The sequence below is a fragment of the Amblyomma americanum genome, chromosome 3 (assembly GCF_052857255.1).
Source record: "Amblyomma americanum isolate KBUSLIRL-KWMA chromosome 3, ASM5285725v1, whole genome shotgun sequence".
Lineage (NCBI taxonomy): Eukaryota > Metazoa > Arthropoda > Arachnida > Ixodida > Ixodidae > Amblyomma > Amblyomma americanum.
This window is the reverse complement of record NC_135499.1, coordinates 170878126-170939073: the sequence shown is the minus strand read 5'-3', so window position 1 is coordinate 170939073 and position 60948 is coordinate 170878126. Positions and strand designations below refer to the sequence as shown.

The 60948-nt window shown below is 46.5% G+C and overlaps 3 protein-coding genes across 3 annotated transcripts; 2 read left to right on the top strand and 1 right to left on the bottom strand.

Moving 5' to 3' along the window:
• Window positions 1-2965: 2965 nt before the first annotated feature.
• LOC144124256 (uncharacterized) lies at window positions 2966-5184 on the top strand. Its single transcript, XM_077656897.1, has 2 exons — window positions 2966-3284; window positions 4322-5184. The coding sequence occupies exons 1-2, from the start codon at window positions 2966-2968 to the stop codon at window positions 4900-4902; spliced, it is 900 nt and encodes a 299-aa protein (XP_077513023.1). The 3' UTR covers window positions 4903-5184.
• A 26300-nt stretch (window positions 5185-31484) lies between these two features.
• Window positions 31485-34594, bottom strand: LOC144124255 (solute carrier family 22 member 7-like). Its single transcript, XM_077656896.1, has 2 exons — window positions 33962-34594; window positions 31485-31607 (listed from the first exon to the last, which is right to left on the bottom strand). Exons 1-2 carry the CDS (start codon window positions 34592-34594, stop codon window positions 31485-31487), a joined length of 756 nt encoding a protein of 251 aa, XP_077513022.1.
• A 20851-nt stretch (window positions 34595-55445) lies between these two features.
• On the top strand, window positions 55446-57664 carry LOC144123466 (uncharacterized). The gene is made up of 2 exons (XM_077656288.1): window positions 55446-55513; window positions 56900-57664. The coding sequence occupies exons 1-2, from the start codon at window positions 55471-55473 to the stop codon at window positions 57484-57486; spliced, it is 630 nt and encodes a 209-aa protein (XP_077512414.1). The 5' UTR covers window positions 55446-55470; the 3' UTR covers window positions 57487-57664.
• Window positions 57665-60948: the final 3284 nt, after the last annotated feature.

Here is a 60948-nt window from a genome sequence, read left to right as displayed (position 1 = left end):
GTCAAACCTCGGCTGCACCGCGTTGCTCACCGCGTTAAGCGAGCGTACGGTGTGCAGCTCAGCATTCGAGCCCTCATTCGCTAAATTCATCTTCGGGAAGCTGTCCGTGGCGTCAGCAGTGTCGATTGTCTCGGGCAGAACGACAGTGGGCATAGCGAGGATCTCAGTTTTTGCCGCAGTTACGATACTGCTTTTCATGGGATATTCGTTGATCGTGTTGAAAATCGCCAGACACAAGAATACTACAACCAGCAGAGCGAACATGGCGCAGGCGGACTCGGTCGCATTCATGCACGCGATCATCGAGGTGTGCAGCGAACTAGGGTACGAACTGCGCTGCTTTCCCAGGAAGTGGTCGATCGACATTCGCGGCGGAGAGTCCGAAAGTCGTCGAGCAACGTCAGCGTCCACCGAATCAAGAGGTATATGGTCGGTGTCTGCCCACGCTTCCATCGGTCCCGCCATGGGACGATGATGCTGGAAGTCCTGCTGATATTCTTCCCCAGGCATAGTCATGGCTCCCGGTGGCGAAAAGGGATGCGGGTGGTAGGAACTGTCCGCGAAGACCTGATGACGCCCTGAAGGCCCCCTTGGATCGAACGGCGGTGGTGAGCCAGCGTGAGCGGCTTGATTTGCCACCCATTCGGAACCGTGCGCACTGCTTTCCAGAGCCAGGCGTCCACGATAGAGGCCTTGCTGGCGCAAAGCATTTGGCTCTTCCCGAAGTGTTTGCCCTAGTGTTTCGAGGCCATGACCGTGGCCTATATGCCGTCCTTCCAGGGTATCATTGTATTTTACCAGGTGGTGGGACTTTGTTGCTGCCAACTGCTGCCACTGGGCCTCTGGGATCCCTTTTGTTGATGCTGCTCCTGGCGGGATGATTGGGGGTGATCTTGCTTTTGCCGGGGGTCTGGTTTCTGGAAGCGCTGTGACGGCTGCTGGCGGCAACCGAATACTTCGAGGAAATATGTTTTTTGGATGCCACCAAGCCGATGTTCCCTTGGCTCCTCCCTGCCTTCCGCCGTGCACGGCAGGTAACAACTCGTTCTGGCCACGCAACGGCTGCACGGTTGGTGGCTGCCAGCGTCCCGGATTGAGAGTGCCGAGTCGTTTCTGAACTGGGGACATTGGTTGCTGTTGTCCCTGCGCTCCTGGTTGGGGAGGCTCATACCTGGTTGGCGCTTGTTTGACAATGCCTTGCTGCGCATGGGGGAACACCTGGGATCCTCTGCGGCTCTTGCTAAGCGCTGGCTTGGGTTCTTTCGTCGTCTCAGTTGCGGTTGGGGATGAAAAAATTCCTAGCGGCTCAGTCGACTTCCGCTCATCGTCCATAACGTCTTCCTCTTCTCATCTTGCGCATGCTTGTCCAGGCATGCATGCGTGCTGGGTGTACGGAAATTATTGCTCAAAGGGGCCTTTCGACCTTTAGTATTTGTATGCAAAGTATGGGTGATTATGATCCCTGAATGCCCCAAGAGATCGTTGACATCGTAATATTTAATACTTTATTCCTCTCAGAAATCCTCGTTTTGAGTCGATGGTGTCGCAATATTTAACAGTTTATTCCTCTCAGGAATCCTCGTTTTAAGTCGATGGTGTCGCAACGCAGCGGCCACTTTTGGCTGTGGAAATGAGGTGGCATCCAGATTGGGCGCTGCCTTTACAATTGGCCGGGCGACGAATTTGGTCTTAATATCTTTGTACTCTGAAAATAAAAAGAAAGAATTCTTTGAATTTAAAAATGTATACAAACTCTGAAGTCTCTGAGTGCTGTAAGCTTTTCACATGCGGCAAAAACTGAAATGAAGCAGTGAAAACGAACAAAACCTAATAAGAACAACGCTAGAGGCGACACATACCATTTCGCTACCAAGTTTTATGCAGGCGACCTGTTGAAACCGCACGGAGAAGGTAACGTAAAAAAAAAAAAACTTGATGAACATCCCTTGCCCCAAAACGTGAAGAGGAAAGCCGGGCAGAAGGTGGGTTCGGAAAGAGAAAGGGGGGACCGATGTTAGTCCTCCAATCCTACCAACACAGAAACAATCGGGGAGCTTCCTTTGTGGAGCTGGTCGTCCCTGCCTTGTCTACAGCGCATACGCGAAGGGGCGACGCCGTCAAAATGCGCAGCTGTGGGTTGCCCTGGCAAGACACAATATACCTCTCCCTGGTGTGAGAGAAATATGTGCGGGGAGACATAGAAGTCAACTTAAGCTGTAGCGTATGGTGATGCCATTAAATGTAACCATACGAAATCCAGCCGCCCACAGGACAGGCGACACCACATCCCGGTTGACGAAGTCTCGGGCATGATTGTGGGCCGCCCTGTTCCAAACCCCAAGAGGTTGCGTGGAGGCAACTCCTAACGAACACGTTCCCCAACCCCGCGATATATGCACGCATATACCCTGGGGTCTGCTCCTCTTCCTGTAAACTACGTGGCCAACATGCTGCGCTATCCCACATACTCTGGACTTGCCCTCGGGACTCCCCTCCGCGAGGTTTGCAGCTCTCCAATCCAGACCAGCGGGAGGCGGCATTGTTCAGTTCCGACTCGGACAGACAGATCCGGGTTGTGGCAACTTCACAGACTTCGAGATATCCTGTTAGACAAAATTTCCGGCTCCATGAACTGTCTGAGCTTTGGATAATCTACAGGAGACGTTAAAAAAACCCGTTCGCCCCGTCTACTAACATACGCACCCGAAACCTAGCTTCTGTGATATTCGCTGTAGCCGGCACAATACGTAACACAGGGCTGCTGAGAGATGCCTTTGCAGCAGGAGCCCCGAACAAAGGGCATAAAAGTTCCTTACTGAATGAAATGTCAATCGCCACCACCACTACAAGGTTATTAGCCACTTGGCTCATGAGTTAATTTTCTTTTTTCTCATGGTTCCCCGCGCGATACGCGCGAGGCGGGAAGCAACATCCTTCATATATAGAAGAAGAAATCAGTTGCAACATGGCTGGTGCTAAGGATGCGGTCGCGAAAGAGGCACACAGTGTAGTTCATCAGGGCCTCACCACCACCGCGTTTCACACAGCTCCGGCACAGCATGAGCTCGCCACCAGAAGGGGACCGCCCGCTGCTGTCGCTCCTGGGCGAGCGGTGGCGACCGCCACCACCACGCACGCCGCAAACCGGAACCGAGCACCCGACAACCTACAAAGTCCGGTCGTGCTGTCACCTGTGGTCATCGAGGGCCAGCAGCCACCGGCGCAATCCGCTAGAGCTACTGGAGCGCAGGTCAACCCACTTTCTCCTACTCTTCAGCAAATAGGTGTGCATTGTGTCCATTCATTTGTAGATCACCTCTGCGGGCCCGTTGTAGGCCACCTCCATCGTATTACGAGGACACAGCGGAGCTGATCTTAACAACGGGACCTAATGCTTGACGCCGTATGCAGAAGCAAGCCGCCCTTTGATTCCTAGCGAAAGTAACAGCGCTCCATTGAGGCCACACTGATTTTGTTCTAAAAACCAAAGCTTCTCACCTTTCTTATGTCCTTCAAATAATGAAAAATGGAGTCCATGTATTGGCTACAATGATGCGAAAACACGACATGTGTTGAAGTCCAGCGATCCTTCTTGGCAGGTGAAAGCAGTTAGAATTTCAGGTGTTGAAGGATTGCAAATAACCTTTTGCGCGACGCGAGATGAAGCATGTCAATAACTAAATTCTAGAAATGAGTTAAATTAGACTAGGGAGAGGGAATTGTCAGCAAGAGCGCTTTCGGAAGGCAATAACATGTTAAAAACGCTTTATCGACATCCCTCAAGAGGAAATAGACGGTTGTAGTCAGTTGTATCTTGGGCTGAAATTCAACAGTTAACTGAAGGCCAAGGTATTATATAAACGCAAGGTGCAGTGATCGGCAACAATTTCGAAAGGAAATAAATTAACAGAAAGAGTGGCACGGAGGCATTTTTCCATTTTGCTTCCAAAGTAGGGATACAAAAAGTAAAAGGCAGCATAAGTCTTCGCTGCACCTTCGGCGGTTTGCCAGGGTTCAAAGCACACTGCATGCAAGCAGAGTGCATTCTCAACCAAAACCTATCTTTCCCTATAAGCACACTCTTAAGATAAGAGAAAAGCAAAGCAGCTTAATTAACGTAAAATCCCGTAAAACTGCTCTGCTGCATTGAACGATGCGAAAGTAAGACTGACTGAGAATGAAACTAGGGGTTTGAGAACACTTTTTTTTCTTAATTCTTCAAATGATGATTCGTTTTCTTGAGTGTATTTCAGGCTTTGCTACTTCGTCTTCTCGCTGTACGTGGAAATTTTAACCTGTTTATGTCTGCGTGTTTTCCAAGCTCTGAACACCATCGGGCCACACCACCAACAACCGCTGCAGCAGCCAGCGGGACAGGCCTTGGCTGCTGGTGGGGGCCCGTTCTCGCCATCGCTTCAGATCGTCGCCGGTGGCATCCGTGCCCTTGGCGGCCAACCGGATGACTCCGACAGCACCGCCGTGACATGCGTGCTCACCTACATGTGCATCGTGGTCGTCGCCATCGCCGCTCTACTCATCTACATCCTCCGCAGCCTGATGTCCCAGCCGCCGGAGGTGACGTCATCCTTCCCGGGGCTGGAGGAAGAGGAGACGACAACACATCTGCTGTACCCCGTGAGCACGACGAAAGAGGGAGACGATTTCGCGCTCGTCGAAGCCATGCCGCTGCCCCGAAGGAAAACGAGCAAGAGCGGAGTGCCGCGTTCTGAAGATGGTGGCGAGGAGAATACGGGCGACGCTTTTAAGGCGACCGCGGAAGAAGGCCGCGAGAGGGCTGACCCCACAACAGCAGCTGCGTCCACGGCCGCTTCCACGCCTGACGAAGAGCAACGCGTTGTCGAGTTCGTCGTGTTTGGACCAACGCTCGAAGAGAGAGTTTAGAATTCGAAAGGTCATGATACTGACTTAGGCGAAAAATATCGTATGGAGCGCCGTCGATTGCACGCCTTAGAAAGAAAACCTTGGACTTGTGATAGGGTGTACGTATAAATCCGAAGTTTTATTTTCTTTTGTATAACGCTGTGTAAGTGCACGGAGCCGAGCGTTTTTGTTCCCAGATAAATATTGTCCTTGCTCTCCGCTTATGTAATGCTTTTATGCATTTAAAACAACAATAGATGAAACGAAAGAATTGAATGACTGGCTTGCGCTGAACGTTATAAATGCAGGACGTCAGTTATTAGTGACGACTTGTGACATCTGAGTGGCGACCTTGTAAAAACGACCAATAACGCGAACGGTACTTTTTGCGTGGCTGATCCGAAGGCGTGAAATGTGATCAAGAATGTGGACAAAAGACCAAGAATGCAGCTATCGTCGTATGGTGTTGTGTTTACATGTCCTCACCCAGAGAATCGATGAGCATTTGACCCCCTTCCAATGACTGGGCAACGTGACCGCATGGGCGCAGTAAGAGTACTGTACTTGGAAGGGAGGGGAGGTTTGGGGGTTGATTGCTGCACAAGCACCACAATCATCAGCCCCTTGCACGTTTTCACTTTCAAACCTTTCACGCTCGAAGACCTCCGTTATACAATACCGAAATGCCGACTATTTACCACCCACTGAGAGCCAGGCATTTTAGATAGGTAACGATGGTAAAACTGCAACGTGCAAAAAGATGATAAAAGTGAGGAGTAATAACTGTTCACCTAATACAACTGGAGTCAAATTTTTCTACTTTACGATAATGGACGGTAAATTCAGCCAAAGTACCCAACTGGTCGCGTGGTATTGGATAAAACCAACAAAGTGTTCTTCCTTAAGATGGAAAACAATGACTGAAGGCACGGACTTTAAACGATCAGAATGACCAGCCTTTCAACAGTATATTAAAGCACTCTTCACTCATTTCCCTGACGGGAGTGCTCGCAAATTGTTATATGTAGCTTCTAGTGTATTGAAGTGACAGGTACGCTGCGGTCACGCCCACTTTTGTGGAGCAAGCGTTTGGTGTCCGCGACCCAAACCTTAGCAGTTCTAATAGGGTTAGCGTTTCCTGGTGCGTCGAGCCTAAAATCGAAGTGGGAAACCCCGAACCTGCGCACCCCAGCACTCAGCAGGGATGATTCGACAACACAAAGCCGTGCGAGCAATTGAACATTTATTTGATCAGTGGTGGCTGGAATGGAACGAGCTAGTGAGCCTGTAACATCGTTTACTGAAAATATAATTTCATTTAAGTTAGTGTGTCGGGGAGCAATGTTTGTGCGACAGGCTGTTCGATTTTTTCTGCGACGATTTGTAATCCAGTGAACCAATAGCGTAGGATCCCATGGTGTTCTGTCGTGATATTAAAGCAAAAATTGGCTGACTCTATAGCTTAACTTCTTATTTTTATGAAAGATGTGATCAACTGTAAATGCTGACGTAGAATTGCGTTGCATTATTCACTGGCGCTGGATCTGCGGTTCAATATAGCGGATAGATCCTCTCTTAAGCCAGGCAATGCGGTAACACTGGTAAAGGTCCTGCGCATGACCTCGTAGCGGTAGCTTGTGACTCTTGCAGGATTTATCGGAGCTTTGACTGAAGAAAGGTTTCTCACCAACCCGCCCACAAAAGCATTTTTAGTGTCGCCATACTTAAAAGTCGCGTGTAATAGCTCTTGTCGCTTGAGGCCAACGGATGCAACGTGCAACTCCTTTGTTGAACTTCGAATGATGAAACGTACCAGAGGTCTTGGAGTGGTCACCCAGAATGACAGATCCCTAATATGATCTTCAGTGCAGTTTATAGGCACCATATTGGCTGTCGTACGGTTTTTTCGCAAGCTGGATATCGATGCACACTGCAGTCGTTTCCGAGAGGGTCGGAGAGCACTTATCAATATCAGCATTATAGACGGACTGTGCACTACAGGTCCATTCTGAATATTTGTGACTCAGGCATTTTGCGCGATTAGAGCATGCGTGCCTGTATAGGGTAGCCTTGTAAAGGCCAATCGCGTCGTTCTTGAGTTATGACGCACAAGAGCAGATGGCAAAGCCAGGAGAACTCATGCGCTGAACATTCCATTCAGGGCGTTAATCCACGTGTTGACGAGTAAGGGCAAGCAGAGCATGGTGATAGCAGTGGTGGTACGGATGTGCACGGTCTCGATAAAATTGTTTCGTTGTAGAATCAGTACATCTTTATTTCATAATAAAGTTAGCTGCAAAGGCCCTACCCGTGGTAGGGCTGTGGTATCAGACCATGGTTTCGGTGACTGTTGGCTTCCTTCATAAGTGTATATATATATATATATATATATATATATATATATATATATATATATATATATATATATATATATATATATATATATATATATATATATATATATATATATAAAGATAAACGTATTTGGTTGCTAGAGGCAAAAATTCAAAGTTGAAAACGCTTCACGTCGACTCAAAATAAATCTATGGCTAAATGAAGCGTTTTCAACTTGGAATTTTATATATATATATATATATATATATATATATATATATATATATATATATATATATATATATATATATATATATATATATATATATATATGGCCTTCTGGCCTTAAATATTTGAGACCCTATGTTTAAGTGGATGGCTTTCAGCTGGAGTTTGACGGCACTGTTATGTGGTCCACCGACAGCAGTCACAAAGCGAGATGCACAGCCGCTTTCCAGTAAAGTACTGCTTGTATAAGTTAATGCATTTGATATCCGGCTTTCTTAATCCGTGAAAAAGCAATAGTTAAAGTCACACTTGGCATGGAAGAAGAATGCCAAAAGGACACTACTAAATAGATGAATTGTATCAGCATAACCATATAAAACGCCGTTTTGAGACACGCTTCGTTTTGTGTCACCTACGACCTTTCATGACGTAGGTACATGGCAGAGGGATCCGATGAAACTAGCCAGAGAACACGTTAATGCAAAAATAATACGCACTTTGAAGTCCATACTTTTCGTCGCACATATGGATGGGGCATTGTCGTTTCTTAATGTCAGCACAGGATGTTGATTTATCTCGTTGTTATTCAGATATAGTCGTGGTTCTGTTTTCCTAGCCATTTTCATGATAGGCATTTGTGTGCGTCACAAAGGAACATAAAAACAAAAGACCGACAGCATTTGTAAAACGTTGGAACTCCTCTTCTAGCATTCGCCTAGACTTTTTTCGAAGCAAACAGGAGCCAACAGGTTGTAAATAGAATTCTCTGAAACTACTGTGACGGCAGCGGGTGCGTCATCATGTGACGGAGTAAAACGTTTCTTCTCGGTGATATTAGGGCTATGAATGCGGTAGCCGCTGATCCTACTACACAGTTCTCTCTCTTCATTCGCCATAAGGAGGTCATGCAGGAAAACAGAGCAAACCACCTCTGCCCACCTTATGAAATAATTGTTCTAGTCCTGAGCACGTGCACTTGCAGTGCTGTCCATGTTAGCAACTGGTCAGATGGCAGTATATTACATAGGGCTGGGGAATCGGAGGCCACCTCGATAACTACAGTAGGTCCCAAAACAGCGTATCAACTGGAAACCGAAGGGCCAACCAATATACATTTGGAGGTGAGTAGAGCAACGAACAAGCCATTATGAGAGTTGGATCGTCCCAGGGTTAGGGAGAAAAAAGTTCAAGCTTTTTTTTCCTTCAGCTAAATTTGAAACACTTTCAAGACTATCAGTAGAAGCTCAAAGAAAGGGCAGGCCAATATTATTGCGCGAAGAGAGTTGAACAAGTTCCAGGGCTGATCCTAACGCAAGAGTTTACGGTATTGGCATCATATATGAGTATTCGATCAGCCTTCTAATTAGAGCTTACGAGTCTTGCAGCAGTACTGTATTATCCGATCTCGTATTGACGATAGTGATGGGAGGGCTCGGAAAAAAACAGAACTAGAGGGCTAAAAACATTTTTTGATGAGTTTTTGTCGAAGCATTCAAGTTAGGGAAAAAAATCTAGAGGGGGCACTAAAGCCCCGCCTTAAAGGTATAATGTGATAGCGTTAATGCGTTATTGCCATGTTTGCGGAATTGGTCATTCTCTATACTTTACACCCATTGATCGCTGACGCAGTGTGGCAGCGGTTAAGCGATGCGCCAGTACCCCAGCAGTTGGCTGTTTCAAGCACATCCACTGGTGGGGCTTGTGAGGCGCAGGTTGGTTTTGCCGAGCAACCTCTCGCAATCAGTCATTCATATAACTGCCACCTGTCATTGTGGACAAGTTCTGGTGACGGCAAAAGATCATGTGACCTACCTATCTGACAGGCGCCACATTCCATCTGCGTGCTCCGGCCGCTCTGGCAGCGAGGCTTAATTTAAACGGTCGCCAACGCCGACGCCGGATATTTTTTTTACGACATGAAGGTACTAAAGTTCTCGCTTTAAATCCGGTTACCGTCCAGTGACCCCTAAAGAAAGATATTCAACAATTAATCCGACCAACAACACGAGTTCGATGGACGCCTCTGTCAAACAAAATGCGAACTATTCGCATTTTGTTCAGTTACGGTTCAGTTGCAAATTAGAGAGTTATAGCATATCGTTGCCGTGCTTACGTTACCGTTTACCGGGCCTGGCAAGCGACGTCTGCGCATGCGCCGCCACTTACCGGTCCGCAAACACTTTACGGAATCCCTTTTAGCGTTGCGGAGAATTAGCGATCGCTTGTAAACAAACATGGCGGCGCCCTGCATGGCCGCTTCGGACCAAATACAGCACCGCCGCCGCGTTCTTCGGCGCCATGTCTCGCTATACATGAAGGCATTCGCTTTTAATTTGCAAACTCTCACTCATACGTTAAGGTTTGAGTAACAACTAGGCCATGTTTTTGAGATTATTTGCCGATGTTTTAGCAGTTAAGCTTGACTATATGTCGTGTACATAGCCAAATAGCCACGACTACACTGCAGCTCTTCAGTTTCTTGCCCGATTTAACATTTTTCTATATCTTCATGATTTTTTTCCTCGAAAAAAAAAAAGACTGGTAATTCTCTTGGTATATTCATCAGTAATTTCAGAAAATAAAAATGTTTTTCCGGTCCGGTGTGGCGCGCTTTAACTTACTGCCACTAGATGGCGCCACAGTGTTCACATCCAAACAAAGAAGCGACGTTGCGGCACGGCGAACAGGTGTCGTAGTTGTGCTTTTTTTTTTTTTACAGCGCTCGCAACGCAACGTGCGCTGTGTATGCGAGCTTACTGACGTCTACGTAGTGAAATTGTCTACTGGCCAGGGTAGGCAAAGGTGTCTAGCTTAACGGGCACATTTGAAAAGCCGCTGAGTCGGCTGTTAGCTGAAGTGTAGTCGGTACGTCTTTATATGCAGAGAAAAAGATTATTAAAGTGTAGCATTTCACTTCATAGAAATGATTACAATGCATCCGTGTTTTATATAATTAAAAGCTGGGCATCTGCCATCATCATCACTCGTTTTAGCCCTACGGTAACTTGTTACGGAAGAGACGGTACGCTAAAACGTCTTCTGGCGTGCGCCGCGCTAACCGGAAAATCCGGCGTCCGGTAACACGGTAAACGGTAACGTAAACACGGTAACGATATGCTATAACTCTCTATTATTTCGAGGTTTAACCGTTACATCATGCTTACTTTTCACTTCTTAAGAGAGGCTTGAACGAATGCGGCGCAAAGTGCGCGCATGCTGGCTCAGAAATATTCACAGCCTCCAATTACCAAGCGCGGTGATGGTAGAGAAAAAGAAGTGATTTACTCAGAGAACACTTTCCTGCGCTGCAATGTTGCCTTAGGTTACTTGAGAATTATTTATTTGCCAGACCGCACATTTCGACTCCTTAACTTCTGCGATGTCATTAGCCTACTTACTTCGGACGAAAATAAGTTAGGCGCGTGGGCACAACAACCGTACGTTTTAACGTAGAATAATGCTGGCTTATGAAACCGCATATGCAGCTTTTTCGTCACTGTCAATGTCTGCTACTATATGGCAAACTCTTTCTCACTGCGAAGCTTTCCAACAATGCTTGAAGTCTCTAGACATATGTACTATTCTCTTTGGGAGCGATGATCAGTTTTCAATGTTGTGAAGAAGGTCAGCCCCATCGTAGTCACGACATATCTAGTCACGTGCTCTCCGTGCTCGTTGGCCTGGCAGCATGTAGTCGCTAAGCAAAGGTACCCATAGCGAAAGGCTTATTTCTGCTTGTCTCATCAGGTTGTCATAATCAACTTCCAGTATTCGTCTTTCTTGGGTGTTCCTTGATGGCGGCATAAATGCCAGCCTTCGAAGCTTCAATTCTCCCAGCTGGCATCAGTTCTAAACAGCAAAACAGCTTCACTGGTATATTCCGTTTCTGGGAGCGCCTCATCAAGCAAGTCCAGCCACATAAGGACAATTCGCTCAGCATTGGTTTCTATAGAAGTATAATTCTATTTGGCTTCTTCGTCAGCTTATTATCCTTGGCTCTGCCAGCTTTCGACAGCGGGTCTCACAACGTGACTGGCTTGGCTCCTGGAGCAGCTGTAACCAGACCAAATCTTCAAGACCAAACGAGACCAAATCTCGTACAAACTAAGCAGCTTACCTGAATCTCGGTGGGCGCTTCTCGGACCTTGCAGTGCGGTCCAGAAATCACATGAAAACATGCTTTTAATAAAATCTGTGCAAATCGGTTTATGTAACGCCCTTTATTGACTACGCCCACCGGCTAGGCGGCAGGCAGTCGTCGTGTCCGCAATATGAGGGTCTGCAGAATACCTCGGGAAGGCGACATTCGCATATAAAAAATTGTAGTTTTAAATTGTCATGTCGTGTTTTTGAGCCGCGCAGCCGAGTATACGTTTGCAGTGTTCTTTCAATTTTTGCAAAAAAAAAATATCGTCTATAAAAGTCAGCAGACTGTTCCTTTAAATAGAACCGAAGCTGGTTTTACATATCGTTGTTTTTTTTTATTTTCTCTTCTCTAGTCTCCAATTGTTTACAACGACAGCTTGGGCTGCTTTCGTATGGGCAATCTGATGACGCACAGTCAGGGCCTGCCGAGGAAGCCGGAAGCTGTAGGCACAAAACTGACTCTCTTCTGGAAAGATACCGCTGGTAACCATCAGTCGGCTTCAATGGACTACACGGCGCCTAGGTCAGCCTTACTAGGTTTACAAGCATTCAGTACAAAAAAGAAACTAATTATACTTGCTCACGGCTTTCACCAGAGCGAAGATAGTCCATGGATAAAAGACGCTACGACAGCTCTTGTAAACATGGTAAGTGCGTGCTCTATGTAACCATTACAGAAGAGTCGAGGTCACCTGAGAGAATATTATATAGCGATTTTTTTTTTACAATCCATTTTTTTGTGTCCTTCCATTTTGTCACCCCCCCCCCCCCCCCCCCCCCCTCTAGACATTAGGGCCGGCGAATCACATTGCTTTCAAGTTGTCGTCTTTTGCGTCAGAGGCAGAAGCCATCAGTGATGAGGCAGCAAAATAACAAATTGAGAATTGGATTGTTAGATGATACGGCTCCTGCCAAGGGACCCCGGAACAGGGTCGGTCAAGGGGGGTGGCCGCTCCTCCAACATTTTTCGAGAGGGGGCAGCGCCACCCCCTCCTTCCACCGAGTCTCCAATTGCTTGCACTTGGATCAGATTTCTGACAATTGAAATACTTCAGTTCGAGGACTCTTTTAATGCAAAGCACAGCAGAGCTGAGCTAATTGGCTTAATTCGTAGCCAGTTGTAATTCGTAGCCAGTTCGTATATGAGTAACATAACCCAGTCATGTCCCGACAGAAGTCGACTGTCTGACCGGTGTACATGTTCATGATTACCAGAATTTAAAGAAACTATGCACAAACATTTTTTAATCAACTGATCACTCCTCGTGCGCACATTTGTAAAGCTGCCCATTTCAGTTCGTGTTATATTGCCGTGAATCTATGCACCGTTTGATCATTCGCATTCAAAACCGCCGGCACACGGCTTTATCATTTTGCTTTGTAATGCTAGATGCAACCAGACTTACCTCCATTGATCGTGGCCACGTGCACATGCTTTCTCATCCCCAGTGCCGCCGGGTACCAACCGGTAATACAATGGGTACAAGTTTTCCCCTGGCCTGGTGCTCGGCTAGTATGGGGTGAAATGCTTAGAAAATGGGTCTTTGACCCCACCTTGAGTAGTCTATACATACCTTGCGCCATGGCGCTCTTTGGCCATAGACGCCCTTGCGCCATAAAAATCCATCATCATCATCGTCATCAACATCATCACATTTTTCCAGATTGTTGTAGCTGCTGTCGCTTTTTATCTCGAAGGTTCCTGGTCAGCTTTAAATTGAGCGCGGCCAAGAACTGCAGACAGTCAGTTCGATGACCACCCAGCGTGCTTGTGACTATTGCCGCCACCGAGTCATTAAGTTCTTAGTGGGCCCCTTAAACAGTTTCTTTGGAAGCCTTTTCGTTGGCTTCCTGAATCTGGAGCGTCGCCACCACAACGAGACATTTTTCATTAACCTTTAAACATTGAAAAATAAAAAAATAAAAAAAATTATTATGTAAATGAGCATTAAATAAACAAATAACAAAATAAGCTCGAGTGCTTGCCCCCCCCCCCCCCCCCCCCCACGCATACACTTAAACAAAAAGTTCCGGAGTCCCTGCTCCTGCCTGTTTTTGGGCAAGCACTTGTGCAGTGTAGTGACGATTGCGCTTGAGGTGTGTCTTAAGGACGCACATTTAAAAGCAAATTCGTGGTTTGCAAACGAAGTGTGGTCCCCCGCAATGAACAATACCGATGTAGAGAATGTAAACTTCCCAGCATCGCAGTGCTGCAGTTGTTGTACGCTGCTCTACTGCTGAGCTCGAGGCCACAATTGAACCGTCTGTCGCGGTGCGGCCACATTTCGATGCAGGAGAAATTGCGAAAAACGTGCTCACCTTCACCCAAGTGACTCACCCAAGGAGCCATTTATTAGCGCAACATAAGAGAACACGGGATCAAAAAATGTAGCCCTCAGTTGCCCGCTGTTGATGTGGTTTAAAATGCTCGTAGTGCGGCAACTTCATATAGACTGCATTTCATTAGATTCCGTTGCAAGAAAACCGTGAATAAGGCATTATGTCCACAGCATCTCAGCCAGGATTTCGCGCGCTATAGCGCTCGAAGCGCAATGCTAGTCCCTTGGAGAAATTCTCATCGCTGAGCCGTCGGATTCATTGGTCAGGCGTTGGTCGCACAATCGAGAGGCACCAACGGGTGTCAGGGTTCAATCCCAGAAAACTTTCTGTAGACACCAACTTCAGCTTTCTACTCTAAACAGCTGGCATTAAGAGAAGCTGGCCACTTGTACTTTTCAGTTTATTCCAGACTTCCAACTTAAAATAACCGGTTAGGCGGACGCTAACCGCGAAAGCAGTTTTAGTGCTGGAGTCCTAAAAGGAATTGGTGTCCGCTGATGTCCGTGTCAAATTTCGCAGAGCATATAGGTACTGGGTACCGGCACTCAAGAGCGACAGGGGCTGAGTGTGGTTGGCGGTGTTTCTGTTGGCACGAAAAGCGATTCTTAGAAACTTCCATGCACCATATCTTTACTCGGCGCCCGCCCTGCGCAGCTAAGCGTCGTCAATCATAAAACCATCTGCCGGGCTAGTTGGTTGCGATCCATATGTATCAGCAGCGCGAACACAAAAAGGAAGAAGAAGGAGAAGATAGTACAGAGCGCTCTGTACTATCTTCTCCTTCCTCTTCCTTTTTGTGTTCGCGCTGCTGATACATATGTCAATCATAAGGAGCAATCAGATTTTAAAAAATTGAGAGTAGAACAATTTAAACATTGACGAACGATTATACGATACCAGCGAGATATAATTACATTACATTACATTGTTTGTGGGCAGAGCCGAACGCCTGACACAACATCCTAGCTTTGTTCCAATGTCAACAACTCACAAGACGAGTCTGTCTGCATCCATTATGGAAACAGCAACTCTTACAAGGTATGAGAGGCCCTAACAATAAACAACAACATGTTACAGCTGTGCCTACGTTCCACCAGCTTTTCCCCCAGTTAGAAGAGCCTGTATCCTTCAAATAGGCACATGTTGCTCTTTCCATCGCGAAAAACAATGTTCGTACATTGCGAAGAGCAGTAAAATAAAATGGTGAATCGGATAACATAAACAGGCTAGCTACTGCCTCATTAAGCATGACAGCAAGCGCAAGAGCTGTGGCTGTCGAATTCTTCTCTACTTTCTTCTAAATCATCTCGTATGTATAAGAATTACCCAGTTAATTTTCTTATAAACAAAATCCGTAATAAAAATAGTACACAAAAAGCGGCATTACTAAATTCCTTCCGTGGCCCCAGAAACTATAGACTACTTTTTAGCCAGACGCCAAATGTTGCTTTTTCTTCTTTCTCGCTCTCGAAACAAGTATACAGGGGCTGGCATAAAACGTGCTGATGGAAAAATATATGTATTTCACTGTCAGCGCTTGATCTACGTCCCTATCTCCACGCACTGACATTTCCAAAGTATAATGGAGAAACGCACCTGCAGGGAGCCTTTGGAACTGGCGCTTTATCGCTCTTGGTACTCAATGTGTTCCTCGCACGCGCTTTTCCAAACTTGTACTAAGCATCCCTTAGCAAAGAAAGTCTGTGCTAGAAACGTATTCCGATCATATGCTATTGATTTCATATCAAATATGTGTTCTTTTTTGTCTACACTTAAATGCCAGAGTGAATGCTTTTTAAGTAGTCTAGGAGTGAAACTAAGAACATTCTCACAAATATGTAAAAAGTACAACTTTTCTCAGCTTATTATATCTCTGGGGCATGAAAAACATACTAAGCGCACATTCAGTTCGGCTTATTCGGCTTAAAAAATGGTCACGAATTGGCTAAACCGCACAAGGCGGATTTAAGTTCTTCAATTGCGGGACGAATCACTGACCCGCCGACGTAACGGTTTGGTCCATGACCCTTTTACCAAGCATCTCACCCCAGAAATGCTGAGCGCCAGGCCGGGGGAATTCTTTCGTGTCCCCAAATCTTGTAGTTATTAGAAAACCGGTGGGTACAACTGGGAATCAAATCCCAACACCTCCCGAATGCGAGTCGGATGCTCTACCACAAAGTCACCGCTTAACGGAGGCTCCTGGTTGCTTAGAAGCATGCACAGAACTCTTACTACGAACGCTGTCCTCTTCCATCATTTAGCAGGCTGAGTGTAGCCTAGTTCTAGGGTGATGGCTCTCTGCCGGGTAAAATTTATGTTAAGCACAAGGACGACAGAAAAGGAAGTATTTCGACTGTTCCCCGAAACTCGAAACACAATTATGAGCAGTAGATTGTTCTACAATAGCTTGAAGTGCCCCGCAAACGTGTTTTGGAGGACTGCCTATTTTTTAGAATTGAAGTGTACTTTGGACGAATTAATTTTATATTTATGAAAGTTAATTTTTAATTCATTACATGCCGACATGCTAAAACCGCATATGTATTTTTTCATGTATTTGAAACGAACTCGAAGGCATTTTCAACAAATTTTAAGGATATATTTCGGATACCGAGCAAGAAATTTGACAAACTTATTTCCTACATAATTTTAGCGCACTCAAGAATACAGAATATGTTTACAACACAATACAAATACTCCGTCGTATACTGCAAATGTATTAATTTTCGCTAAGGGATGTCCGCCTATCCTAATGGAAACGGTTATTGCTCACTACAGCCAGAAACCGAGAACGCCTCACTGATGAGACAGGTTCAGTTCCTATATAGCACACGACGCGAGACCGCTGTCGTTTTCTGTACGTGCTGACATGTTTCTTATGTAAATGAATAGTAACGCTGAAGAAAAATACAGCAGACATACGCTCTACTTAAAACTTCTCGTGTAGGAAAATTTTACGGGAGACCCTTTCATGGCTTGCGAGACAATGCGCTTCGCGTAAATATTACGCAAATTTGCGCAATCATGCTGCAAACCATACAGCGTTGATGGATGTCATAGCCCATTTGTGCTTGAAAGTATAGGTGTTTCCTTTTGCTATTGTCACGATAGAATGAAGATAACACAGCGTACTGAGTCTCATCGCTTTCTAAGATGCCCTTGACCAACTCAATGAACCTCCAGTCCGTAAGAACCTACACATCACGGGTGACCCACAAACGATCACAAACATCACAGGAACCGCAGGAGCAGTACACCAGCGTTATGCGTGCCCAGTTTTGGTGCGTGTGCAGTTTTTCATCATAGATCACTGCCAACTTTTGTAGCGTGAGCTACACTGGCCGAGGCTGAGCAGTTTCGCGTGTCTCCTCGAAAGCCGTGCTGCGCATACACGAGGAGCAGTGACGTCACGCGGCGCACAGCTCACGCCGGAGCCGCCGCCACCGCGCGCTCGCCTCGCCGGTCATCAAAGAGTGCGTCATAGCCGTAGCAGACGCACTGGCGCCGGAGCGTGCCCAGCTGTGAGCCTCCGTTGCGCAGTAGCCAAGCCTGACGCTGCACCGCAGCCGCTTGATAGCACTTCTCATTTTGTGTGCATGCGCAGAGGTATCAATGGAGGTATACATATAGCGGGGCGTTTGCCAGTGCGGTATAGCCATGGAGAAGGAGAGCGAAATTGCTGCTCACGCTACTTATATCCTGGCACAGCCTAACTAAGCCACTGCTAATTTTTTTTCATTATGAACTTTAGCACCTCAGTTACGTGTAACACTTTCCTTTCTGGATACCGTCAGTGCTACCTGTTAAAGGAGCAAAGGCATACTTTCTTCCCTCGAAGCTTTGGAGCCAAGACTCCGAAGACTTCTCCGACCACCTAATTCATTTGGATACATTTGCAGGACAGCAACGTCCTGGTCGTAGACTGGAGCAAGATGCAGAGCCTCTGGAACTGCGAGCAGAGCGCCAAGGACACTGCCATGGTGGCCAGGCAAATCTCCGTGCTGGTCCTGAAACTCTTGGAAGTTTATCCTGAGTCCGTTCAGCCCGCCGACATTCATGCCGTTGGTTTCAGCATGGGAGCCCACCTGGCTGGTTTTTTCGGGAGACACTTCAAAAGCAGGACCAACCACAAGATCGGACGCATTACTGGTAAATAAAGGACCGTTTTGTGTACTCTTACATGTTTGACGTGTTTGCGAACCTTTCTGACGCAGCAAGTTGACAGAGCGGCTTCCAGACTGTGTCCTTTACACATACAGAGCGTTATTTATCTGAAGTGTACATTGCATTAATCAAAAGAAACATGAACAGTTAAGCTACGAGAAATTTAGCTTTACCCTTTCAGAAGCTATGTAAACAACTGTGCTCATTCTGAATGCGAAACTTCATCTAGGAGTGTGCTACAGCTAGAAGTGAGAACTTTGTTTCGGACGAGTTTAGCGCTCTTCATATCTGAGCTGTGATGCTTTTTACGTTCGCAAGAGATCGCAGTAATGCATTTCTCAAATCAGTGGGCTTGGTAGCATTAAATTCGACGCACTCCGGTGGACAGACATTGCATGCACACATAATATTTTCTGCGTTTCTAGCTTCATGTGTATCTTCGCAAAAAAAAATGGGATTCCTGAACCTTCGAGCACTCATTAAACAAATCCTTGCATTTTGATGTTACAATTAAGAGGCAATGTTCGTTACACTTTCTGTGAAATTCGACTATGCCTGGGACAAAGTAACAGATTGTTCTTTGCGTTGCAAACGTGTCCCTAATAGGCTGTCTTGAAGCCTCCGTGAACTGCTTGGTGGAAAAAAGCTTTCTGCATAGAAACTTGCAAGCGGCACCTGAAAGGATTGAAAGGCACATGGAAAAGCAAAAACTTTAAATGTCACGCATTAAAGCCGATGTGTTCTTGGTCAGACAGGTTAAGGGCGTGCACGTGTAATGTATGGACCGGTGCTATATTGATCTTTAAAAGAGGGCATACCCTGTGACGTTCTGTTCATTTGAAATCGTGGTAAGTTTAGGCAAAATCAATGGCATAGACAATTGAAGCATTGATTTACTTGGCATCATCAGATTTGTGACAGCCTGATGTTACATACATCATCTATCAGCTGACTACACACTGTGATGTCGCTTTGCTCAGCCCTTAGTGACGCATTCCTCTAACTACTTAGGAAAGCGAAACTATATTCCGCTACCTAGTGTCACTTTAGTATAATAGCGTATAGCGGCGTCGAGCATATATGCAGTTCGAAAGAAGTCATATTAAGAAATGCCAATGAGCTCAGCTTTGCTTAAATGTGCCTCTTGGCAATCTCCTTTTCCCGTTTTTGCTAGTGCACTTTATTTTTTTTCTTATGTAACACTTCCACTTTAGTGCGCGCGACGAAATACACACAGCTCGAGCACGAGATTCGAATAGAGCCCATCAGGCATCCCGCGCGAAAAAGCAGCGTTTTCTCTCCCTCATCACGCAGTCCGTGCCATGGCCGGGTCTACACTGCAATAATTGTGGCACTTCTTCGTATCGCACTGCTGCCACACTTTGTACAGCTGGAATGAAGCATACAAAGGAACAGAGCGTCGTAAATTTTTTTCATAAGTGAAAGGAGGGGGGGGGGGGGGGGGGAGGGCATTGGAAGGGGAGAATGTGAGGTCGTGCCTCCTCCTATTGTGTCTCCTCTCCCGAGCACGACACACTCGAAGTAAGAAAGAAGAACCTAAATACTAGTAGCGAACTCTTGCGGAGCAATCTTGATATCCGCCTACCGAAATAAAGGAAGAATAATGGATTGCATTAACAGCCCTCCGTAAACGGCACTCCAATAGAGAGTGCCCGTGCCTGAATGTCCGTCTCACCGCCGCTTCGCTTATTTCTTTCGTGCGCAGAAGATCGTTCAAAAAATAGTCTGCTGGCCTTCCTGTCGTAGCCGAGTTACAGTCACGACGGGGTGTTTCTAACGTTTTCAGTAATAGAAAATATCGGCTTTTCGAGGTTAAAAACAATGCTTCTCCAAAAAGGTAGTGGAAGTAGTTCAGCCCGTAATAAAATAAGCGAGACGTGTTTGCTACTAAGGATATTGCTGGGCACCTCGGTTTTTCTATTGTAAGAAACCACTTCTCTCTGCGGTAGCACGAGAAGTTCTGAGTCTCTGGGCACACACGTGTTGTTTGCTGACCATTACGCACACGTCTCTGACCGTGAGTAACACGTGCTCGCGCAGAAGGATAAGGATGGTTTAGCTTTTTGTTTTGGTGGTTTCAGCTTTGCATTCTAATAAACTCAGAATTCATTGCGCTCTAACACCAGGAAAAATGCATTCACAATCTTGATGTGGGTATTACTTACGGATAGCTACAAGTCTGCAGTTAGAATGAGGCGCCTTGTTGAAAATGTACCGATATTTAAAACCTTAACTGCTGAATTTCAACTGAACACATCAGAAGTGGGCACGCCTCGTCTATCTGGTGAACTTCCACACCACGTACTCCACTATAAAAAATAGACGACGTTCTGCAAACTATTTCTGAAATTTAAGATGTCCATTTATAAATATTCAAGTGATCGAAACTGCAGATATTTCAAGTCATAGTTTACAGGCGCAGAATACAAGCATTTTAATTTTGAAGTTTGCATGAAAATAATTTTACGTTTGTCTGCTAGGGGGCGTTGCGATCAATCAATCTTTTGTTTCATCACGAGAGCTGTTCGGTTCTACTCATATTTGTAACTCAATATACGTCGCATGTTGCCGCCAAGGTTTTTATATAAAACGAGTAATTAATAGTTAGCATCCTTTCACGCGCAGCCAATCAAATGCAAATAAAACGTGTACAGTTCTCACAGGATTGGCAGCCGAAGAACAATTTGTCGTGCTTTGAGTACCACCACGAATAGTCGTGTGGCTATTACAGCCGTACGGCGACGTTTGTATGGATGCTACTGCATGATCACTCCATTTTTTATAATCTACTCTAGCTTGAGGGATTCCCCTATGAACATTTTACTGGAGGGTTTTGCTTCGCTTTTCCAATTTTCTTTATTTATTGTCGCCGGCACGGGGCCCTGTCACTTTGCTACACATGATGAATTAATAGTATAATAATATAACTGTGAATTAATAGTAAGGTCGCGATCACCCGCTCATGATGAAACGATATTCGGGATGGGTGAGGAAAGAATTGCAGGTGCAGTATGTCGAATGATTTCACTGTTGTGTAAATAGGATGCAGCCTAGAGCAACGCTCATCATGAATCCGACGGCCACCGAGTGCGCCTGACGTTACCACTGCTGGCCAGTTGTTTCCTGTTTGTAGGCGAAACTTGGTTTCTGCCAACATGCCACCGCCTCAGCATTGATTTACCTCCTTTCGCGTATTGCCACCACTGCGTGAAGATATGCGTGCTCTTTCCTACATGACACAATTACTTTTGAAACGTAATTAAATTACATTAGTAATTGCTTTTCTGAAAATCGCGAGAAGTTATTTACATTACCAAATCATCAACAGCAGCAGCAGCATGACTAAGCCCACTGCAGGAGAAAAGGCCTCTCCCATATCTCTCCAGTTAACCCTGCCCTGTGCCGCCCCGGATCTGCGGTCAGTACCTGCACTTGCTGCCAATCATAAACTGCTGTTCTCTTCCCAGACTGTTGAAGATTATTTTGGTTTCCTGAATATCAATTTTTAGGCCTTACGAACCTTACTAACCTCTCCGAATGGGCCTAATGCCCGGCCATTTATGTCCTCGCTATTTTCCTTCATAACAGATAAAATTCATAGCCATCGGCGCAAGTTGCACCAGCCACTGTTTCTTTTTTTTTTTTGTCTATCGGCCAGGTTTGGATCCAGCGGCACCGTTCTTCCAAGGCCTCCCGACGCATCTTACGAAAGACGATGCCGACTTTGTTGACGTCATTCACACCAGCGTCGGGGACCCCATTAGCCTTATTAGAGGCAAAGTAGGCTTCAGAGAACCGCTCGGCCACGTCGATTTTTACCCCAACGGCGGCAAAACTCAACCAGGATGTTCGTTTACATGTGAGTTTCGCGTCTGTGCTGCCGGTAATTGAAATATTCCCTATAAACACAGGATACGCCTTCTGTATCCCTGCTACCTTACGCTTGATAGAAAAAGCAAGCTGTCTCAAAACTGTTCTGTAAGCATCTATTCGGGCTGCGCAGCCCAGCGCATTGGCAAAGTAGCGTTGAGTGCATGCTTGCGGATAGAGCGACGCTTCAGCGTTCGAATTTCGCTTTCCTTGCGTAACCAAAATAGAGAAGTTTCAAGTAACTATAGCGCATGTATCAATTCAGTGACACAGACGTAGAGAGAAAGGGACAAGCAGAATGCTGAGTTATCCCATTTCTTCTACGTGCGCGCCTTTGAAATGCACTGTGCGCCACCTTGGCATGATTTACCAACCCCCCCTGTGTTTACGTGCGGAAGTATCAAACACCCATTAATGATCGCTTGGTGCCGCAACAGAATTATAGCTGCCAAAGCTTGGTCCACATTATTCTGCCCGCGACAGTACACATTATGGTTTTCAGTTTAAGCGGGTAACTCAACTACTGGGTTATCTTCGAAGTATTTTGGACTCGCGCCAAAACGCTGTACACCGCAGGCTGTGATGAACACGTGCAGTCCCGACCGGTGGTACCAAAAAATGCCAACACGAGCCCGGTTTTCTTTTTTTTTTTTGATGGCACAAAACGCAAATTTAAAAGTTTCTATGAAATAAAATCCCATATACACGCAGTCATTTGAACGCATACGCAAAAAAAAAAGACTTCTGTTACATGCGAATAGGGCTAGTAGAGGTATTAGTCTTTAATTAACTGAATTTTAAGGAGGACTGTCTTGTTTTTCTACGAATTAGGTGTGTTACTTTGACTAGAACGAAGGCGTGCCACTACATACTTTGGAAAGAGCCAAAATACGCGTTTACTTCATTTTTAACTCGGGCGTAAAGCAGGCGCGTGTGCTGCGTTGCAAGGGCACAAAGCTGGAACTTTAAACTTCAGTAAATTGCTGTTTGTTGTGCTTCTTGTATTACAGCGGTGCTATTTTAGCGCCATGAAGTTTTTGTTGCTTAGCCGTCCGGTACCTGCCGTTCAAGTAGGCTTTCTCCAGCCGAAATGTCGTCCATAACTCGTTAAATGGAAAACAAATGCACTATAAAGCTCTCATTTTCTTGTCTGTTGAAAGCTTTCTTATAGTGCCACTGAGTGATCATTTTTTAGGAACCGGACGTCAGTACAGCATGAAGTTTCGTAAAATGTTACTTATTAACGCCTACTTCAGTCGGTATAAGGAAACGTATTTTATGCAGTGGTAACTTGAGTCGTAAATCGTACTTAGAGTTGTTATTAATGTTTTTTTTTCTGCATAAATTTGCGCTCTTTTTTCCTCTCCAGTAAAATTTGCACTACGAATTTTAGCTCCTATGTCGGGCCCTTGCTTCAAAGTTAACCGGGCCTTTATGTCATAATTCTGCCAGAACGGCTTTTCCAGCCCCTCTTTCTGCCTCTTTGTTTTCGTATTTCTTGCATCCTTTCATTTAATCATTCCACCTTCGAGCAAAAAATGTGATCTCAGCTGCGAATTTACCTAGTCACAGACACCGATTAACTACATCAAAACGCACGCACTGCGCAATAAACAGAAAAGTTAGAGAGAGAAAAAAGAATACATTATTGATGATGAAATGAAGACCATAGAGATATTCTATAATCGACAAAGAATTGCATGGCTCGGACGATTAAACATCAACTGATTTGGCTGTGAACACGAATGATTATGAGGAGGTGAGTCGTTGTTCTTGAACCGAGCCACTACGACCTTCATTCTAGGAGTCATATGTCAGCGGCAAAGATTGTTTTTAACCGCTCAAGTTGTGGCCCATCATTGCATCAGGAACGTTAATGCAAGTTCAACGTTATTTGCGGATGCGATAAAACTGTCATGCGATAAAACTGCGTCATAATGCTGTATCTCAACTGAAACATTTTTAGGAAATTGTAGTCACGCTATTACGGGGCATTAATTATTTTCAATTTTCCTTTCCCTTCCTTTCAGTATATCCTTGCAGTCACCAGAGAGCCTGGAGGTTATTTCTATCGTCGCTCCAGAATAAATGCAATTTCTCGTCATGGTCCTGCCCATTCGGCGTGGACCAAGCTCTTGGAAACAGGTGCACCAGAGGCGGCCAGTTAGCGAGCCCCGGTAATATGGGCTACTACAGCAAGTACGCTGCCGGTCGTGGAGTTCAGTATCTTACGACGTCTAGTAAAAGTCCGTACTGCCCTAATTATCTGCACGCGCACAAAACGTCTGCAAATGTAAACATAGCCTTAGCGGTGTTCTGTAAAGACTGGTGGCCAAGTTATCCTATCTGACCGGCTACCAGAAAAAAAGTAAGAACACCTTATTAAGCTGGATAGCAAATTTCCTGCAGTAGTCATAGTCTTATAGTCAAGATTTTACCGTAGAATTTCGTTGATGCAATAACAATCGGAGGAGGAGGTGTACGGTGGCGGCGACCTCGTCCGTCATAAAATTCGTTGGCTGGTCGACGGGGTGTAACGTTATGAGACCACGTGAAGTTGCAGAGTTGTCAGGTGCGCTAGTCACGTGACACGGCCGAGCGCTGTGACGGGCTAGGCGTCAGTTGGCAGCTGCGCTTGGTAGTGAGGGGGTTTCTAGACAGCTCCGCTAATAAGGTTGGCACTGAACCAGAATTAACGCCGTGTGTGTCTACCGCGCTGGCAAATGCCCGCAAGGAGAGAGTCAACCCCGAAGTATGTCGCTACAGGTTGGGCACAGGCGGCTGCACAGGCTCGGCGCATGCGGTGAGCTGCGACGACGGATGAGGAGAAGCAGGCAGAGCGGAATTTTAACTTTAATGCTATCGCATTCTCGACACGTTTTCTTTGCGTACGTTTTTGTTGCGTTCACTTCGCGATTTTCAAGTCGGCAAAGCAGCGCCCTAAGTTTTGGCTCAGCCGTCGCTCTGGCTGACACTGGCCTTGGGTGGTAGCACATGGACCACCAAGCAAGCAAATAATAATAATAATAAGTTTTTTTGAGGAAAGGAAATGGCGCAGTATCCGTCTCATATATAGTTGGACACCTGAACCGCGCCGTAAGGGAAGGAATAAAGGAGGGATTGAAAGAAGAAAGGAAGAAAGAGTTGCCGTAGTGGAGGGCTCCGGAATAATTTCGACCACCTGGGGATCTTTAACGTGCACTGACATCGCGCAGCACACGGGCGCCTTAGCGTTCTGACTCCATAAAAACGCAGACGAAGGATAAGTTCTGGTGAAAAAAAAAACAACACCTTTCCATTATTTTCAAAATTATTACTAATTTTCTTCTAGGGTTTTAGCGCTTTGGACACTACCAATGTTACCTGCACAGCCCTTTTCACGCCGCTCGATGGCCATTTCGAAAACATGCTGAGTGATCAGGAGATTGCATAAAACTAGCCTAGTTTATATAAAAAAATTACAACACAAGCATTTTAGGAGCGCTAGCTCTTACTCATCACGTTTCTCGATTTCTTGGGGTCTGCTATCCCCTGCCTTCAACGTGCATTTTCCAAGTCAGAAGAATTGAAGATGGCGGCCCCCATAGTAAATCGATATAGCAACCAAATGGATGATTGACAGGTGACGTCATTAGTATATCGAATTGGTGACGTCACTGATATACCCAATTGGTGGCCAATTGGTGACGTCACTTAAAAATCTAAGAGTTAAAATTCGTATTTTCATTTGTGTAACTCTCTTTATTCTCATTCATAACAATTATAGTAAACCAAACAGCTAACGCTCGTTCCTTAAACGTCTTCTAGACGGTGGCGGCATCTTTACTAGGTGCTTCCATATTTGGGGCAGCTGTGAATAGAAACACTCATCACTCGGAGGAAGCAGCTTTTCCACTGCCGCTAAGGCATCATAGCGTTGCAGTGATAAATACGCACCTCTCTTGTATTCACAGTTCTTAACTCCAACTCAAAGATTTAATTTTTTTACTATCCTTCTCAGAGAGTAAGGATAAGTAATTACAATTTTGAGGCTAATGCTTTAGCATCCATTTTTAGTTTACAGAACACACCTCGGCGCCTCCTCTTAACGTCTCTGGTGGTAGTGGTCTTTTTTTTATTAAAAAAATAGTAAAAAAGGAAGGAAAACATTTCTGCTATCCCCGGCATCTGCAATCGATACTGAAGCACCTGAGCTGGGGCAGCGGAAATAAAGGATAGCAGGCAGAATGGAGAAATGAAATGAAAGAGGTGAGGGGACAGGAAGAGAGGATAGTGGCAGAAGTAGTATATACAAACTATTTACACGATAAGAAATGTGTCCCTCTTAACGTCTTTCGTTTTCGAATTCCGCACACACAGTCGCGAGAAAGAAAAAAGAAGGCGCAGTTGTCCGCGCAGTTGTCCGCGTGCCCCCAGAAGAAGTAGAAGAAGAAAAGGCTCGCTGATCGATCCGCAGTCCTTTGCTCCCCAGCCTTCTACTAGGGAGAGAAGCTGCAGCTTCCGGAGCTGAGAAGGCGCATTCTCACCAGCTCAAACAAATGGCCGCGCCCAAAGCGGACCCACTTCCCGAAAACGTCCAGCAGACGGTAGCGAAACCCCCGCCTCCTGCGAAGAAGGCGAAGGTCGGTGCTGAAGCAGCTCCTCAAGCTCCGCCCCCGCAAAAGGCTCCGGCATCTCCACCGCAGACCAAGCTAGCTGCCCAGGCCCCCAAGGAAGTCCCCGGCGGTAAGGCACCAAAACCAAAAGCAAGGCCTCCGCAGCCTAAGGAGCAGAGGGCTCCAGAGGCCGTAGGTGCGGCTGAGGCCGACATCTTCGTTCCAGTACCCGAAGAGGGGCAGCCGCCAAATCGACCGTTCGCTCCGGACACGTTCCAGTCGCACACACCGGAGGAAGACGCCAGGGTCCTCAACTACAGGCGCCTGAGCCACTTCCGTCACCGGCGTTACTACTCGCGAGGAAAGTCCGGGATTGATCCGCGCCTAGCCGGTTCATCGCTGTGGGACCCGGAGGGCAACGTATCCACCAAGCCCAAGCAGCAGACCGAAGCCGAGGCCACCGCGGGTACTCAGCCGGCGGAGTATATCGTCGAGAACTACGTGCGGCCTCCCAGCGGTCCGATCGAAGCGGAGATGTCGCCCATGAAGATGATCTGCATCGGTGTGGGGCTGGTCGTGGTCGTCCTGATTATCGCAGCGTGGATATCGATTGCTATGCGACGCGCCCGCGGACACACGACCTTGTCCGAAGGATACGATAATGAATTCGGCGCCATGTCGAACGCTGGGCCCTTCGATGTCCACCGTGGTTTCGCAGGCATGGACAGCAACGCAGTCCTGTCAACCAAAGTTACGGTTCGTGATGTGAGCGTTAATGCGGAGGAAGGTGACGTTGAAACATCAGAGGCCATCTGAACAGTAACTGCAGCAGTCAGTGACATTTTGGGTTGGAGACGTGCTCTCCGAAAATGAAACTATGCTCATGCCAGCGCCGAAACTACATGGCACGGCGTCAAGCTTGTAATGTAAATAGTGTTTTTAGCATACGCACTTTATCAAATAACTACGCTTTTTTGCAATAGGACAGGCCTTTCCTATGCCTTCGCCAGTCAGTTCCAATTCCAATGAGGCTTGCAAATGTTGACGGCATCTTTTTTTCAGCGCCGATTGCAATAAATAAAACATAAATGATTCCATGTGCTTGGTCACAACACTTGAAAGAGTTAACATATCTCAGCCTGAGTTAAGAGATATCTGGAGAAAGTAGGTTGTGTGTGTACGTCACATGACGTCTTCTGCCCCAGCTGCGTTTCCTTCTTAGAGTGGCTCTGTAGGCTTAACTGCCGCACAGTTCCTGTTTGACGCACTGGGACGGTGCGGCAGCGAGCGACAGAATTTCGTTTATTTATTATATTTATTCAAAATATCTACATCGCCAGAAGGCATTATTGTAGGAGGGGTTGAGTACATGGGTGTCACACAATGGTAAAAAGTTCGCCGTAATGTACATGAATACATCAATTAACAACGACCACCACTGAAATCAAAATTAGTGGCAAACGTACAATGTGGAACAGTAAAAAGGAGATGCATATGAACAGAATGCCGTTTTTGAAATTAAAAGTGTTATGGCTGATACGTTCTGCTGTAAACTTCTAATAACAATCAGGAGCCAAATTATCGCTTTGCGGCACGCCGTCTTGCATGCGACTTTTTAAATTCTCTTCCTAAGCATCCAGCGTGTTTTTTTTCTTCTTGAAGTCAACGATGCCGGCTACAGTTGGTTTTTCTGCTGAACAGAATCTGACTCTCATTTCGTTTCTAGAAATAAGAATCGCTTTTCCAAACCAAGAATTAGAGATGGACCTCACGGCGTTTTACGATGCGCCTAAGTTCTTTCTGGTGTTACCACTTTTCTTCCCTGACGCAGTAGAATATTTTACTAAAGACATTTCAGCTCTTTTTTCGTGACAAACGCTTCGGATGATGATTAAAATAAATAGTAATAAATTTGTTCGTTAGAATAAGGCCACAAATCTGTGGGCATGGAAATGTGCGGGGTGCGTGAAATTCTTTTGCTATTGAGTCATTCATATTAATGTTATGGAATTAAGGTTCTAGATACGTAAGCACAATTTTTTCACATTTTTCTCAATTGTAGAACGTAATGCGTGTCTGAAAGGTTTATAACAGTGAATGTTAGCTACTAAATTTAATTAGCCAGCCTACTAGATAACATGATTCGCCTTTTTCTTGGCGTTATTCACGAATCATCACTGCTTTCCTGTGGCACATGTCTTCTGTCTACTACTAAATATCTATTTTTTAACATTACTGTCTAGCAGCAGCAAAGATGTTTGGGCCAGTTGCGTAATGCACAACGTCAGGTGTCCGCTAAGCAAGGCGAATATGAAAACAAATGCAACAAAGCATATTCTTGGTACGGATTTCATTTACTCAAAACAATTAGTTCAAGCATATATGATGTGTTTACAAATGCAGACCAACTCCGACCGGACCCACTACCAGTACCTAGGCGCCAGTTCCTAGCTGAGCTGTCAATACCTTAATTTTTAAGTGCAGAGATGCCAAGAAAGCACCGGCATTATTTTTGGAAAATTATAACACAGGAAAAAATATAATTTGATGTCGACAGCCGTCCTGAAGTTGCGGGCTCCAAAGATACCAGCAGGAAGGTAAACACGTTCGAGCGAAGAAACAGTAGTACACTAAGATGGGGTAGTGCCCACTTCAGGTACAGAAGGTTCACAAAGCGGGTTGGGGAAAGATTTCATGCTTTATGTTCGCTTTCTTATTAAGTATATAAAGTAGCTGGTTATGGCTTAAGGCTCTGTGACTGCTCGCGTTTTTATGTAATCTTAACCTCAGCAGATATTTTAAACCCTGGTCCCCATATTCGTTACAAGGACGGCTATTTAGTCTAAAAACCTACTAACTAAAAAAAAAACAAAGCTAAAAGCAAACATGATGAAGTAGGTCCGTTCGCGTTTATACCAACTGTTCGAAGGCTTGTTGTAAAAAGTAAGCAGATACGTATGTGTTTATTATTGTCTCGCTTCGACGTGACTTTCCGACGAAGGCGACCCCCTATGAAGATAGCTTCCATCAGTTCTGCAGGAAGAAATGTAAGAAAACATACGTCACACTCGAAGCAAGCCAAAACACACAAGGTGTCCGTTAGACCTATGTGCAGCTAAGAACCACTTCCGCCTGGGCAACGGCGTGAATCTTTATGCAAAAACGTGCTGTGTATGCGATTCAGGAGCTACAGGTTACTACTGCAATAGTCAAGACTGACCCAGGGCATGCTTAAAGGCCGCGAGAGGAAAACTATACTGGAGCCAGTGTTGCAAGACAGACTCAGTCGAAAGGTTCACTATCACGTACTCCATTTTCGTTGTTTTTTTTCTTTTCTTTTAATGTCCCGGTAAGTTTGAAAATGTATTTGGCACGCTCGCTGTAACGTAACCGAGTGCTAAACTTGTCTCTCTTGAGGCGGGCATATTTGTAGAGCATCAAAACTCATAACAAAAAAGCTCCTAGACTTTGACCGCATTATCAGTGCGGCCACTTTTCATCGCACAATAAAAACGCGAACAGGAAAGGCACATTGTCAAGAACTCTACCACGTCTCTCTTGTGTCTGCCGCCTGCAGGAGAGAGAGAGAGCAGTAGCGTTGCAAGCCCGCTTTCAGGGCAGACAGGATGTCTTGCATACGGATGCCGCAGAATGCACTAACAGTACGGGGCGCATTTCGGTAGAAACTAGGGAAAACGGAGGACCGGTAGCGTGCTGCAGCACCCGAGACTTGACAGTAACGGAGGTGGAAGAGTTGGCCATTGCGCTGGCTCTAACTCAACAACAGGTCAAAATTATCGTGAGTGACTCTAAATCAGCTATTAGAAATTATGACGCGGGCTGCATTTCAGTCACAGCAGCACGAGCGTTGACCGGCAGTCCACCACCGGCAGAACAGGTAGCGCTCATTTGGACACCCACGCACCAAGGGTAGAGGGGGAACGAGAAAGCGCACGCACTGGCACGAGGGTTAGTTACCTTCCGGGATCCTAGTGGCGTCTTGTGCACAACCCCGTCTCCCTCGCGCGATTAGAAGCTCCTACAGTTCGATTACGATCTTAATACGTATCAGGAAATCCTAAACCATTACAAATTTGGCAGAGCGGTACTTCCGAAAGCAAGTAAGCGGCTCACCAAAAACGAAGAGGTTGCGTGGCGCAAGCTACAAACCGGAGAATTCCCGAACCCTCAGCTTTACAGCAAGTGGCACCCGGAGATTTTCAGTCCCAGGTGCAAACGTTGCGAGGCCATAGCGGACATGATCCATATGATATGGACGTGTCCTAGGTTTGGAGAACCTGAGAGAACATACGAGCCCTGGGAGGCACTTCTTCACAACGAGGACGAAACTAAACAACGTGAAGTCATCCGTCTCGCCCTTGCCGCTGCTGAGATCCAAGAGATCTCGGTCGACGGCTGAGGGGGAGGACATGGCTGGGACCGAGCGGCGCCTCGGATAGCCATCAATCTTTTTACGGGTGCAAATAAATGTTATTTCTCTCTCTCTCTCTCTCTTAACGTGCACGGACATCACACAGCACACGGACACCTTAGCGTTTCGCCCGTGTTCTGTGCGATGTCAGTGCACGTTAAAGATCCCCAGGTGGTCGAAATTATTCGTTTGCTTTTTTTCTTTCAGAGCGTAGCTGTGAAGTGCTAGTCAAAGAGAGGCTCAGCTACGAGGCTCAGCCGTCTGAAGCAGAAGCGGCTATATAAGAGTGACGCAAAAGACCACCACGGTGATGACGCATGCACGAACGCTGACGCACGTAGCGACCGAACTAAAGCAGTCGCGCATGAAGCTGAGGGAAGTCGCGCAGAGGGAACAAACGCGACCACGACGTGGTCACCCTGCCGCTCGCGCTCTGTACAACCTTACTTGCGGTAGTGTCGCGAAATTTGTCAGCCCCTGTTTAGCACGCTCCCGTACACCGGGTCAAGCCCCAGGGTCGCAGCTAGGAATGTCAGACGCCAGCGATGAACCAGGGCCGGTTTGGAGTGCTCGTCACGGACAACAGCGTAAGGCTAGACAGATCGCAGGACCAGCACCGGATGGCGCAGCAAAGTGAACTGGGCCAGCTGAGCAATGTGCTCCCCGCAATTTTCAAATGAGGAACATCATTTTAAAAAAGCTTTCATCAGAAAGCATTCAGGCGTAATCACCATTACTTGGCGCATTGCACGCATCAGACTGTCCGATCGTCCATCCGTTTTTTAACGCGAGTCTCCAGTAAAGCATAAAATTCCGCATCGTCGGCGGTGGTATTCTGAGCAATAAAGCGGGTGGCCACCTGCCACCTAGGTCAGATATCTTTGATAACCTTGTGAGAAAACCTGCCCATCATGGCAGGTGGCAACCGGCCCACCGGATTGTGAGCAAACTGCCCACTGTGATAGGTGTCAGTTAAACTCACGACTGGTCACAAGAGGTTGCTCGGGAAGGGCAGCCTGAGTCTCGCAAGCCCTACTAGCGGCTGTGTTGGAAACAGGCATCTTCCGGGCCAGTGGCCCATCGCCTTAACGTTGCAACACTGCGCCAGGAGTGTCATGGGGACCCCCAGCGATCCACGAATGTGACATAAAATGACAGATTCCGCATATATAGGCATTAACCTATTAACGCTAACCCCTCATAGCCTTAAGGCCAAGCTTAAATGTACTCTCCACTTTTCTTTTTCCAATACCTCTGTTGCACATAACCTTCCTCTTCAAGTTCCTTTTGTCTCCTTGTTAGCTGGCGCTGTACTTTTACCGTGGGTTTCCATGTTTATGAGATGCTCGCTAAATTAGATGCACAACTCGGACAAGCTCGTTCGCGGATAAGAGCCGGCTGAGCAGATGCGCTCTTTAGGGTACAGTAGATGCATGAAATAAAGCAAAAAGAAACACGAGAAAGTGTACTGTCCCCAAGCATTGATCAGGGGTTGTACCCTTCACCTTGTAGTAGGCCTGACCATGTTACCACCACCATCACCTATGGAACACAGGTGCGATTTCTTTTGGCTGAATGTATGAACGTTCCTTCGTAAATAGGGAATAGTTATACCTTTATAGTTATGCCTCAATTTGACGCACCCTGTTCTTTCCGTATCAATGTACTTTGAATGGCTACCAGAAAAAAGGCTACATGAATAACAAAATATTTGATCATATATTTCCCGCAAAGACAAGTCATTTCACCGGAAGAGTCCGATACCCCCTCCCACCTCTCCCCCCCCCCCGCTCTTCGAAAAAAAAAGGACAGAGAAGTAATAAAATAATCAGGGCCAGTGTTTTTTCTTCCTTACACAGACTCAGCGGTCGGTTGAACCATCTTCCCGAAGACGGCCGCGAGATGACACCGATGATCGACTGTCTGAACTGGCCTTGCTTCTGGTTGAATCTTGAGCACGAAAGTCCAGACTCCTCTTCATGTGTTCTATACAGCGCTGGTTTATGGTATGGTGTCGTCCGGCCGCTTCTCTCGCGAACTCGACACTGGTAGCGCGAGGTAGGCTACGCTGGGCAATCACCGATGCAAAAAGCAGAAGTCCGGCAGTGGCGTACGCAAAGTCAACACGCCCGATCCGTTTCAGTGCGAGACAGGCGAAGGCGGCAAGCACACCCATGCGACCGCACGCGTAAGCCCAGCAGATACCAGTACCGCGAACGGCTGTCGGCAAGAGTTCAAGGACATATGTGAAGCTTAGAACAGCGACGGTTACGAATATTGTCTGAGACACTAAGATCAATGCCGCGATAACAATCGTCACTTCCGCACCGCCGGCAATTCTCTGCAGGCATTGAAGGGTTCCAAGCACTGCAAATCATGTTGTGATGAGAGTCTGCATGGTTACCCTTCTAAGCAACGGGTACATCAATGCACAGCCAATTGAATTCACGGCTACCGTGGCAAGGTTAAACCAAAGCTCTTCCCGCTGAACCTGAGTATATATATTTACGAATGAGGTGACCGTGATGGCAAAACAGGAAGCGCACATTATGATTGCACATCGCTGAAAGGAGCATCCACCGAGCACGTCTTCGTCGATGGCGGGAAAATGTTCAGCGTTGACGGCGACGTCGGTCTTTAGTTTGTGTACCATGGATGCAGTGTGCGCGTACGGAAAGTGGTTAGCCTCGGCGGCAGATAACATAACGGCTTCGGGGCATGCAAGTTTAGCCTTCGAAACTAGCCAGCGGGGTGACTCGCAGACGATGCAAAAGAACGCCAGCGAGAGCACAGTCGGCAGGAGAAAAAGAGCCTTCGTCAGTGTCCACCATAGCTTGACAGGCACGAAGATGACGTGATAGAAGCCAGAAAAGAGAAGGCCGGCCGTTACAGAGACGACAATGTGGAGTGGCCGGTTTTCGTGGGTGGTGACTTCGAAGAAACTCACGGCGGCGAGGCTCATGACCACGCCGGCACTGTCCGAGCTGAAGAACCCTATGGTGGTTAGCATCAGGAAGGTTCTGGACAGGCAGCCAGCCACTGTGGAGACAATGAGCAGAGTGACGCCAGCGAGAAGGACGGGCTTGCGGCCGATGTGGTCTGCGATGGAACCAGCAGCAACCGTGAAGACGCACGCGCCGGCGTTGTGGACAGCTACGATCGCCACTATGAGCAGCCGTCTGTCGCAGACGAGGTTCCACTCACTCACGATGCTCGTCCTCGCTCGCTCGTCGTCGTATTCCCACTCCTGGCAAGGGACACTCTCCGCGTTGTCTGCGTCTTCGGAGTGCTTGTAGAGGAGGCATCGGCTCAACCGACCACCGATGGCGGCGGGCACGACTGCATTCCTCCACACGACTTCCGAAATGTTGGAGGCTGCCGACTGCTTGCACCAATGTTCCACGTCTCGTGAAATCAGCGGGAAGACGAGATCGTTGATGTTCATCAAGAAAGCTGCAAGGGTGCAGAGGTTCATCAGCCGCCACTGGAAGATGCTGTTTCCGAATGCCTCGTAGCTGTCGAAGGACTCGCTGGTAAATAGGTACTTTGACAGCAACCGACTGGGCATTATAATCTCCATACTGTAGATGCAGCAGCACCTTTGCCGAAGCTGGATGAAGCGTTTTTTTTTTTATGAAATTAAGCGGGCACAGCGCCAGGTTCACGTATAGAAAGAGCTTGACTGGAAAACGCGAGCGCACGTGAATGCTATGTCCTACGCGTCGTCTCCCTCGTTTTCGAAGCGCAGTAGCTCTGGTTAATAGTTCTATGCGATCGGCGTACTATAGGAAAAACTTTTTTTGCGACAGTGTTCGCGGTCGCTCGTAGACTCACAGCGGCGCAGTGGGAACACATAGCATTGGGAATGTATTAATGGGAACCATATGCTTTTTGGCAGATCGCACAGTACACGGGCTTCTTTTGCAATTCGCCTCCATCGAATCGCAGCCGCCGCTGCCGGGTTTGAACCCGAGTCCTACAGCTCAGTAGTTGAGCACACTATCAACTAAGCCACCGTGGCGGGCCAGGCACCTCGAGCTAATGCCCAGTAATTCTTTGCTTTGGGAGAAGCAGAAGGTCGCTAAAATGCAAGGCGCAAGGAATGTCGTGCGATGTCCTGCCCCTTTCCTCGCTCAGTCGACCATAACATAGCCGGGAGGAAGAAGCGAATTGGCTGCTGAGCCTGAGGAGGCGGGACAATAACTCGACTGCGGCTGCCTGGTTTCAATAGAGGCGAAATGCAAAAGACACCGTGTGCTCTGTAATGTCGGAGCTTGTTAACGCTTTCAGCCCATAATATTTTTCTACTGTCCGAAAACATTTTTATTGGCGTTTTTAGCTTCTTTACTACCCAGGACCAAGGTTGGGAATAACCCAACCGAAACCGAAACCGCCAGTGAAACCGAAACAAAAAATACAAAAGCTTCGGAATCTAGAAATTCATCACGCATTTTTTCAAAGGATATTGAAAATTAGTCGTATTCGTGTCTCCCCTCCTAGTAAGCCGACGCCCTTTTCATTGCTCTCCTAGGTAACATTAAGGCGCCCTTTAAGTTTCCTTGAATACTGAACATATTAATCACTCTTGGCAGGTCCACATTCCCCAGTCTTCCGTTAAGACTGGGATTTCTGAAGGAGAAATATTTATGAAGTACAAAAGTCATTGAATTACCTCCAGAGCCCCTCACTTGCCGTCACCTGGTATCCATTTGGCGATTATCTTTTGGTCTAATAAGAACGTTTTGTTCCCCTATGGCGGACCCAGGCCTGAGGTGTATAAAAGATGTGGTAGGAGCTTGAATGGCTCTCAGAACTTCAAACGTGAATTGTGTAGTTACAATTTGCGTCATCTTGCTGAAGGCAGACGCTTGCTGAAGTGAAGTCACTTGCTGAAATGAAACATCATGAAGGTACGTTACGCTGTTTTTTGGAATTTTGCTCTAGCGACATTCTCCACTGACCTCTCCGATTCCAGAGGAACAACTCTAGCTACGACGGCATCAACCCAAAGGCTCCAAATACGCCTTCGGAGCGTTTCGCGTACTGCTCTTTCGTTCTGAATTTAAAACATCTTTTCTCTACTCTGAGTTACGTTCGTGTACATTTTATTAGTTATTAAGCGAAAGCATTAGATGGCTCATCGACACGAAAACCCGGCGTCGCCCACAAAATGTCGAGGTTACAAAATTTGCGATTGGTCGAAACGGTGTGACGTCATCAAAGGCGGGAAAGTATGAAATGTTAGTCAGTAACAGACAGAACTAGTACTTACAACTGCACCAGCTACAAAGGAATAGGACAGACTTACCTTAGAATTGGAATATAATTGAACTAAAATTAGAATAGAATTAGAATGGAACTGCACCGGGATTTTAATACAATTACAATGCGTTTGCATTACTCACCCCTATGTTCCTTAAGTACTCCAGGTAATTTTCTATAGCTTCAAAAGGCCAAACAGCAAGATTAAGTTTGAAGAGCAGGGAATGTGCGTAGCGCAGACTTTCCTTGTTGCTGGCGCTGGTTAAGCTTTTATTTTCAAGCGGGTGACAGCTTTTACTTTCGCGCAGCACTCGTGCATCGCAGCTGCGGCTTCTGCGAGTGTGTCATGAAGAAAAGGGGTACAGTCGTATAATGAAAATCTAAGTAAGCAGCACGGGCACTCGGAGTGAACCATCTTTATCCGACAGGAAACCGCACAGATGAATCATTTACGGCCGCGCGAGGGTTACGGACTGTTTTGCGTTCATATCTGCGTTTATTCCGATTCGTAACCGCTGCCCGTAAGTAAGGTCCCGACCAGCTGTGCTCCCAAACCAAACGCCACATCCCTTGACTTGCCGAAAGGCCTTGGGACAGAGATAATCACGGAATTCACTGGCGGACCGTCAGTACGTCGAGCGAAGGCAGCACTCAGATACGTGCACGATCGCCCTCAAAGAAAATGGAGAACGAAACGAACAGAGAATCACGAGCTGGCGTGAGTAATGAACCCTTCTTTTCCCTGTGATTCCGCGCATTTCACGTCGTCGACCTAGCCGTAGTAGCTTCAGAGTAGTAGTAGTAGTAGTAGTAGTAGTACCGAGACGAAAAAAAAAGACTACAGAACCGAGTCAAAACTACGAAAAATGTTCTGTAGTTTCGTCGTAACGATAGGTTTTTCTGCTGTTTTGTAGTATCTTTCTGTAGCCCCCACTGTAGATTTTTTTCTCTCGTAGTAACAACACAACCTTCTGTTGGGAGGTAAGGGAGGGTCAGCAATTAGGGTCACAATTGACTCTGGCATAAGACGTGCAGCCTGGTAGTCATAACTCATAAGGCACCAAGCATAAAGCCTTGTTACGCGTTGCACAACATAGTTAAGGATAACCCAAGTGCTTTACTTCATCCGTACCTCCGAGATCTGCAATTCGCTGGCGCGCGATCTAAGTTCTGCGTGACGCAACGGTGCGGTGCACCAAATTTCGACTTAACCACCCACCTCGTCTCCAAGCTTTTTGAAAGGCTAATTTCGCTCCATAACATCTCAGAATGTAGCCTGAAAGAAAATGCAAATCAAGAATAAAATGACAAAAAATGTGCGTGCAGGCAATGATTGGTTAAGGGGAAAATGAAGAGTGAAAAATTAGTTGTTTTTTTTAATAAATGGTTTTAACGGCGTTTTTGACTAAGCATCTCAGGGCGCATCCTAAAAGGGGACACATCCCAGGCATAGATGATAAATAATTTGCGTGTTGTTAATCATTCGTTAACAGAAAGAGCATGTAAGCGAAACGCAGATATGAACCGCGGACCTACGCGTCAAAAAACACAACCTTTAATGCATTGCGCAACGACAGCTAAATGAATGCTGGTTCTTTAAATGTCATTTTGCCCGTTCTCGCAAATATTCCCGTATTTTCGCGTGTGAGCCAAACAGAAAATATTGCACGCCGACAAATGTCTCCCGCCACCAAAGGGATATCCAACCGGAGGGTTGTTACCATGGAAGGAGGGGGGTATGGCGAGGGCGAAGGAATGCGTAACTGGAGAGTGTGTTGCCATGGGAACTACCCGGTGGGTAGTTACCGTGGCAGGTGGAGGGAATGGCGGGCAAGAGGAATGAGCAACAGGGGAGTATCCGCCACTCGAAACACTGAAAGGTGGTTGCCGTGAAAGGTGGAGGAAGGGCATAGCGAAAGCAGACGAATGTAGCACGGTCGATCTGCGGTCGCTGCTGCGAAACTCTCCGCCCGAGCAAAGTGTCAGCGGAGGTGGCGCCGCGCGCCTAGAGCGGCGGAGTGCAGAGCAGCGCTAGTTTAAGAACGAGTATGTGTAGAAAACTATAGTAAGAACGCTCCATAACTATACAGATATGAATTTGCTCTTAAACTGTTTACCTCAGTATATCGACAAATATAAAAACCTTAATAGCTGTCGCTTAATCTCCCGTTACCCAGTGGTAACAATCCTTTGTTTTATTTTTTTTTTGTCAAAACCGCCCGGATGCTGCTTTAAATTATACTTTTAGGGAAATACAGGCACCTCAGTTCAGGCGCATTATTCCCTAGGCGGCTGGCATTCGTAATCGCTTCTGCAAGGACAGGGTTTGCAGGAGCCAACTACAGCGAGAAAGTGACGTTTTTATATAAAAATAATTACATCTTAAATTGCTCTGTCGTGTATCTCAGCCTCACAACAGGATATACGCTCATTTAGAGCAAGAATTTTCGATTTCACTAAGGAAAATGTGGGCGATAAAAGTCAATAGACTGTTCCTTTTTTTCAGCATTAAAAAGTTGACACCTCCTGGCTAAGCAGTTAAATAATAGTGCACCAACCCCTGGATTTACAGCACACACAGTACATTCTCCCATTTTTCTTAAAGCGCAGGTAGTGGAAAGATATTTTATTTCATCGCACTTAGCGATGACAGAATTGCTATTCCTCGTTGCTTTAGTAGGCTAAACCAAACTTAGCGACGCTGGCGAAAGTAGTCTCTAGCTACTAATAATAAATTTTTTCCAGAAAATTCTTTCAAATGACGCCTTCTACTTCGCCCTAAAGGCTACGCTATGTCGCACCGTGCACACTAACTGTAAAATATTACTGTCGCTACTTTTTTTCTGTCAAGAAGTTATTTCTTAAATGCATGAAATTGAACCAAAAATGGCACAGATATGTAATATTTATTCTGATTTCATAACTACATTTTGTTTTATACCTCCATGTATACTTGTTTAGTAATTACATTTACCACCCTCCTACAGTCATCCGCGGACCGTTCAATAACTAAGAAAGTGCACAAGCTTTTTATGGCAGCATGTTCACAAAGCTATGTTGTGTGCAAAAAACTGCTACGTCTTTCTTTAGATGCATAGTAAATTTACGTGAAAACGTTCCACACATAAACAGCTAGGTTTCAAAACTATTGCACCCGTACATACTAAAGAATAAAGAATTTTACTGCACTCGGCAACGTTTCAGCAATTAGGTGCACCAAAATAATCATTCTTATGACCCCTCTCCCCTTAAATAAATATTTGCGGAATAAAAACGAGAATGCAAGATGCATGCAGTGCGTAATTTCAAGCAAAATGAAATTGAATGTTCTAAGCTGTCCGCAAAAGTCCCAAACGCTAAGATATACTGAGCGATAGTCATCCTGAACCTTCTGTGCAGCTCTTCAGTAACAAACCTTCATGCTTCTGTCCGAGCTGCTTTTGACAACGTTCATCACGTGACTGAAGGGCTCTACCTCAGCATGATATTTCCAGCTCAGACACGGCGATCAGCTCTTTTCTACGAGGCGGAGGAAGGCGATGTTTTTATTGCCAGATACCCTAAGTGCGGTACCACATGGCTTCAGCACATTGTCGTGAACATCTTCTAGGCCGGCAAACTGACGTCAATTGAGTTGGAAGAACTGAGGATGAGCAGCTACCTTGAGTGGAGCTGAAGGCGCCCGTAAACTACGGCGCCCGGTGGCTACCAAGACTCACCTGCCATTTTGCAAGCTACCGTACCCGGCAAAAGCAAAGTACATATACGTGACCAGGAACCCGTATGACTGCTGTGTGTAGTATTGCTACCACCTCGGAACTATGCCTCGGCACCATTTTGTGGAAGGCTCGTTCGAAGAGCATTTAGACATGTTCATCGAAGGCATTATAAACTAGGGCGACTATTTAAACCAGCTGCTCTCTTGGTACGAGCACCACGATGCCACGAACGTGCTCTTTCTCAACTACGAGAAAGTGAAGAAGAACACGCCAGCCTCCGTCCAAAGAATCGCAGATTTCCTCGGAAAGCAGCAATACGGAGACCGACTTAGGGCAAACCCAGCATATCTTTAGGAGGTACTAAATGCGATTAGCTTCGAATCCATGAAAAAGTTATCCTTCACTCTGGAAGGCCGCACTGATGAATCGCGCAGAAATCAAGAAGGCTGGGCACAAGACTCGTCACTGGTTATATCAAGTCCGCACATAAAAACCTCATCTTCACAAAAGGTTGATGGCGGTCCGATGTTGGGCCACCTACTCCGGAAGGGCGTAGTGGGAGAATGGAGGCGCCACTTCTGTTCAGAACAAATAGTGAGAATGAAGGCATGGATCGCGTGCAAGACGCGTGGCAGCGACGTTATGGAATCGTGGAATGACATCCATCTTCCCTGACCTTCCGAATCTATCGCTACAGAAACAAGCTCTGCGGAAAAAAGGCCGTCCATTGCACAAGTCGAGAAGAATTCCTTTCTAAGGTATCAGTTCATGGTCGGTGTTGCCGAGTAAAAGCACAGCGCCTTGAGTTTCACCTCTGTCTTCCTGCATTACTGTATGCTATACATTCATAAGGTGGCAGCCTCCGCATGCAAACACGGCGGAAATGACAGTGCGGTCTGAACCACGATTGACGCGTCCACGAATCATAGCGTTCATTAGAATGGTTCTCTTAGCATGGTTCTGTCACGCAGGGAACGTGCTGCGTGTGGCATATATCAGACCTGAAAAAAGAAAGTGTTTTTTTTAGTAAGGGAAATTTCGCAGTAACTGTCTCGCTTCCAGGTGGACGCCTCAACCACGCCGTAAGAGAAGGTAGGAAGGTGGGAGGGAAAGAAGAGATAAAGGGGCGCCGTAGTGGAGGGCTTCGGAATAATTTCGACCACCTGGGGATCCTTAACGTGCACCGACACTGCACATGATTCGCGGCTTGCTTACTAGAATGAATGCGAATAGGGAAGGGCTGTCATAATAAGTTGCTTGCGCTACCTCTCATATGACGGCATCTTGTGTCTTTTCTAGACGGGCACCACGTGACGATGTGCTTCTTGTTGGTGGTGCCTGCCTTACTGCCGGATTTTGAACAACTGGTTCTTTAGGTTTGTAGTTTGTTTCTTCTCCTATTACTGCCGATGTTGGTAGTAGGTGTGAAGCTTGTTCGGCACATGTGGCTCAGTCTTTGTGCTGCTCTTGGCAATTTGTCTGGAGTGTGGTGTGAGGAAGAATGTGGTCTTTGAGCTTTTTTGTCCGGATATATTTGGTGGCACGAAGCCTCTCATTGGTTGTGACTGGCACACGGCGTCGTAGAACTGTTAAGTGCTCTAGGAGGTGGTCGCTTTCGTAGGATGTACTTCCTCCACATTGTGAAGTTTACGTTATGGCGCGGCTGTCAGTATGGAAAGCTGCAGCGCAGGTTGCCTCGGGCCACATGACCAAGTGGGTCTTTGTAAAAAAAAAAAAGTTAGATCACCCTTGGCGACTCATGTGCAAACATACATTGCACAGTAATGCGTTAGTTACGCCTCTTCAAATGCTGTGCGGTAAAATATAGGTTAACCAGTAGTCATTCTCCAGTTTTGGTTACTCAAGAAGAGTTAACAAGCGAGAATGAGTTCAGGAGTAATTAGACGCAAACAATCATTACCTGTTTATGCGAATAACTGAATGGCTGGGGATAGTTTCGAGAGTTTTCACGTTACGCGTAGTGCTAAGTGAAGCAGCTGATTATAATACTTCGTCAACTACAGCACACGCTTCGTGTGATGCGAACACTCATCTCTTCGTACAAAATGGAAGCTGACATTGCGAAACAGCTGCGTGCTCTAATCAGCAGTGCTTCCTCCAAGCGTTAAACTCTTGAATGAGTATTGTGTTTCTGTTATCGCTGAACTTTTCGGGGTAGACTGCTCTCAGCAAGGCCTGCTGCTTTCGACGCATCTCACTTTTGCGTTTCCAAGTAAAGAATAAAACAATGCTAAGCACCTCAAGTGGTGACTATGACATCACTGCGTAGAAAGATATCATTTACATTATTTGGACATAAAATGTAAAAGGTGAAAAAAAAAACTTGGTCTATGGCTGTTCGGCACTTTTTATTCCTTGAAATTAATAAGGAAGCGGGCAATGATTATGAGAGTGGTTACACACAAAGAACCACTTCTAATGCATAACATTATCAGTGCGCCCAGTGTTATTGTGGCGAAGAAGACGAGGTGCTTTGCAATGTGGGCGCCATGGAAGGGACGCAAACCAACATCGAGGGGCCAATAGCCAGGAGCGGCGCCTGACGGTAAGTTACCAGGCATCGCTCACCGGCTGTCACAGCCAGTTTCATTCTAATTCCTCTTTCACTCCAACTACATAATCGCGCATATAGAAGCTTTGTCGAAAATCTTAATCCTGGTTGCGAATCTCTGGTTTTAACAAAAGCTTAAGCTTTCTCCGTCAGACTTCGTAAACTGTTTTCGGTTGCGAAGTCCCCCGAAGTCCCCGCCCTTACTCTGTGGTCACCGTTCGTCCTTGAGTCAGCCGAGTCGAAAGTTTCCATTGCGCATAGGGGCCTCAGGAGCAGTGCGGAGTGATGCCGTCATGTAGACGGTATAAAGAGAAGGCGCTTGCTTGCTCTTGGCACACGTGTGTAATAGAGCCGGTAATGCCCAGTGCGGAGCTTTCTTCTGAGTGCTCGCCTTCCCTGAATGCTGATGCGCCATCTACATCGACGGGTGATCGACCACGAGGGAACGCTATCGTGTTTACTATTAAGGTGGAACTGAGATGTGTACTCATATGTCATGCATATTTTCCTTTTAAGGGATGCCAGCCTAGCAGGCACGTGTAAGCAGTCCACGGGCAGACTACTGTCATTTTCCTAGGCTCAAATGTTTGCCCTGGACACGTTATAAGCCAGCCTCACAATGATGCTATGTGAGGGAGGAGTCCTCCTGACTCACTTAAACTGAATGGCCTGGCCCCAGCCTTTCTTATGAGGAAAGCCCGATGTTGGAAAGAACACTGAGAAACGTTGCATCAGGCATGGCTCGCATGATTAAAAGGCATCAGAAACTGGCAATCTTGCCATCAAAAATCTTGCCATCAATATGCGCTCCCTGTCAAAACTCTCTTATTCACCGTGCATACTATTATGGTCGTATCGTTGTTGTGTATGCGGCTTAGGAAAACTTTTTACATAAAATAAATATATGCAGCATATTTTGGAGTTTTGGTGGCCTTAAATTTTCCACTTTCCTGCAGGCGGAGCTATCTGCGGTGAAGGCTGGTTGTAATCCATCAACTTAAGTCCATCCGCGCGATGGCCGCTAATAGAAGGTGAAAAACGGCGGACACTGAAAACAATCACGCACCCGAACTACGCCCAACGGCGATGACAACCGCAGGAGCGGGCTGCGTCCGCTTACGTGGTGCGGCTGCTAAAGCCGGGCGCATCGGCCCTTTGTCCGTCCCGGCACCGTTGCTAGAAGAGGCACTGCCAGGGGGCCGGAAGCCCCGGCAAAGCGACTTCGTCCAAGCTGTCGTGAACCGGACGATCCTGAGGGCCCTGAGCGTGGCGTTCGTCAGCTTCCTGGCCATCTTCCCAGCGCTCCTGCTCGGCTGTCCCATGACCCTGATCGTCGCGCTGCTCGCCATGGGTGTCACCACAGAAATTGCTTGCTGGATTCTGTTCCTCTGTTCCTTGGCCGAGAGGTCTCGCGTTATGCTCGCGAAGCTTCTCCTTCCGCGGGAGAGGAGAGAACCACTTGAGGCCGAGCAGAAAATACAGCGGGAACACGACATTTGTGCATGAAGGGCCATCGGCTACCGGCGCTGCCTACTACTGTGCCACCGTGTAGCCACTGTTTACTGGCCTTGAACTTATTCGAACAGACACCCAGACGAAATTTCGTGCAGTACTACACCAACCCGAAGTCGCTCACGTGAGGTCCCTTTCGGCTGGGGATCGGAACGCGGCTGCCGTCTTGAAAAGGAGTCTGCGCAATTAAATTCTGTTTGTGGCGCCTGCAATCCGAGGCCTGAATTATGTTCACCAGTCTAAAACCAAACTCATCACTAGTTGCGATACTGGCAGAATTTTTCCGCCACTGGTTTTCATGTTTCTTAGATCCCATTTATGCCCTGAAGCCAGCCACTAGTACATATTAAAGAGAAATGTTACACTTGTGTTTATTACATTTGGTAAGACAAGACTTTATGCGCCTTAATAATTTCTTTTAAAATTTAAAATGTGATTTTTCATCCCACTTTTTTGCATTTCGTGGCTGAGTAAGCAGCGTATAGATGTTTGTATTGTGAATGACGTAATAACGAAAATCTAACACTGTTAAGTTGCTCCGCTACTGAACTAAAACAACTCGCGGCTGGATATGAGGGTATGATGACGATTAATATAGTACCTTTGAGACCCATTATCGCGCAAAGAAAAAATGCGTGCTGATTAAAAGTTATGCATCAAAGCGTAGAAAATTGTTCTCTACAGAGTTTTGCGCACAAGCTATTAAATACTGCATGAGAGTAATCTAAGGAGGCGAAATGCAAAGGGTGCCTCTGTGCTGTTCGATGTCAGTGCACGTTAAAGATCGCCAGGTGGTTGTAATTGTTGTTGTTGCCTTAGTGGCATGGCACATACAATTATCCGAAGCCCTCCACTACGGCACTTCTTTCTTTCTTCTTTCAATCCAACCTTCCTCTCTTCCCTTCTTGTCCCCGCTTTTGTGGTCATTTTTGTGGAAGGAATGGGGTCTTTGAGCTCTTGTTTTGGGATGCACTTTGCGGTACAAACCCTCCCGTTGGTTATGACTTTCGGGCGGTGTCTTCCAACCACTGTGTGCTCTTGATCGTGTTCGCTTCACTTGGAGATGCTTCCAGTACATCATAGAGTGTGCATTATATGGCGCCACAATCTGTACAGAATGTACGGGTGCAGGTTGCTTTTTTCCTGCAGAACTCTTAACTGATAGATATCCCTACACTACTAGTAAACTACTGATGTCTACCCTAGTCGAGATCAGTAGGAGCCGCTGAATAAGGAAACTTATCCCGTGACTCTAAAAAAAAGTGAAACAACCCCTGGTGGCGAATTTGAAAACATTGCACAAGAAATCAGTAACCATTCTTGAAATTCTGAACAAGAAATGAGTAAACTACTGATGCGGAGTACCCGGGTTCGAACCCGACCACGGCGGCTGCGTTTTTATGGAGGGAAAACGCTAAGGCGCCCATGTGCTGTGCGATGTCTGTGCACGTTAAAGATTCGGGCACCTCGTTCTTCCTTTCTTCTTTCACTCCCTCCTTTCTCCCTTCCCTTACGGCGCGGTTCAGGTGTCCGCCGATATATGAGACAGGTACTGCGCTATTTCATTTCCATGAAAACCAATTATTATTATTATTATTATTATTATTATTATTATTATTATTATTATTATTATTATTATTATTATTATTAAATGAGTAAAGCTTGAATGACAGCTGTTTCGCAAATTTTATTACTTAAAAGCAGTTAGACACTGAGTTAAACTGCGAGTACATGCAATCACATCCAAACCATAACTATGATTCGCGCGAGCAGCTCTTACAGAGTATGGCGAAGAAAAAGAAGAGCTGTACCACGTGTGCGACGAAAGAACCGAGAGACAATGGCGGCGTCCGGCGGCAAGTCATCTGGTACCGCTTAAAACTCGTAACTGGTTCTTTTGTTTCAATGCCTTTTTCGCAACACCTGCTTTAACGACGCTCAGCTATGCTCGGTCCAAATTACAGATTCAGACTTGTCATTTGAACAGGTGCTCCAAGCATTTCATGTTTGAAACTATACCTAGGCATCACCGCAGTTTGCTCGCGAAAATCGCCGGTCGCGGCGATAGGTGTATTATATTTCTTGGTTTTTCATAGCTTATGAAAGCTCGGTTCTCAATGAAAGCAGACTCATTACAACGCGATGATTAATTCTCAGTGTCTGTGCGGTGTAAACGTACATTAAAAAAAAGGAGATGCTCTAATTTAACCTGGAGTCCTGCACTAGTGTCTCTCATAGCATGTGTGCAGCGCCCGTGTTCAAGCTTCGGGGCGTTAAGCCACATATACAATAACATATATCATATCGTACCATATCGTTTCTCATTTTTGTACTTTTAAACCATTGCAACATAGTATTGGCATAGACTGATCAAACTCGTCGGAATCCGTATTTTATTTATTACTCTGCCGCATAAATGTTAAGCGGCGTTCTCAATTCTTTTTCTCATCCAATATCACTATCGGTTTCTCTGTTTATATCAGAACCGTACATGGGGAATCGCCGTTCTAAGCCATTGACAAAGCCAACCCGCGCGATGGCCGTCAGCAACATCAGTCCAGTCACAGGGAACCCCGGAAGCAATGACGCAGCCATGCTCCTGGCCACGACAAGGGCTACAGGCGCGGGCTGCGTTCGATTGCGTTGTGAGGCGGCTAAAGCCAGGCGGTCGGCACCCAATTTGGCGAGTCCAGGAGTCCTCCAACACTGCAAACGCTGCTTCGTCCGGCCTGTCTTCTTGCGGCTGGTGTGGAAGGTCGAGTTCATGGCACTGGCCAGCGTGGCGGCCTGTGTCGTCGCTACCGAGCTAGACTGGCCCGAGGCCCTAATCATCGTGCTGCTCGGTGCAGCCGTCACATTCGTCATTGCCACCTTGGTCCTGCTCTTCTCCACTTTGACCCAGAGGTCTCGCGCCATGCTCAATAAGATCATCCTGCCGCGGAAGAAATGGGTGGCGCATGAGGCCCAGCAGAAACTGCGGAGGGAAGGCGACTTGGTACCCTCAGTGGCGTCTGGTTCTGGCGTTGGCAGTGACTGGCCCGCCGCGTGATTGCACTTCACTGGCCTTCAGATTAATGAGAGGAGAAGGCGACCAAAATTCGGTGCAGTACGATAGACGCGTGGATGTCTTACGCGAAATCACCCATGAAGTCTGTCTTTTATTAGCCATCTTCTCTGTGGGGCTGAATATTTCATGATGGCATCTGCATGAAATGAATTATTGTTTGTTTTACTCCTACAGACCTGAAGTTACATAATTAAACCTCACTATTCGACGAATAAATTAAGTGTTGATGGTCACTGGCATGCTCTTTCGCTACTGACTTTATTACACTTTTTGCGCATTTGTGCTTTGAAGCGCAACTCATACATCTGAAATGCAGTCATCATATACTTACACTTTTGCATTCATTTAGTGAATTATTTTTTTGAGAACGTCTGCTGTAACCAGGTCCCCCCCCCCCCCCTCCCCCAATATCTCGATCGTTGCTGTCGTCCTCATAAAATAAGTCATCACATAAGATCGCATGACCCATTGTCATCGGTGACGTGAACGTGAACCCTTGCTCTGAAGATGACTTGTACATTTTCAGAACATACAACCCTGCACATATTTGCATATAAACTACCCAATTAACATCACCCCCATGTCCACCTCACAAAACATGGACCGCTTGAGAGCTGACGCTGAACCTCTTGTTGAACGTTTCCCGTGCACCGTCTGTTTTCATGCCCTTAGCAACACTTGAAATTTCATTCATTTCATTTGTCCCTTAAAGACCTGAAGGCATTACATAAGGGGGGGGGGGGGGGGGGGCGTGCGTACAGGCTGGGGTGGTTGGAAAACAAAAAGAAAAATTTAAGAGAAGGAAAAAAAATTACACAATTACATTCAATCTAAAGCAATGATAAGAGAGAAACAATGCAAAGGCAAGCACTCAAGATTATAAAACAAGGTGCAGCTGATCCTTCAACGTCGTAAGTTTTGGGCAGTTTCAAAAGAATGTACTTCCTCGTAATCAGTGGGAGTTTCAAAGCCATCTTCCTCCTTCGGAACAGATAAGCGATATGCGTATCGACGCTTAAGACTAGGTTCATTGTGGATGTCGTGAATATGCGCACCTGAAGCTACTGTAATTTGTCCAGGCCATCTCACAATTGGATATCAGAAACGATAAGTGTTTTCTGAGAATTATTGCTGTGCAACGGCACAGGCGCGCTTTGCCTCGCAGCTGGAGTAGAAGCGCAGGACCAAAATTAAGTCTGACTCTGAAAACGGTGACGACAGCGATAACATAACCACTCAACCGTACCTGGAGCGAGAACTTTCCACGTGATGCAACCCCACGTGATCATCGACCCTCCACCAGTCGAGGTCGACGTCAAGTAGCAACCCGGTTGTGGCTGATGACCGAAAAAGAAATTGACGCTAAAAGTTACTTGTAATTAACTAGCATGCTGTGCTCTGGATATTAAAGTTAATTTTTTGTGATTACTAAGCCAAGACAAACAAGCTGACACTAATAAAATTTGCAGACAGACTTAAGACTGCGTACATGTGGTAATGCGAAAGCATTGCTATCCGTGGGAGCATTATGTGCGCGTAACGTTTGTACATGCCTTAAAGTTTTTTTTTCTACTAGTTTATGAAAGCCACAGCGGCGTACGGCGTTCCGTCTGGTGTCCACGCGCGTATGACATCACCCGGACCGCTGTACGACGAACGGTTGCATCACAATTTTGATACGAAATTTTTGGGAAGGCGTATAATTGGAGGTGCGTGCGTCATCGGTTCGAATCCATGTCGCATGCAAGCTAGCGTCCAACTTGACCAACACATTTAAGCTATATGCGGCGAGAAATCTTATGACACCACCCGAAACGCTGCACGACCAACGGTTGCGTCACAGTGTTTGTGCGAATGTCGGGACAACTGGGGCCACATGGAGGTTAGTAATTGGTAGACGACATATATGTGATTGTCAGAAGTGGCGGTGCTCGGCTTGCTGTGTGTGTCATACGGCCGCTTGATGAAGTCGCCCTATTTTTCTTGCTGTCGCTGAGATTTTCTGTACCGAGTACACACACACACGCCGTCGGCTTTTCACGTAATGGGGATAGTAATGCTTTCGCATTAAAACTTTGTGTCGGTACCACTTTAAGAAATAGGACGAATTGTCCTTCGAGAAAGTTATGACGGGGGAGAAGCTCCTTCTCAGGGCAGGACCTAAACGTGTCATACAGGTCATACTAGAGCAGTAACAAGGCTTGATAGGGGCTCAGCTATTCATTTGAGCACTGAATAAAGTTTTTAATTCCGCTAAAGGTTGACTGCCAAATGTCGCCGAGAATGTTATCGCGGCTGACCATAGAGAGAGAAATAAAAAATTATTAGATCTAAGCTTACCGGCTTGGCACATCAATCAGCGAAAGCTGTCTGGCATTAGCAGCCCAGAGGTCGGGGCTACTTACATCATAGCACGATTGAGGTGTCCACTGACCCAATGAGCCAGTTACGCGTCTTTCCTTTACTCAAAACGAACGGAGGGTTTAGACTGCGAATTAGACAACACTGGAAACTAGACTGTTTGCTTCGTGCAAGCGGGCCCCGGAGTCCGTGAAGTGTTCCGGGAACGCGATCGAACCCAACACCTCGCGCAGAAGGATGCCGAGTATGCACGTGAGCGTATAGACGCCAAAACGAGCTCTTGAGATGCCCAACCAGGCAGTCGCCTGTGAAACGTCAAAAGGGGCCTGCCACTCCAGACCTCTCGGGCGCTAATTCCAGTGCACCAAGCCAGCAAGCTTCGATCTAATCATTTCTTTCTCGCAGCTGCAGAACTTCTGCTTAAAGGCTTTTGAACTGAAGCTGTAATAGCTAACGTGTACTACAGAGGGGACGCCGCGCTGGATGAACTGATGTCGGCATTTGCCGGTTGATTGTTGAAAGAACAGAGGATGCAGTCCGAGAGACACATATCTGACTCGAAATGGACATCTTAGGCATTAACACTTCAGTGTGGCTCTGAATTTTTCAGAGCCGAGTTCTTTCGTCAAGCCCTGTTGCTCACCCTGCTGCCCAATTTTGTGTTTCTGAATAAAAAAAAATGAATGCACCTCTGGCGGTAAATACGAGGACGTTGTGGAGAATTGTATTAGTTACATTTTCTGTGAAGGATAAACGCGAAACAAAGAAAAAAAGTTCAACAACTAAGGGGCGGCTAAAAGAGTGGTTAAAAACCGCGCGCAACCCACTGCAGTAATGTTCGGCTCAGCCATTGGTATTGCGACGAAAAAAAGATATGCTTCATCTGCGTACCCACGGCGTTGATTTGGATCAACACCGATAGTAAGGAAACAGCAACGACGCGGGACCAATAGGCAGAGACCGCTCAAAGCTGCAAGTCACCTGGATTCCCTCATCACTGGTGAGTGATTGTTTTATTTGAATCCCTCTTTTACTATAGCCACCTCATCCGCGCTTATCTAAGCTCGGTTCAGGTTTCTTGTTGGATGCTATCATTTCAAAAGAGGCTCCAAACTTCTCTCTCAACAGCACTGGCTGTTCCTGATTGCGACTCTCAAATCGCTGCATACTAGCACGTGGTACGTGTCTGGCCGTTTCTTTTGGTACGGTACCTGGGGTTGGACATCCCAAACCTCCTTGTGACCTGCGAATAAAGCCGTAGTGCAAGTTTCTTGGGTAATTTAGAACTACGGGTGTTCTTTAATTTACACTCATATCGCACAGCATACGTTTGATTTTTGCAGCATTTTGCCAGCACCGAAATATGACGACGGGCATGGCAGGAAATTGATGCCGTCACCGTGGACTCGGAAGTCTGAAAATATAGCCACTGGACCAATATGCAGTTTCTTCTTGAAGCTTATATAGATCTTGAGATCTTGTAAGCGTTGACAAAATTTAGAAAAAAACACACCTTCATCCCGAGCCTCACCCAGGATATGTTATTCATTCCATAAAGTGATACCTCGATTTATTCCAAGTTCTAATGCTTGCCGTCGCTCGACTGAAGTGATAAATATCGATTCTAGTGTCCATACACCTTTGCTTCCAGCTCCGTTTTGTGTTTATCAACTTGCTGTTATATAGGTGAGCTTTCTTTCTCCTTTCAGTGGTACCACTTTAGGAGGCAGGTAAAAAACTGCTGAACAGTCGATGCTTTTAGTCTTAAGCAGAAATTTTCGCGTGACGTAGTACGTCGGACGCGGACGTCACACTGGTCTTACGCATGTGAGCATCCTCTGGCTGACTTTAATTCTGTAATGCATATCCACAACCTTTCTTCTGGGTTAAGCCTAACCTTAAGAAGAACGCTCAGAAACGACGCACCAGGCGTGTCTCGCACGTTACCGTAAAAGATCACAGGAAACGTCGATCGGGCAGCCAGTGTGCTGACACGGTCAATACTGGCCAATTCTTCGTTTATGCCATTAAATTTGTGGGGCATGTTGTAAGAACCGTTGTCTACCTAAAGCTTCTACTTTCCGCAGGCAGAACCCTCCGCGGTGAAAGGTCGTTCTAACCCAGCGAACGAGGCCCACCAGCGCAGCGGCCGCGAGTAGCAGCCCGATAACGGCGGGCGGTGGAAACAACGACGCACCTATCCTCCTCTCGACGACGATGACAACCACAGGCGCGGGCTATGTTCGCCTGCAGCGGCCAAATCCGGGCGTATCGTCCTTTCGTCCGTCCCGGTACCGCTGCTGGAAGAGGCGCTGCCAAGACGCCGGAAGACCCGGCACAGCGATTGCGTCAACGCCGTGATGGACCGGATGATCCTGAGGGCCCTCATCGTGGCCCCGGTAGGCCTGGTTGCCACCTTCTCCACGCTCCTGCTGGGCTGGCCCTTTACCCTGGTCGTCGCGCTGCTAGCTACGGCTGCCACCATAGAAATTGCCTGCTGGATCCTGCTCCTGTGCACTGTTGCTGAGAGGTCGGGCGCCATGCTCGCGACGATTCTGCCAGGGAAGAAAGGGAAACCACCGCTTAAGGCCGTTAAGAAAATGTGGCAGGAACATGACGTTTTGCATGAAGTGGAGTTTGCTGTCGGCGGTGACAACTACTGTGTCGCCGTCTAAATGATTTTTTTTTCGGCATCGACCTTCAGTAAATAGGAACGTAATTGATATTTCGTGCAGCACGATACGCGTTGCTGTCGTCATCGAAGTCGCCGGCGTTAGGTCTGCTTTCGTCTGGTTATCGCTTTGGGGATGCAGTCTCGTGATGGCGTCCTCGTGAGGTAAAATTCTTTCTTTAGCGCCCTTGAACGGAGATCTGGATTATCCGACTAGTAGAAAACAAACATTCATCAGTGCTCACGGTTAGTGGCAAAGTCCTCCAGCGTTGACATATTTTTTAGTGTTCGTTGTGTCGTAAAATAAGCCAGTAATACATCTCAGTGACATACTAAGGGCACTTGTACTACTTTCTTTCATTTCGCACTTGAATACTTCATATATGCCACGTTCTTTCTTAGTTTCTAGGAAAACTGGATGAAATACCGAATTCCTATAGAAATTCGGCATTCCGTCCATCTTTTTTTTTCTGTGCTTAGTGAGTAAGCAATGCAAGAGGTTTGATTTGCAAATCCCATCGTAGTTTAGAATGTATTAACTGTTTATAATTTGGACTCTAACTGAAGATCTCTAGCCTGGATATGAGGGTGATCAGCTGTGTAGCTTTCAGGCAAAAGTTATTGCCAATTGGATAAAAAAAACACGCGATTATTAAAACCGATACATGCTCATGCAGAAAACTGCTTCCAACACATGCAGCGATTTTATGAAAATCTGCAAGGATGTCAGCCTTCCACAACTCTGCATGTTCTTGCAAACGATACAAGCTGTGTGAAAAATGCTAACCGATTAACGAAGTCGGCAAGAACTGCTTTCTGAGCCTCCATTTTATAGTTGCAGTTGATGAATGAAATAAAAAGTTCCGTAGTTTGACTGCCGCAGCTGTATACCTCCTTACTCTCATACCCTGAAATTCTGGTCGAGTGCATTTTTCAAATCGAAGATGAACGCAATTTTTCCATACATTGTAAGATCCCGATATAAAAATCAATATATCCGGAAATCTGCCCTCGGCAGGCTTGGATATTTTTGCTGTCGTCGGAAACGTTCGACATTGGATTTCTATTGCAGTCTTACTCGATGCGAGCGATGAACAAACTAAAAAAAAAAGATTTTGCTGCGCATCGGAAGAATAGACCATTACCTCCAATATTTCCATACCAGCACCTTAAAATATTCCGCAGTTGCCAAGCTTTGTAAACTGATGTACAAGAATCCTGGGCTTGCGTTTCACTCAACGCGATACGCGCATACATTCAAGACCGCCACAATTTAAGCGATTGTCGCCTTTCCCCATTTTTTTCAGGCAGTACAAAATGAACTGTTTGTTTTGCCTTTACCGCGACTACATTCGTTTGAGAGAGAGTGAAAAACATTTATTCCCCCACGCTGGTCCGGGTCGCCGTCTCAAGTCGGAGACTCGAAGCCCCTACGTATCGCCCAACACGTGGGCAATATGAGCAACGAGCAGTGGTCACAGTATTGGGTGGAGTGCAACCCGAGAATAGGATGCCTGCGTGGGTTGTAATCTGCGTTGAAGGTAGTGTGGTGACTGTCCAGCACGTGGGCAGGCCCAATATGTGTGTGCGACGTCAGGGTAGACGCTACATACCTGACAGCAGGGGTAACCAGAGCGCTTGGTTACGTGGTGGTTGAACAGGCCACATTGTAGAGAATTTATTTCTGCTTGTTTAATGAAAGCAGACTCGCGGCAAGTAAGATTTGGCAAAGGAAGAGGAAAGATTTCAGCAGTTCTTTCAGTCTTTCTCTTCAGTGTTTTCGGTGCACAGTCTGCTCATCCATAGAGCCCAAATTTCCGGTCGTGGGGAACGTTCTTCTCTAAAGCATAAGGCACCCAACAGTCATCCATCGGAGATCTTTCTTCATTCACTGGCTCAAAACAAGCGAGCTGTTGTTGCAAAAAGACCGCGTGACAACGTGTTTAATGTAGCACTAAACCCGGTATTAATAACCCAAAATGTCTCCGGCGTGCTTATTCAAGGCTTCCTGGCATGAGCTGACAAGCTGGGCATGTAGGATCGGATTGTCCACGAAATGTAGCCGTTTCTTGATGACAAATTTAGCGAAGAAACTGAAGATATGTGCTCAGCGCGAATAGACACACTGGATTAGACTGCCATCGGTTCGGCCCCACAGTTTATCGGACTGGAGCAGAGGTAGGGAACCTCTACTTCAATAGCGATTCTTACTCTTCGACTGTATAGTTAAGGCGGTCCGCATTTGCCGCTTTGCCTTGTTCGGAAAGGGAATGCCTTGTTCGGAATGCATTCTGTACGACGAGATGCGAGTACCAGGTCCGTATACTGCTCACTGCGTCCGCTTTAACACTGCCGTGCACAGCGCGTGCTACTATATGTTATGCATAAGTAGCATACTAAGCGTATGGACGCACCTTACGCTAAACGGCCGTGCGCTATGCTGAAAGGTGGCTCCGCATTGCGATAGATTCTTCAATTGAGTTGTGGCGCAGCCATCAGTACGGTTAGTTTTAGCGCGAATTGCCTGCGGCTGTATTGATTACTACACTGCGTAGTTTCGTGTACCTGATTGAATCATGCGTACCAAACCGTGGTGGTGATTTTGGGAACATTGCACAGAAAAGTATACATTTCGTTAAACAAGACTATACAAGGCACGTATCTAAGGAGGGGAGGGGGGCATGTGGAGGAGGGGGGCGAGCGGGCCGGGCTTCTCCCGCTCCCCTAGATCAAGCTCATCCACCTCCCAAGTGTTCTCTTGGCAGTGTATTTTGGAGCATGATCCCCCCACCCCCATCCACGGCTTGATAGGAAAAGTTACCTTGTGGCTTAGCTCGGCTATGCCAGGATATATGTAGCGAAAGCTAAGGCATAGCTTGGTTAGCCTTGGTTAATCTTGATTGCAAGTCCAGGTTAGTCTGGTTGTCTGGCTAGTTGTTGTCACGTGGTTCGTCACGTGGTTGGTCACGTGGTTTGTCATGCGGTGCGGTGCGACTATGGTGGAAATGCGAGCACCACGAAACTGTGAGATTCTGGCCAATGTAGCTTGCGCTACAAAAACAAAAACAAAAACTGGCTGTATGCCGGGGGTATACAAGAAAAAGAAAAAGGGCAGAATCTTTGAAACTCCCCACCTTTGCAGATGCCAAGCGAGGACGAATGAGCGTGTGAATGATGGGGTATTTTCCAGGACTCACTTCTGCACGCACGGAACCACGCCCAAACTATGGCTACAACCTACCGTACCAGAAGTGCTATCGCGATGAAGAAGAAGCAGAGCTGTTTCGAATGAATGCACCACGAAATGAGGCGAAAGACGACGAAGGCGATTGGGGGTAAGTTATCTGGTATTGCCCAGCCCCACGAACTCGAGGTTTTATTTATTTGTTGACCTCGATCATTACCGCCCCGTCATTGGCTCTCGGGAAAGATTCTGGTTTCTTAAAGTCTTCATCGAGAAAAGGCTTCCTGTGTTAGTCCAATGTGATTAGATGAATTTGGTTCCCTTGTTAAGAGGCTTCCGGCCTCTTTTCTGAAATTGAGTTAACTGATCTTTCGGAGTACGGCGGACTTGCGCATGAAACTTTTCGACGCTTTTTTCTGGAAACAGCGAGGTCTTGACTTCAATTTTCACTCTTCTTGTCCACTAGCCTCGTCTTGAACGCGTACACAGGGTGATACCGGTCGTCAACAAGATTAACACCATTATGATTAATTGTATTCATATGCACTTCCAACGCATCTACACTAGCCATCATTTCTCTCCTCTGGGGTCTCATATGCTAAGCCTTCTCGGACTTTTAACCATTCCTGGGAGGCAGGTAAGCAAGAACGTGGTAGCTTTTATCTGTTTTTACCTGTATTGAATATCTTTACAGTGGGAGTATGGAGGAACTCACGTGACGTCAGAGGTGCCATTTTGTGGTGACGATAAGCCCATTAGATAGAAGCAGGGCATTTCGCAGAGCTCTGTGCATAACAAAACGGAGGCCACAGTGACGTCGGTAAATACAATTTCAGCAGTCTATCTGGCTGATTTCACCCATATTGCATTACCACAGCTTTTTTTTTTTTTTAGGGGAAAACGCGGCCTTAAGGGGACCCTTAAAGCACGGTGCACTAGGCAAGCATGCATGTCGTAAAACGGCACAGTAATCACAAATCGGCAACTGCGCCATGAATGTATAGATTTTCTTAGGACTAACTAGTTCACCTCGTGCTATCATGAGAAAAGAAATAAGCTGCGAGAGAACATGTCATTTCAATAAAATACACATGCCCATTCATAACTTTTTTTCGTGGGGGGGGGGGAGGGGGGTGAAAACCTGCAGCAATACAGATAGCTGGGCGTGAAAAGGTTCCTCACCCTTAATTTGTAACCTTCCAAATAATTACTTTATACGTTGAGAGATGCATCAATTTTTCGGAAGCAAGGTCTGAATACGCAACCAATAAAATTGATTCTTGGAAGAAATTGCAAACTGTCTTGCATATTATTTTTCTCATCGTCTTAAATTAGGATGTAATATTGCTATGTAGTGCTTGGCTTACATCTATTGCAACATCCCCTTGTGCATTCTTTGCATTGTTGCCGAAACGGCTTGCTTTGTATAAGACCGGATACTAGCCCTTTGGGCTGTCACTTCGAGCACTTTGTAGAAATTTTCTTTGCATGACACAATAAAGCGTCGTTTGAATTTTACTCTGATCCCTGCAAGCAGTGCCGCCCATGGTGAAGGCCCTTTCTAAGCCATCGACGTCGCCAACCCGCTCTATGGCCGCCAACAACAGCCTAGCCAAGCCGAACACTGGAAACAACGACGCGGCCGTCCTCAGCGTCACGACAACGACCGCAAGCGCTGGCTGCGTTCGACTGCGTGGTGCGGGGACCAAAGCCGTGCCGTCGGCGCCTTCGTCAATCCCGGCCCCGTTGCCGGAAAAGGCGCGCCTGGAAGATCACAAGCGCCCTCAATGCCATTTCGCATGGCCAGTATGGGTGCGTGTGGTGGCGAAGACCGAGGTCATAGCACTAGTCATCGAGGTGGCCTACATCGTCGCTCTCAAGATGGAGTTTCCAGAGGCCATGGTCACCGTGCTGCTCGCCGCGCTCCTCACGTTCATCACTGCCATCGTGGTCCTGTTCCTCGCCACCTTGACCGAGCGGTCCCGTGCCATGCTCAATACCATCATCCTGTCGCAGCAGAAAAGAAGGTCGCTTGAAGCCGAGCAGATTTTTCCGCACAAAAGCGACTTTGCATCTTTAGTGCCGTCTGGTGCAGGCGCTAGCTGTGAATGGATCGCCGTGTGACTGCTATTCGCTGACCTTCGACTTGATAATTAAAAAAACGTCTGCGAAATTCCGTGCAGTACGATAGCCGTTAACGCCTTTCACGAATTCGCCTTTGAAGACCGCTATCCTGAGGCGATCTTCTACGTGAAACTATCGAATCGTGATTACACCCTATTAAAATTCATTCTTGTCTGTTTGTTTTGAGCCTGCTGATAAAGTTTCATGACGTTCCCTAGTCGAAGAATAAATTCATTATTGGTGATGGTAACTGGTGTACTCTTTCATCACCGACTTATATACACTTTTTGTGTCTTTCGGCTTTAAACTGCCACTAATACATCTGAAAGGAAAACGTATATATAGTTAATCTTTTGTTTTCATTTGGCGGATTTTTGGGAACGCCAGCTGTTATAACTGACCCCCCAAGATAGCTATCATTGTTCGATACTATCGTTGTTCGTGTATTGCAGATATGTGTCAAGATATCTGTCGTCGCATTTGGGCGCGGGAATCCCAGAGGCTAAGTACACCACCGTTTTCTTAAAACTAGGCACAATATGTCATATAATCGGTATATCATCAATATATTTTTATTCTATAATTCTATCCTGCACAGCCAGAATAGGCAGCGTAGATGGAAGTTTTTTTTTTTTTCAACTTTCCAACACCCTTTTCAGCAATCTGTATTCTTCCTTGAATATTGATTATTAAGCCGCAGTAGAGACGAGTTGTATTTATCTGTATGTGTCAACAAGCGAATTAGATTTGGATGGCCGCTGTTATTAATTTTTTTCCGTTCCAAATGACCTACGTACGCCTATTTGAAGAAATGCCCAACTGCTCTGTGGCGCCTGGTTCGGGGCATCGGTGGCAAACCAGACACCGACGAGCTGCACCGAAGTTATGGCGAGACACAAAGCGTAGGATGTGCCACGGTACCTCGAGCACCCGGGATCGGGCCTAAGGGTCGTTCCGGTGCAGCCGCGGAAAGGTATATCTGCTATAGAAAATTCTATAGAATTTTCCAAGGGCCGTAACCGAGCAATAAGCGCCCCTGCGCATCGCGGCGGGGCGCTTCAACTTCGCTTCTTTAGGGACGCATGTCTGAGTAACACGTGGCAGATGCGAAAAACCTCAATCTGACCACTCGACCTCATCTAATGACGTCACTCAACCTAAAACTTACATTTGATGTTCCGGTCCGATTTCCTAACCCCACTTACAAAAGTTCGAGCTGTCGACGACCCACACTCAGACCCACCTTGCTTCATGAGGTCGAAGTCGTTCTCATGAGGTCGAAACCCAATGCACTTGTATACCGCTGGTGTCGGATAAGCGCGGAGAGTTTTCCCCCACCTGCCAGGCTTTCGCAGCTCCTATTCACCAAATAAATAGTGGCACACATTGCAGCACCAATCATAATTATTCAGGCCTGATCAAACAGCAGAACACAGCTCAGCACTGACATAATGCAGCAAGTTAATTACGGCAGTGATACCACGTACCGTCTCTGCTAATAGTAAACCGAACAGCCGCGAGGGCGGGTGGAGCAGCTTCGCGATCGAGCGGCGGCGCTGCGGTGCCCAGCGCTGGCACTCCCCGCTGCGAGTCTAAACTGGCTTTCTTATATGCGCCAGCTCATTCGCACTCCTTCCTTTGATAAGAAGCGAGTAGCATGTTCGGCGAGCGATTTCGCACCTTCTTAGCGCTGTCGGCGCTGTCATGCTGAGCGAGGTTGGCGAGGGAGCAGGCTTATGTCAACCAGTTGACACTCGCTGCCGGGGAGCAGCAGCCAGCTTCGGAGACCGCTCGAGACGGCGAGCGGGCGACTACAGCCTTGTGAGGTGCTTAGTGCTGACGTCACGGCCTCCATGTTAACCCTAACCATAACTAATTAAATATTAACCTAATTAGGCGATACTACGAATTTAACATGTTCTACCCATCGAGCCCATCACGAAAATGTCATTAGATCATGACTCATCGGTTAATTATAAGCAATTCAGTTTAAGCCTAACCACAATTAAATATTAACTTCATTAGTTACTATTGGTGTCTGGCGTGTTCTACTCGCATAGAGGATTCCAAATATCTAATTCGTTTTATGATGACCTCATTAATTATTGAGTTATAAGTTATTAAACATAGTCACGTGTGTAGTTAATTATGACGTCACAAAATCAGTGGCCTCACCAATAAATCGCCAATTCGATACACCAATGACGTCACCGATCAATCACCAATTGGGTTGCTATATCGATTTACTACGGGGACCGCCATCTTGAATTCCTCGGACAGACATTTATATTTCATGCCGAAGAAAGGTTTTATCCCTTCCCTTACGGCGCGGTTCAGGTGTCCAACGATATATGAGACAGATACTGCGCCATTTCCTTTCCCCAAAAACCAATAAAAGAAAAGAAAGGTGGTAGCAGACCCCAAGAAATCGAGAAACGTGATGAATAAGAGCTAACGCTCTCAAAATTGGTTTTTGAGGAAAGTAAATTATGCAGTATCTGTCTCACATACTCGGTGGGCACCCGAACCGCGCCGTGAAATTTCGCTGATGCTGTATGTATGTATGTATGTATGTATGTATGTATGTATGTATGGATGGATGGATGGATGGATGGATGGATGGATGGATGGATGGATGGACGGACGGACGGACGGACGGACGGACGGACGGACGGACGGACGGATGGATGGATGGATGGATGGATGGATGGATGGATGGATGGATGGATGGATGGATGGATGGATGGATGGATGGATGGATGGAGCGTTCCCTTTGAAACGGGGTGATGGCAGTTGCCACCATGCTAAGCTTCTTTTCTTTATTTTTGTTTAACTGTGTTGTGAGTTATTAAGATTCACCATTTTCTTTAAATACGTCTTCCTACACTTTAAACCTTATGTCCCCTCTCTGTTTTTGAGCCACCAATCTTTCAATCGCTTTTTGCTAATTTCCACCGCAGATTTATTTACATGAATATTGTTATCTCTAAACCCTAGGGCCTCAGGAAGAGTGACTGTGCCAGCATCGACATCGGGATGGATACCATCACATTTTAGTATGAGATGTTCTATTGTTTCTACAGATTTACCACACACAGCACATGCGTCATCTTCGTTAAATTTATTTTTATAGCTGCGCGTTCTAAGGCATCCTGACCTAGCTTCAAAAAGCACTGCCTCTTGAGTTATCATAAAACGCTTCCTTCCTGATCTGCTGTTTCCAGTATCGATATAGTTCTACACTATGCTTCCTTTCCATTGAATTTATCCAAATTTTACCTTCCGCGTTTTTAACCTTTCGTTTAATGCTCTGCCTTTTCTCCGGCCTCGTGTCTGGCATACTTACTGGTTAGCTTCGTAGTTCTTTTTCGCCACTGTGTGTCAAACCTCTTTCTGTACAGGTATTTAAATACCTTAGCTGCCCACCTGTTATCGTCCAATTTCCTGAGGCGTTCTTCGTAC

Excerpts from the sequence above, each read along its gene's own strand:
- LOC144123466 (XM_077656288.1), top strand. The coding sequence starts at position 55,471 with ATGCACCACGAAATGAGGCGAAAGACGACGAAGGCGATTGGGG. Across the intron at positions 55,514-56,899 it reads GACGACGAAGGCGATTGGGG|TGCCGCCCATGGTGAAGGCC; the intron begins GTAAGTTATCTG and ends CCCTGCAAGCAG.
- LOC144124255 (XM_077656896.1), bottom strand. The coding sequence starts at position 34,594 with ATGGAGATTATAATGCCCAGTCGGTTGCTGTCAAAGTACCTATTTACC. Across the intron at positions 31,608-33,961 it reads TGGTCATGAGCCTCGCCGCC|CCTTACGCTGTTGTCCGTGA; the intron begins GTGAGTTTCTTC and ends CGATCTGTCTAG.
- LOC144124256 (XM_077656897.1), top strand. The coding sequence starts at position 2,966 with ATGGCTGGTGCTAAGGATGCGGTCGCGAAAGAGGCACACAGTGTAGTT. Across the intron at positions 3,285-4,321 it reads TCCTACTCTTCAGCAAATAG|CTCTGAACACCATCGGGCCA; the intron begins GTGTGCATTGTG and ends GTGTTTTCCAAG.